We start from the raw sequence: 72,089 nt of genomic DNA, 5'->3' as shown, positions 1-72,089 counted from the left end.
AATGCATGTACGTACTTTTTAACCAAATCATAAGAGACCAGACAGTTTTGTGATGATGGATAAGTGGACAGCTGGTGGTAGTGGGGAGCCTCATGATTATCATAGTCACTGCAGCTAAAACATTTTCAGCTGCATTGACAGTTAGTTGTTCATGACCATTATCTAAACACACCAGCAGCTTGCACAAATATCTGTTCATCCTAGTTGCAAATCATGTGTGGTATTTTTCCATCCAAAGTCTGCATGAGCTGGGTCTCAGTAATGCCAGTCTTGATAGTGCTGGAAGAGGACATTCTCTTCTAAATCATAGAACATGCACAAAAGATGACAAGCCATGATGTCCTAGGTTGTATTCTAATTTTCAATAAAGCAAGATTTAATGGCCAGAGCTACTCTCAAGTTACTGCAGAAAGTATAATGAATGTTACATTTGCCCATATAAATACCTCAGATTCAGCATTTAAATTGCTAAAATTACTTAGAATAGCTAGTGGGAAAAACATTGTAACATAAAAAAAAATTCTCGACTACTTTGAAATGCAGAATGAAAAACCTGGAAGAAAAGGCAGTAAGAATGTGTTTTGAATCTACTAATGCTGAATGCTCAAATGTTTTTCCAGACAATACATCAAAGTGATAAGAAAAGTTAATAGCTAAAGTTCTGTGGTTTGTTGTTTATTATGTTGACTGAATAATGTATGAGACAAAGACCCAGCTCTACCAAATGTTAGAAGCCTAAGTCCATCCCTAACTCTGGTGACATCACTTTGAAGCCAGTGTGATGTTAGGTGCAAAGTGTCTTCATAGATTTGGGCTTCAAACGTTTTGTCATTTGTGAGTTATGAGCTGAATTTGGTAAGGGATGTGAAGAATAATAAGGGCTTCTACAGGTACATTGGCCAGAAAAGGAAGATTAAAGAAAATGATAAATAAGATAGGAGAACTGGTGACAACCAACATGAAGAAGACTGAGGAACTCGACATTCTTTTTTGCCTCAGTTTTCAATGGTAATCTCTCTTCCTACATCTTTCAAGCCCCCGAACCTCAAGGCAGGAATGGGGGCAATGAAGTCCTTCCCACTGTAGAAGATCAGGTATGAGACCACCTGATGAACATACGTAAGTCCATGGGACCCAACGAGGTGCATCCTGGAGTCCTGAGGGAATCAGTTGATGTAGTTGCCAAGACACTCTCAATCATATTTGAAAAGTCATGGCAGTCAAGCGAAGTCCCCAGTGACTGGAAAAAGGGAATCATCACACCCATTTTTAAAAAGGGTAAAAAGGAGGACCTTGGGAACTACCCACTAGTAAGCCCTACCTCAGTGCTTGGTAAGATCGTGCAACAGAACCTCCTGGAAGACATGTCAACACACGTGGAAGACGGGGGAGTGATTAGAGGCAGCCAGCATGGCTTCACCAAAGGCAAATCATGTCTGACTAATCTAGTGGCCGTCTGTGGCGGAGTGGCTGCATCAGTGGACAAGGGAAGAGCTACGGATATCATCTACCTAGACTTCTGTAAGGCTTTTGATATAGTCTTATATGGGAGCTCATAAGAAACAGAGAGAGACTTTTTACCAAGGCCTGTAGTGACAGGACAAGGGGCAAAGGTTTTAAACGGAAAGAGGGTTGATTCAGATTGGATATAAGGAGGAAATTTTTGATGGTGAGTGGTGAGACACTGAAACAGGTTGCCCAGAGAAGTTGTGGATGCCCCATCACTGGAAGTGTTCAAGGTCAGGTTGAATGGGGCTTTGAGCAACCTGGTCTAGTGAAAGATGTCCCTGGCCACGGCAGGGGGCATTGGACTAGATGATCTTTAAAGGTGCCTTCCAACCCAAACCATTCTATGATTCTACTAATACATAAAAGGACACAAATGCCTCTGGAGAAGAATAAAAAGACAATATATTGTGACAATACCACAGGCAAGCACTCTAATCCTATTTCAGCCAATCTATGACTGTTTTCGTGACCTGAGGATCTCCTTATCATATCTATATTACACCTTTCATTTGCAGGACTAGGTAATTCTGATCCCCACTCTCACAGGCAGAATGGCCTAAATATAGAGCTGGTATCATTCTATTTTTATGTAAACAAAAATGTGTGATGTGTCTAAGTGTCCTTTCTAGCCTCAAACTCAGTTACACCAAGGTTTCCTAACCTTTTTGCTGGGCATCGCTGCCTGCAGCGGCATCAACAGGCACCACTAGTGATGAGAGCAGCCACTGTTCTGGGCTCTGTGACATGCTACATGTGATTTTCAAATGGACAGAGTGCTGTTAGTTCTACACATGACCACGATTTGTATTATATTATCTGACAATGATACATCTCTAAGACTACAATGTGCACAGATTGTTGTGTGCTTAAGTTAGGAGATGGGAAATACAGCCGCTGAACAAGTCTCTCAGGAGATGCCATGGATTTTAATGGATCCCTACAAGTTTCTCGTGCAGGCAGTGGTAGTTTACTCTCAGGGCAACATGGCACAGTTAAAGGAGTGGAGAAGGAAAAAAGCATTTGCAGAATCTTCTGAAAGCAGTTATTTTTGGAAAAACTAGCTCTTTGTCTATTTGATGGTCTTACATACCTGAGGGAGACAATTCCTGATCCTAAGAGCTACCAACCAAAATCATCGCATAGCCAGGAGTCACAACAAACACACTGAAGAAGTACCTGGAAAGATCGGCAAGCTGGGGACATCAATCACAGGTGAGAGACATTTAAAACTCCCCTGGGGTTAAATATTTGAGGCCTAGGTGTATCTGTACAGGGAGCCTTGACAGTAACATCTGGCTGCTATCTTTGAACAAAGAGCAATTGCTTGTTGAATATGGTTACATTAGAATTGAATGTTACCTACACTGAATCACATATTGTAATTGCATTGTCCAGTCTCAGGTCCCCCTGTGCTCAAACATCTACTCGTCAGCAGCCTGACCCAATCAATTCACATATGATTACCTCATTTTGTCTTGATTTTCTTTCTGACATAGTGTGCTGTTATCTTCCTTAACATGCAGCAACACAACTGATGGTGAAATTTCGCAGCCCAGTCCTTTTTGTAGCCACAGGCTTTGGTCAGCTGTTGGACTATCAAATTATGCCAATGATTCAGCTACACTTTGCTGCTGCTTTCTTCTTACAATATTAAAACCTGTTCCATTGGATTCTGTATTTATTGGCATTTTTTCTCTTCTCTTCTTGAGATTTTCTTCTGCCTTTCTGGAGAACTTTAAGAACAGTCTTTTTAATTTTCTTAGATCAGCCTATCACTCAGTTTGGAGCTGAGTACTGTCAGATATGTACAGCTGTATAACATGTAATACATTTCAACCCCATTTTTAAAAGCAAAAATATGCAGCTAAATATAACCTTGTAAATGCATAAGTATTTTGCTTTGGATGCTAAATCTTGACACATTTTAATCTCTGGTCAGCACATGTATGTCAATACATTTTTTGTTAAGCAACTGTAGTGAATATAGGTCTCATCTGGTGAGAATTTCAGCCACCGATTCTGACAGATCTGGCTTTCTTCTCTTCTGAACAAGTAACAGCCACAGATTGCGGGTATTGACATCATGTTGCACAAAATCAAGGGGTTTAAAATGGATTTAAAATGGAAAGGCTAAGCCCATTTGCTAGGGCAAATGGCACTGAGAGGGAATTTATTACATTCAGTTGGTAGGTGGCCTGCCTGGACCTATTCTTAAGGAATTCTATGAGGAGACTGTCATGTTTTACTGGTTTTTCTAGGTGGCTATTTCACAACAACCAAGGTTTTAGTCTTGAAACTGGACTGCATAATTGAGGTTATTTTCTTCTATTACTCCTCCTATTGCTTTCTAATTACCTCACTCTATTTCCCCTTTTTCCTTCAGTTTGTTGAACCCATAAGCATCATCTATAATGACTATGCTGCTTTCACTAACTAATAAAACATTCCACTGAACTCAGGTTCATCAGCTTTATTGCCCCGAAGCCGATAATTGGTTTAGATCAGTTCAATGTAAGTGGTGTAAGCAGACAGACTGATGGGTCTGTGCAATTGCATGTCAGATTTTCTCTTCTGTCATTAAAGAAGAGCAAGTGCAGAAACAAACTGTGTGTATATACTGAATGCTTCATGATCTGTGATCTGCTTCTTGCTGTGTTGTTTCCAACAATATATTTTTTAATTTAGCCTGAATAGGGAAGTAAACAAAGTCACAGTTTACCATGTTTGCAAGAACGCTATTAATATCCAAGCTAATATTTACAGTCCTGACACAATCCATGTAATAAAGTTTCTACTAACATTATAAACACGAAAAAGGGACCCAGTGTAAATATTTAAACCACAGAGATCCTTATCCAGCCTAGGGTAGGGTATATGGAGGTAGCAGCTGCAGACTGTATTTCAAGTCGTTTAGCCAGCTTCTGACACGAGCAAGGCATGACCTAGCTCTGATTGAGAAGTCATACAGCCCATTTTTCCATCATCTGATGTCTCAGTTACTATGAGCCAGCTGAAAGGCTCACAGCATTTTCAGACTTTCTGCTTATATATCTGAGATTCTTTTAGACATGAACATCTTACAAATCTTTCTAACACATTCTTATTTTTCAGCAGCTCTCAGTTGTATTTCCGTTTTTCATGGCAAGATATTTTCAGCTGGAGTGACTGATTATCTTGGTGTAGTTTTAACAATACTTTTAGGGAAACAATTATTTTTCGAATGGCTTATGACTCAATAAACAGAATGAGTCATATTAACAGATGTGGTATTGCCTGTTACCAGATGTAAGCATACAGCAATCTTGTGACCTCCTATACAACCTAATTGGCATATGGCTGTCATCCTAGTTGTTGCTCTGTTTAAGTAATGCAATAACTATGGCCACTCCAGACACACATTTGGAAGCTTAATGCAGTAGGCAAAGCTAACAAATGTTGTAAAAAGGTAAATTATTTCAGAGGGTCTAAGAGAGTTACGAACCACATTTTAATGGAGTATTCACTGCTGTGGGGATCTTTGAAATGTCCTAATAGGAAATAAAGCAAACTGGCTACTGTCATGGATGCAAAAATACCACAAAAGGTCAATCCAGTTGGCCTATTTATAAAAAATTATATGTACATACAAATAAATCTGTTTATTGCCAAAAAGGAAGAGACAATATAGAAGCAGTAATGGCCTTTCCTTTCCCACTGCCTGCCTCCCTCTCCTTCCTGCCTTCTGCCTGCCTCCCTCTCCCTTGGCCTCCCAGCCCTTCTTCCCCCACTTTCTTCCATCCCCTTCTTCCCTCACATAAGGTTTGGGCTATTTTTTTCCTCATTGTAAAATTATCTGGAATTATACATAGAAACTCAGGTTCTTTCTGAACTTGTGAAAGACAGAAACTTAACTCCCAACTAGTTTTGTGTAATTCACATGTCATTCCATGGAGTTTCTGATAAAATGAAAAAGAGTATTCATAGTTATGTCAGTAAACTATTTTATCTAAAAATCCAATGCCATTTCAGTGACAATGACTACTTGGATGCACTATAACAGGATCTACTAGGTTTGCCAACAACTAAATGGTGACTGTTGGCAAAATCTGCAGCGTTTTAATGAATATTTATCAAATAATTACTTAATGTTAATACATGCTTTTTCTATTATAAGCATTTCCATAAAATCTACAGGTTTTGATAACAGCAAATATAATGGCTAATAATATTGGAAACAGCACCTCCTTCTTTATCGTAAGACATAGTATAACTGAAGCTTTTCTGAAGTTCTATTTTCACATCACATTTCATCCAGATTAATGCATACATATATTTTGACATATAAGTTTCTGTATGTTCTTACATCAAACTGAGAACATTTGTAAAGAAGACCAGATAAAATATGTTGATTGCTATTTTTAGTACCTGCGTATAAATGCAGAATCTGTCTGAGACTCAATATAATATACTCAGGGAAAGCATATGAGATGGTTAGACTTAAGAGGAAAAGAAATTCACAATAGCTTATACTTGTTTAGCACTGAATATAGGATATTTGAAAAATTCAACTATTTGTCAAGTACTAAGAATTACAGAACTGAGGAATGAGTCCTACCTACTTGCTTGAATCTCTTTAGTTTTGAAATCAAAGGGACACATTTTCCATTGAAGGCATTCCATTATGGCTTTCTGGTTTTGTGAAACTGCAAAAATACAGCTGACGGAGCTTTTAAGTACCTAGTATTTGAGAATCCTATGCTAGGAAAGTAGTGGCTCGATGCCATCTCTCTTTCCCAGGGCAGTTGCAAAGCGTGCTAATGTTCTTGGTGCTGAACCAGTAACTCAAAGACTGGTGCAGCCAGTGTATTACTGGAACAATGTTGACGTTCTTCTAATATACCCCAGAAATCTGTGGAGAAGAAATGAAGGATTTTGAACTTGTTTGAAAGATCTCTTCTGGTTTGGCAAGAATAGATGAGGTGATTCATAAGGATTTGTACTGAAGTAGTTCTGTCAAAGTGTTAAAATTCTTTAAATTACATACTAATGCCTTAAATATACTGGATAATACTGCACACTGTCATCCCACTGTAGTCAGCTCTATCCACAGTTATGAGAATTTTCACTAAGTAAAAATAAATATCTATCCAAGAAGCAAAGGGGGTAATGCGTTGTTTGCAATGTGACATTAACTTTTATATTTTAATTAAATGAAGTGATAGTGAAATGATATATGAAAAAAAAATCTTTATTTTCATGAAAGCCACACATTCATTGAGAAGTGCAAACACTAAGCTTGAACTTAATAAAAGTTTCATCTTTAGATATATATTCTACATTATTTTATCAACCTTAATCTTGCTTCTTGCTTTGAAATCTAGTGCAGTATCTCTGTTCCAGAGAATAGAAATGGAGTCATTAGGCAGAGAAAATGCTGAAGAAAAATCAGCAAATTATTCAGGGTATATGCAACTGGATGTATTTGGACAATATTTCTGATTAAAATCTTCTAATTGTGAACCAGCCAAATGGTTTCACCTTTTACAGTGCTGAGTACCTGGTGTGTTTTGACATTATGTATAAACTATGCATATGTTTACTCATCTTCAGTTTGTAATGAATATCATTAAAGCACAACTTGCCTTCAAGAAAGAAAAGACTTAAATAGCATTTTACTAGTTTCTCAACTACTCTCTATCCCTTACTCACAGGCCACCATATGAAGATACCCTCTAAAAGCCCCTTCTCCTACCTCTCCATTTATAACTTTTTTACTTTTATTTTTAATTAATGTCAGCTCTGGACTCATTAGATGTAATATCTAAAATCTTTACTTTGACTTTACCACTTCTAGTCCTTCGCACTTTCTCCATTATATGGAAGGTATTTTCACTCAAATATCTTTTCATTTATTTTTTGCTTTTTTTAAAACTTTCATTCTCTTTGCTTTCTCTGCTGCTTTTAATTCTGTAATACCATCTTATCTTTTTCTCTGATACAGTGTACCTTGCTGTCCTTTTCTACTTTTATCTGTATATATTATCACCAGTTGCCACATGACTTATGGAGTGCTGCCAGTTCCTCTCCAAACTCTCTCTGACTTGTATCACTCCTGCAACAGAACAATAAACTTTTCACAGGTAGTCTTCCTAATCCTTCAGTGTCAGTCTTAAAAAATGAACTCTTAAAATGGATAAATTATTCGGGTTCGGATCCTCGTGATATTTAAGCATCTAATTCCCATTCATTTGATCAGGATCTATTTTTAATTTGGTACTTAATGACTTTTAAATGTTAAAGAATGCTTTCAATACTTATGTGACGAGGTCTATAAAAGATGCTGCAAAGTTTATTTCCACACTGCACACAGCTTAGGCACTCCTCTGGCTGACACAGTTGCATCCTGGAGGTCTTCCTTCATCATGTTATACTGTCTCTTCCTTGCTTTTTCCTTAAGCAGAGTATCTAGGAGTTAGGGACCTAAATATCCTTGAAGCATGGCTCCCAGTGGTTCTCAGCCCTCATGCTTGATTTGTAAATCCCTACCACCAGAGGGATAAGAGAAGAAAAATGCAATCTAACCATCATGAAAAGAGAGAAGGAGATGTCTTTGGAACACTGTTAGTTTACATCTGAGTGGTCGAAAGCATGACTTCACTCTCTGGGCAACAGAAAGGGCTACAATGGGTTCATTAGTCCCATTAAATGTTCTGAAATTAAGTTCTAATGTACACCTGGAATTCTTGAAAGTGCTATTACTTGCGTAGCTGCCTGTTTTAATATTCACAGAAGAAAAAACCCTCAAATTGCTATTTGGAAGTAGTAAGAACAAACAGAAACAGGTTAGAATAGGAACAGGAATTACAAAGAGAACAGAATTAGGAACAGGAATAGAGGCTGTTAGGATTTTCGGCAAGCAGATAAAAAAATAGTTTGGTTTGCTGAGTCTGACAAAATCAAGGCTACAGAGGGCTACGACTGGCCTCTTCAAAGTAAATCAGAAGGATAGATACCATGGTGAAGGAAGAATAACTTAAAACAGAAGACAATGTTAACCAAGAGGAAATGCTCATTAATAAATTTAGACTGGAAATTACAGAAACATTCCTAACTATGAAAGCAGTAAGGTATTGGAGAAGCCTTTTAGCAGGAACAATAGGGGCAAGAAACATAACTGGCTTTAAGCTAGAATTTGTTCACCTGATGAATGACATGGTGTGACCACTCAGGTAATCAGATGACTGAAATTAGTGACTGCAGAAATCTGTTTTTAAAAACCATTCATTTTGAAGTTTCCTCATAGAAAATGTCATGGTGATTTGAAGTTTTGATTTTGAGGAAATTAGGTTTTCTGACTGAGAACCATTATTCAATATCCACAAAATTCCAACCACGTCCCTATTAATGAACCAGGGCACAGTATCGTCTAGTTACTTGCTGTAACAAGAGTCTGTGAACGCAACACATTTCGTTCTTCAAGCACTGTATGGCAGCACTGGAAAATAACACAAAGTGCATTGGTAAGTCCAAAAAGTCTATCAAGACCACTCTTTCTCACATTCCATATTTGTAAAAGATAATCATGTTGTGCTGTAAAGCTTCAGCTATCACTCAGACTACTTCTGTGTGTGCACCTAGTTTCTATTTACTGAGATAGAGACTCCACATCCAAAAAGGCAGATAAATAGAATTGTCTAGTGATGGTGGACAACTTCTGTAGGGAGAAGTTTCTAGGTTGCTTGATTGTTGAGAGGTTAGAAAGCTGTTTTTCGTCTGTCTCTTTGAGTCATTAAGCTATCCTGGTCACAAACTGATCTAGCTGGGCTGAGTTACAATGCTCGGTGGGTTCCAGCAGGCTGGGGAAAGAAGAGCTGCAGAATCAGAAGCTCCATCCTTGTCAAATGTTAGTTTATGAAACTTTATCTAAATTTCTTTATTAAAAAAAAAAATATGGATAAAACTTAATCTAAATTTAGAGTAAACATTTTATTCTAAATATTTTATTGTTGTCCAGCTTGTATGTGATCAAAACGATAGAAAAACTTGAAAATGTGCCTCTCTGAACCACAAATTGAATACCTTCCTTGAAAATCAGTAAGGCTCATAGATTCTGAAGCAAGAAGATGAAATCACACAGAACTTAAATTTGTGATACTGCTTGGAGCATATGAGCTATTTTCCCCAGATTGCACAATTATGTATTTTAGCATATGTGGTGAGACGATTTGATTGCTACGTGCTAGAACAAGAAAATTGTTTTATATCAAAATGCTGGCCACTGTAAGTATTCCAGCATCAGGGAACTGTGTAGTCCGACTTTCAGTCTAATACAGATGGGGCCAAAGAGTCATTTGAGAATTAGTTCAAATGAACTGAGCAATTTTGTGGCACTTTGAAAATAAAGTGCAGAAAACAAAATATTATTTATATTTCAGAAAGAAAGCACATGCAACTCTTACGCTGCCCCATATTGCATTAGGTATTGATCACAGTCTGCTGCTTTTTATATGGCAATTCTAATTTTTGAAACATTTATTAGTAAAGTGACTTTTCATAAGTAGACAGTATTCCTCTTTGGTGATGTTTAGATTTTCCATTAAAAGCAATTAGTTCGCTGCAAATAGGTAAACAAGTACCCTCCAGCGACTACCTAAAAAAAAAATGAAACTACGCTAAGATATTTCAGTAGAAAAAAGCTTCTGGTATGGAAGGTAAATTTGCAGCCAGAAATGAAAATGGATGGGGTTGGATTAGATATATTAAAAAAAGAAAGCTTCAAGGATCACTTGATGAGTATGGATGCTCCTCCCACACTGAGCAATGCATACCTACCTCTTTTAAAAAAGCACCTGTCTACATAGAGCAAACCACCAGATGACACAACTTGTGGCTTCACACGTCACAAGAACTGACTGATATAAGCATCAGATAAGGATTCAAATAGCAATATCTTTGTGTTCTTTATATATGTGTTGCTTCAGAGAGAAATCACCTGCCAACTTCTTGAATGGTAAGCATAATATAGTTTTCCTCTAGCTCAGATTCTGTCGCTCAAATTTTTGTTTGGCCTATTTTTCTTTTGCTTTTAGGGAGATTTCTCTGTTTAAAATGCGAGGTGGAATACTGAAATTCATATTTAAATATAAATTTGGCATAATTTCAGCTAATTAAAGAACTGTATGATACATTCTTAGTGAATTTTAATAAAATCTACTTTTTCCAAGTAGGAAAATGCAAGTAATATGCAAATAATATGACATTCTTTCATGTTCAGTATGACTTTACATTTCTTTTTTTTGGCAAAACTTTTTCACAATCTAGTTTTTCTTTTGGCCACCAAACATTGTTTATTTTCCCCAGCAGATCTGTATGAAAAAACATTCTAAGTATTGCACCTGCCTTACCAGTAGATATTAACTCTATTTCTAAGTAATATTTGTAAAAATGAAGTATTTAATTATATCTGTTTAGACTGAAATAGACTGTTATTACTGAGGGTCTGGTCATAGCTTCATATCTACTAAACATGAAATAGAAAATATATTTCAAACAAATACCCATATCTATTCCATCTAATAAGCATATAGAACTTAATCTTAGTCAGTGAAACACAATGTCTGAATGACTTTGATATGACTACCATCCTTCAGTTAGGACAGGAATGTCCAGGACTTGGGGAAATCGAGTCGAGGGTCAGCAAGTCTTAAAGACTGTCTAAAACATGCAATACTGTACTTAAAGTAACTTCATTAAGATATTTTGGCCTTTTTCCTCTTTCCTGAATTGTATTTGTTTAAACTGACTAATTTAGAGAGAAACTATGTATTAGCATCATTTTCACTCAAATACATATGTAACCATTTTCAAGATAAAGTTTTCTTCCATTTTAAAATAATATATATATATAGTTTATTTGCACTATATAGCATACATTTTAATAATTCTAGTTTTTAACAAGTCTTTTTTTTCCTAACCTGATAGACATATAGTATAATATACCAAAAGTTCTGCTTCATCATTTCAGTGCAATTGCATGGGGAATTCGTTCAGAAGAAATAAAAGTGATACAGATATCTTACAAAATAAATTGTTGATATTATAAAGAAGTGAAAACCTGAGGTGTAATCTGACATAGATAATGGGAACTTCATTCTGTTTTGAAAAATTGGTATTTTGTTGCAGTTATACCAGTCTGTGATGATCCATAGAAAGCATATGTTGAAGACTTCCAGTGTTGGCTGCTTCTGCAATATAGATTCAATTCTTTATTCCCAGTTACTTATACAAAAGGTTCAGGTTAACCACTGGAAAGGTAGGATCCATGTCTCTCTTTGATATTAGAAATGATGGAAGTGCTTTCAGAGAATGCTTGTACATAAGAGAGAGTGTTAAGTGAATCCTCCTAGTTCGAAAAATGAAAGTATAGTCAGCAGAAGCTAAGGGGAAGACAAGCTTTGGCTAGATAATGTGTACAGAAAGAATATAATGTCAGGGAAAGAGAAGAAAGAGGATTATGCAGCCTTGAAATATAAACAGAGAAGCCAAGGGAGAAGAACAGGCAAGAGAGGAGATAGTAGGAAGGACAGAGAAAGGGTCACAAAAATAAGCTTGAAATGCCAACATGAAGACAGTTGGAATAATGTGCACTATGCTACTTTACTAATCCTACTTTTCTATGCTTGAGGTTGCCACCCTTCATTTTCAATGCTTGAAAACTGGTGACAGGGGAAACATCCATGAGGTTTTCCATCAGTGGTTCCCCAGAACAACTATGATCATGAAAAATTTTGAGCACTCTGGTTTAGCGGTGAGACGCAGACTACACTCTTCAAGGAAAACAGTGTCTGTATGTCCCTCGTGAAAATGTTGACATGCATTTTTCCACAATTTCACCTGTTTTTGTGATCCTAAAATCTAGTTCGTTTCTCTGTTTATTTGGGTTCCCTGCCCTACTCCCTCTCCAAGTTGAGACTTTTCTATTTCATTCTGATTCCAAGCATTTTCTGGCAAAAATGATCTTTCATATAATAGTTATTTTCTACAAACATGAATAAGCATGGCTATATTCACACCCATCTAGTAATTTGTAATATATTTCCATCACTATTTTAATCCCTTAATGATGACATTTCTTTTGGAAAGCATCTTTATGTCTCAAAAAGTGTATCAGACATCCTACACAACAGGGAAACTCCAAGACAGTGAGCTTAAAATTTACCTTATGTTTTCATTAGGAAATAATCAATGCATGGAAACATTCAACAGAATGATATATAAAGCAGTCAATATAGTTGTAATAAGGAATTATTCCTACTTATTTTGCCTTTCTGTTACTGTATATGGTAAACTCAATTATATTCCTAAAGAGTGTTATGAATTACTAGGACACATTCTGACAGGTTTTCCTTCATACAGTCATTTTTAAGAACTTCCATCTTTAAAGATGTTTACCAATAACAGGTCAATATCAATAACCACCAGTGAGACTAGACTATATCTCTGAAAGAACAAAAGTCATCAAAGGCTCTTTACAGCTTTTCCGAGAAGAAGAGAGAGTAGGAGCTGTGTTATTAAGACGTCCTTAACAGACAGATTTAGCTGGATAGGATGTCCAGAAGAGAAAAGGGTTTCTAAGCAGGCAGACTAATGAACAAAAAGCACCGTTGCAATGAGGGTGCTGTTACCTGACAGGCATGGCAGCACATATACTGTGTAGGAGAAATCTGTGGATGCATGTTAGGACAGCAATGGCAATGTAAAATACACAGCTGATGAGGAAAGACCAAGTAGCACTAAGAAATAATGCTTTCTGAATGTATTATTGGTCAGCAAGAAAGTGCCTAAATTAGATTTAGGCTTCTGAAACCTAGGAGTATCTTGCCTAAAACAAACCCTTGCCAAACCCTTAGATGTATGCGTATCCTGAGGCACCTGTATCTTCAACCTGATCTAGTTGAAGATGTCCCTGCTCATTGCAGGGGGGTTGGACTAGATGACCTTTAAAGGTCCCTTCCAATCCAAACTGTTCTATGATTCTATGTATTTCATTATTAAGATTCTCCAGTTTTTTAGAGTTGGTACAACTGGAGGTATATCTTCACAATATCCAGAACTGAAATAAACTTGTCCACAATAAGCAGCATAATGCATATACACCATGCCTCAGTCTGACTGGACTTTATGGACCGGAAAGTTTCTGAATCCTGATAATTCAGCTTTCCCTAAATTCCATGGTTAGGGGAAGACAAGGGTTGAAGTCCCTGCTTCACAGATGGTTGCTAGGTTTGGTCTGTGGTAGCTGAATGTAAAACCACGAAAACAGCCCTGGAGGCAGGAACAAGAAGATATTTTCCAGTGTGGCAGGGAACCAGACTTCAGCACTTTGACCCTGACGGTCTCTGCCTACACATTGGCACAGCTTCAACAGGAGGAGGAGAGAGCATCACTACCAGAAAGCAAGCTGCCATTTGGTAGCCATGATTGCTTTTATTGAGAAGTAGACAGAGTGTGTTTTAATTGTTTGAGGGAGGCATAAGATGCCTGGCATGTAAGAGGCCCTCCACTTGTTTAAAAGATAGTTTGCAAGAGATGGCTTAGCTCCCAGCTTCACAGGAGGATAACAGGCTGAAATGGGTACCTAAGTCAGCTCTCACCTGTACACTCTCCCTTCTGAAGTATCCAGCTCTCACAGGGACAGGGATTGCATTCACTTTTGCTACCATATGCCTAAACCTTTCTAGATCCAGCTTATATACTTGAAAGCTTTTGCCTAGGAGCTAACTTGAAGTCAATAGTCAATGCAATTAATTGCTGGGCTGTCCTGGACATCTTGGGAAGTATCCTTACCAAGAATGTTCTCATGGAGTGTCACATCCCTTTCTTATTACAATTGATATTAACCATAAGATCAATTTATACTCACTTTCAAAGCATAGATTGTACTCTATGGGCCTCTATGAAGCATGTAATAAACCTGTCAATAAGTTGAATCCTTCTGCTGAGAGTAGCAGCATGTTCCTTTACTACAGCAAAATCTCAAGAAGAAAAAATGCAATGAAAAATCCATTAGAAATAAGTGTAAAATGTGAGTTAAATTCACCTTGCTGGTTTAAAAAGGCAGTAGGATTTTTCTCCATAGTACGTACAAGTATGTTTCTGAAAACTTGTAGGAGACAATGCATTCTTGCTTGTTTAGGCAGTAGCTCAGATCAATTTCTGGATGACTGTAATCAATATCTGAAGTAGCATCATGAATTCATTTGGCTTACTGAATTAAGCTGACAACACAAAACCCTGATTAACATTTTACACATCATAATCTGCATAACACTTGCCAAATAAATCACTTCTAAAGCAAAAAAACATACTGTACATCCTTTTCATTACTGATATTTGCTTGAATTTCCAGTTCCTAGGCCTTCAAAATTAACAAAATTTCAGTACTGTATTACTAAGGCTACAGGACCGGAATGCTGCATATTTACTGTATATACAATTTAATTATTAAACAATCTTATTTTTAATGAAATGCTACTCTATGATTACCTTTAGTGAATTTTGCTTGTACTAATGGATCCACTATTCTACCATTAGCAAGATCATGTTTGAAATAAAATGGTATAAATGTATTTTAATCCACTCTTGGGAAAAACAGCTGTAAGAAAGGTTACTCTTTGACTACTTATGTGAATTATTTCCTTATGTCAAATCATTATGCAGAAATAAAAGCTGTGGTCAGCCCACTTAAAATTCCATTTGATTCCTCCTGGGAATGGAAAACCTTTGTATTATTTTTCTTGCTCTGAACATTCTTCTGAACATTTACTAGAAGACTGAAAACTAAAAGTAACTTTAAAATAAGTGGCCAGTATTATCAGATTCAAGAAAATAAGTAAAACTACAGTTGTTCGAGGATCATCACTTCTATTGTTTCACAGCATTACTCTGACTGCAATTGAGGGGATTTTAAGAAAAAATGGATGATAGATTTACAAAGGATTACCGATGTTTCAGTGATACCTCTATTTACAGGTAATGATTATTGCAGAAAATAGCATTTATTTTCTTTATATAACTAGGCTGCTATTTGTTGAGTTCAGCTTCTCATAAAGAGGACTATGGGCAACAGAAAACCCAAGGCCAGATGGGGAATTCAAAGGGACCTCACTATTAGAAAGTGAACAATCTCACTAACAGGGGCTGCTCCTCATGGAAGCAGCAGGAAAAGGGTTCAGAAATACAGTGGGCTCCTCCAGTGACTTAATCCCAAGCCACGTAATCAGAATCTCTGCAGGCACTAATGGCTGGCTTTCTTGACTACAGCTTTCTTGCTATAGCATAAATGACCCTGTTTCTTTTGGTCACAGTTAATGGTGACATAACAATAAAAATGTACCTTAATGTACTGCTGTTGAACGTATGCAATACCTATGGCTACAGCAGAATGTGGGCTGAAGAAACTTCTTTTGTTCCATTTTTTAATGTTGCCTGATAATTGGTAGGATCAAAGCTCTACACCACAAGCACTTAAAACCACCCAGTTAGTCTTAGGAATATTTAGTCTTATGATCTTAAGACTACTTAGTTAAGGTTGTGTAACTCAAGCAACCTACTATAAATGATTCTGGAGTTACAGGCTCTAGGATCAAAACAACAAATAGCGTTCGTAGAGAGAAGTCTGGCATTACACATGATAGTGAAACTCTCTGAAGGAATTGGCAAGTGTAAAGGTACAAATGATGCCAGTGATAAGTGGATTTGGGAAGGTTCTTCAAAAAGGTCCCTCCTCATAGTCTCTTAAAGAAACAAAACTGTCAGAGGACAAGCAGGAAGGATTTCCTGAATCGGGTTAAGGGTTAAAAAATGTGGAACAGGAATACATGTTCACAAAGCAGGGAGGTTCCTTAGGGCCCCTTAAAGTCAGCATGGGGATCAATGGTGCAAAGACATTCTGGTGACCTGGAAAGTGCTATTGAATTTTTCAGAATGACCAAAAATGCAGATGATTGTGGGACATCCCTCAAGATTTGGTGATACAGTAATGAAATGTCAGATAAAATTCAATGTTAGTAAATGCTTGGTGGGTACACTGAGGAAACACAACCCTAACTTCCCTCATACGAGTGAGTATAGCACGAGTGCGATTTATTTATACTATCACCACTCAGAAAAGGGGTTGTGGTGGAGCAGCAAAAATTCTCAGGAAACTTAGCTCAGCGGCATTCAAAGAAAGCAAATACCTTTGTGAGCATTTAGGAGAGGAATGAAGAAAAAATTGAACAATTAGTACCATTGCTCGAATATACCTTGACTTCAGCATGTAGGTCTTGCCATCCCATTTCAAACAGAACATGGAAAAGATGCAGAGTAGCAGGATGAGGCTCTTCACAGATACAAAATGGCATGCCTAAGAACGAAAATCATATGAACGAAGTCCCATCAGCGAGCAAATAGCTGGAAGAACTTTGTGAAATTATGAGCACTAACAGGGATAAAATAATGGGGAACAACTCTCCATTTCTCAAAATAAAAACACTAGGGAGCACTAAGTGAAGCTAGAGGTAAAACAAAGCATTTTTCACGAACACGTAATGAAATTATGGCACTTACTGCCACGGGATGTTGTGGCACAGACAGTATAAAAAGGGTTCAAAAAGGGTATGAGCAAAGTGATGGAGAATTGCCGGTTGACAGCTACTAAACAGTCTGGGACTGGATGCGACACCTGGTTCTGGCAGTCCTTAAGCTGCCGATTGCCATAAACCACAAACACCCAGGCAAAAAGCCATCCCATATTCCTCCTGTTGCTCTTGCTAAGCCTCTGCCCCAGCCACTGCCTGACCTTTGGTAGTGCTGTTCTTATCACATTAAGTAAATTGTTAGTTCTCCCAGTTACAAATGTTTCTGGTAGATACTCAGCAAGAATGACTCAGTCAGAGTCTCTTTAGTAATTAACCCTTTGAAACATTTGGTGCTGCTTCTTTCCTTACTCTTCTTAGAGCCTTCCTACACTGCTCCAAATTTGCTGGTAAAACAAATTCTACAAGAAAATTTAATGACTACAAAGTAAATGCCGAGAAGTTAATCGTAGAAAACTCAACTAACTGTTTCAAAGCTGCGGGGCCGGCGCAGGCCAGCCCCCTCGCCACCGCGTCGGCACCGCCCGGCCGCCCCACGGCGCCCGGCCCGGCCGGGACAGCCTTTCTCCTCACAGGTCGCACCACGGGCGCTAACGGAGACTCCAGCTCCGCTGCTCGTGTTTCGCATTGCATTTAGTCGTTGTGGTTTTCACACGTCGCACTCTCCGCGCTGCAGTTCTTGCATGTACAGATGTGCGCATCTCCAGGGACCTGTCACCGTCAGATATTCAATCAGGGAAAGAAAAAAAACCCTCTCAAACCCCAAAAGCGGTCGCTTCGCCCTCTTAACGCTGTCAGCGGAGCCTCTGGCCGCCGCCGCTCCCCAGCCGGCTGCGAGCCGCCAAGCGCCCACCCAGCAGTGTATTAGGCGGTGGCCCCTGAGGGGACCGGGGTTTCGCGCCCCCGGGGACCCGCCTTTCCGCGGGGGGGAGCCACCCGGCGGGGTGCCCGCCCCAGCGGGGAGCGGCTTGCCTTCGGGGGGCAGCGGCGGGAGCGCCCCCGCCCGCTTTCCCCGCCTCCCGCCGCCGCCGCTTCGGCGGGGTGGCCGGGCGCGGCCGCGGCACCGGCCGTCACTCGGTCTCTCGCCTCGCAGGTCTCTGGAGCGGGCGGGGCGGGCGAGCGCCATGAAGCGCTCTCTGCTGCGGCTCTGCCAGTCGCGGCAGAAGGCGGCCGTCTCCAGCTCCTACCAGGGCGTCGTCTGCGAGGCGGATGCCGCCTCCGTCGCCTCGCAGGATGTCTTCAAGGTGCGTGCAGAGGGGCGCGGAGGGGGTGGCGGTCCCGGAGGCTGGGTGGCGGTGTGAGTGTGAGGGGACATCCTCGGGGCAGCCGAGCTGCCTGACGCACCGAGGCAGGCGTGGGATGAGATGGTGCCCAAGACTGGGGCTCGTGTGAGGGCGTTGGGACAAGGAGGGTTTAAGGCGGAGGGTGAGGAGGCAGCTGTGTGGGCTTGGCATTGGTTACGTCCCAGAGACCCTTCACTCCAGGAGGCCCTTTTCCCTCACTTGTCAGTGGAGCTGTGAGGAGTGGGAGACAGACTGGGAGCCGCCCTGGCCATGGGCCGTGAAGGCACAGGAGGCTGGGGTGTTGTGTGGCCAAGTCCAGACCCGGGTGAGCAGGAATACAGGAGGGGAGCAGGGGAGGGAGGATGCGGGGTGGCAGGGGTGGGTGGCGGGCAGTAGGGACTCACATCCCTCCTGGGCACGGCTCCCCAGAAAGACATCCCCTCTTAGAGGGAGGTCCAGAGGTCATGATGAGAATAAGTAGACCGTCTAGCAAAAATGTCCCAAAAGGAAAGTTCAGAAGCAGTGGGACTGTCATGAAGTAAAAAGGAACCAGTGGCACAACCTACAAAAACCTACAAAAAACCAGGAAGGATATAACCTCTTGCCTTTTCCATGAAGACTAGGACAAGAAGTGATGTATTTATATTGCAGCTAGAGACACCTAGACCAAACTTTAGGGAAGTCTTTTTTAAAGGTAAGAATAATTCAGCAAGGGAAGAGGTTGCTTACGGGATGGATGACTTGGGTAACTTTGGAGATTTTTAAGAACAGGCTAAACAAATTTGACAAAGTATGTGAATGGGTTTAAAGACCTCTTGAGATCATTTCTACGCTGGTTTTCTGTGTGCTAGCTGTAGTCCTGAGCAACACCTCTCCAGCATAACACAGCTTGTCACTCTGGTGGGTGATTTGACACTACAGGGCTGTTCAGGCAAAGTGCAAAGGAGCGGCTGTTATTTAAAATAGCTTGCTTTGCTGTTCTGAACCAACCAAAGTACTGAGAACACCTAACTGATTCTTTTTTTCCTATTTTGTTAATGAAATACTGCAGCATTGGCTGAAAAATCTTCTCTTTTTGATGATAGAAATTATCGTCATGCCACATTTTGGCTACATTTTGTCCTACATTGACAAAAAATTCCAATGTAAAGAGTGGCAAAATGTGGTCTAAATCAATAGAAAGATTTGAAATTCATTGCAATTCAAATTAAGTTAGAATATATGAAGGAATAGAAGATACTGGGCTCTATAATAAGGTTTTCCTAAATAGCTTTTTAGTGTGTATAAAGTATTTGTGTATGTAGTTGACCTCTTATTTTTATGACAGTTGAGTCACCTTAAATACGTTTTCCACAATGGTGTCTTCTGTTTTCTATTAGCTTTTTCTAATTGCATATTTGAAGCAGATGCTACCCCTATATTTGGCCCCTGTCTTCTAAATCTTTAAACACATTTGTAACATTATTCACGAGTAACCTCTCTGAAGTCAGTATGACTATTAAGCCGAAGGAAGTGAAACACATGCTTAAGTGTATGAATGGGCTGCCCCGCAATGTATGTATGCTTAATGACAACAAAAATTGTTGAGTCTTTGTGGCCCAGGGGATCCTGGAGAGCAAAGTTTTCCTTCTCTTTTGCAGCTGAGGAGAGAACGGTAATTTTAGGGGATTTCCTTTTCTTACCCTTTGCTTGCTTACACATCTTTGGGAAGGTTTGCATTAATTTTGATATGCATTTTTCTCTTTTTTTCCCTCCCAGTTTTCTGGAATTGTTTTTCTTTTTTACTCCCTTTTAATTTTTTAATAACTTTTTTTTTAAAATCCCTGCCTGTTCTACTGCAATAATTTTTGTTTCTATCACTTTTTTTCATATACAAGTACAAGTTTTGAAACATGCTAACAAAAATATTTGGAGAACATCATAAAGTAAGAATCAGCAGGGTTTCCATAGTGGGCTGTGGTTGCAAAGCACAGTACCAGGAAGGTATCAAGGTGTCAGAGGGCTGAGCTGTCGGAGGGATTTTTTTTTGTATTATGCTGTGAAGATGCTGGGTTGTTTCAGACCAACAAAATAGCCCACGGGATGCTCTTAGCATACTGCTGAAATTAAATAATTTATTGGTTTCTCTGATGTAAAGAACATCACAGGAACCCAACAGCTGGACTAGAAAGCCCAGGACATAATATCAGTCTCTGTAGAAAGATCTAGAAAAGGAATTTATCAGGATTATAAATTTTTCCTCTCTGTGGAATTCATTTGACGTGGCCATAGCTGGAGAGAGTATAAAACAGTAAGTGACGAATTTGCTTGTTTGAGATTTTCGATGGTGGAAGGAAGATCTTGAGCTCACTAGAGAAGACAAAATAATGTATTGGAGATAATTTCCATTTTTGTTAATTTTGCACTGTTCTTCATCTGGTTTGATTTTGCAATCGATCGAATCAATCTGAGTTTCACTGTTGACTCAATCTGATCAGGATTTGTGTACTTCTGTACGAGACTAAACAGTTGGGAGAGAATTACTGAGTGGTAACATGCCCACAGTAACACATGATAGCATTGCTAGCATCTTGCCTATTAGGAAAATGAGATTATTTGTGTCGAAAATAGGTGATTTCAGATGGAAGTGCCTGTAGGCTACGGAGCTTCATTAAGAAGAATCGTTCTGGGCTTACCAAAGTGGATGAATTAAATGCCACTCCACTGCATCACGCTGCAGAAGGAGGTCAAATAGAATTAATGCAGTTGATCATAGATGATTCTTCCTGTGAAGGTAACAAGTGTTTTATGAACTATTTTATTTAACAGAATAAAAAAGTTCAATAATCAAAGTGTTTGTTACCCAACTGAAGCAGAACTGGTATGTGTTATCAACATTTATGGATTTAAATATAGTTCAAACTGTCTGCCACAGTTTGCAGTGTCTCGGGTGTGGTTTGGGTCGCCCTTGAGATGTTAGGACTGTTTTCTCTCTAATGCAGTGAATCGATATATTTTATTTTGTTTGGGACTCAGTTTTACAGTCTTCAGATATGAAAAAGAAAAATGCAATGAAGAACAGTAGGCCTGACTTTTTATCTTCCTTATATACATCATGTATCTTTTGTTACATCTTGGAAATGGAAAAGATAATTAATTTGCTTTCTCATACTTGTCATTCAAGTTGTCATCACAACTTGTTTGCTTAATAGTGAGGAAGAATAAACATTTCATGAGACAGGCCATCTAAGACATTTAAGAAGTGATATGTAGGAGAATGTGGGGCTTTGAATGACTGAAAAACACTCTGTGTAAAAGATGTTGTTTAGCAGTTATTAATAAGCATTGTGAAAGTATGTACACCCCCACTGGTAGACTGTGGGCTACTGAGCAAACATACAATGGTCCTAAAAAGCTCATTTTTTCACCTAATGATGGCCAATCTAATTTTAGATTATTCTGTCTGAAAAATATATAATTTTTTTAATTAATTTTTGAGAACATTTGTTGAAGTTTAGTTCCAATTTTGAAGCTCAAAATATATGTGTAGAACAGGCCAGTTTTGTAACTGGTGTGAATTGATTTACCTCTGTGTTCTTAAGTGAATCAGAACAGATATGGTCTTTAATCTTCTTATAACTTGCAAGCACTTATTTATTATCTCTTATTTTAGTTATTCACACTCACTTGTTCCGTGCAGCCTCTAAAGCAATAGCTGCAAAGTCAAAGCAGATAGGAAAGAGAAGAGGCAAGGAAAGAGAGAAATCAACTAACTCTTGAAGGCAGAAAAAAGGTGTATAGTAATGGGCAAGAAATAGACAGGTGTTTCACCCCTCCCATCTCTCCACTATTATAATTTCAAAAGATGTAATAAAAAGCTTTATTGCTATTTGCTAACCTTATCAAGCTTCCTCTCTGCTGTTTTAGTGTAGCAATATTTTTAATAGAACATTTTCTCTAACCGATGCCATGTGTTCAGCACAATATTTGCTCAATTTAACACAATACACTGCGTGACATGCAATCTTTCTCTTTTTCTCTTTAAAGAAACGTAGTAGCACAGACCTAAACCTCCACTGAAGATGCTTTTTTTCTTTCAGTGTGCTCAGAACATTTGACGGTTTTGCTTTGGTTTTGGTTTTGTTTTGTTTTCTCTCCTTTGACCTAGCATTAAATGTGATGGATTCTTCTGGAAATACCCCGCTGCACTGGGCCACAAAGAAGAACCAGGTTGAAAGTGTTAGTTTGCTTCTCAGCAGAGGAGCCAATCCAAACATTCTTAACTCTAATATGATGGCACCTTTGCATATGGCTGTGCAGTCCCTGCATAATGAAATTGTTAAGGTAAGTCTAAAGTCCATGTAAATACACAGACTTGATAAGTAGCTCAACAGCAGCTGCGTGCACAACAGCAAGACCTTGTTTATGTATGCTGTATCTCCTCATATGCTTTGTTTAGCAAGCAGTATGATGCTTATAGAAATGTTTGTGTCTTCTTAGCATAGCAAGTAAAAAGTAACTTACTGATTTATACAAATACTGAAATTTGTGCTATTATAGTAGTTGTTATGTTTCATGGAGAATTCTTTTAAATTTTCCAAATACAATGAATTTTATTTAAAAAGGTTTTTTTAACGCTAAAATTTCATGTAGGCATGTGTTATTTCAAATGTTTGCGTTCTTATTTCTTTTTTTTATAATTGTATAGGGAGTCATAGAAGTATCAATATTTTCTTGAAATTAGTGTATTATTTTTTTATTAAAACTAGATTAAAATTAGTCTGAAAACACAGTTCTTAAACCCAACATTTTAATAATAATTTGAATAACAGCAGAACTAAAGCTGCAATTAAAAATCACAAAAATATATTGTGAAGAAATTACTAAGGTGTCCATTTGAACCTTGTAAAATAGCATTGAGATTTTAAGCAACGTAATTTTTTCTTCATTTGTTGAAGTGCAATGAAAATGTTTTCACTCCATACTTGGCATCTGGATAGAATTTTAGAATTTGTACAGTTCTTGAATTTACTAGATGAATGCAACCTTAACACTGCATCACTTACTTTTTCACTTTAAAGTTCTCTCTTTTTCTAGTTTATCCAAACAAAAGAAAGAAAATCGTATTTCTGTATTCAAGTCTTAAAATCTTTTAGAGATTTTCAATACTAAAATATTTCACTGTCCTCACATCTTTTACAATATCTCTATTTATTATGAATTAAGAACAATAAAAACTGAAAATCAATGACATTTTTAAAATGGGCTTTGTTTCAAGTTCTGGGTTTGGGTTATTTTAGAGTTCCTCTCTTGACTAAATATGTGCTCTCATTTTTTCCCCACTCTGTTGTTTATTCAAGCTAATTATCCTTTAGTTTCTATTGTCAAGTTGCCTGAGAGTGACTGAAGTGTGCTAGTTCCTCCAGTACAGAAAAATTCACTGGAATTCCTGAAAGCCAATTCAAGAAATATGTGGATAGAGGAATAAATATGTGGTGCAGTATGGTCATTATCATTTCCAGATCCTTTGCTTCTCAAAAAAATGCTGTAAGCAGTCATAGAGGTACTTGGTGATACTGATAGCTCAGTGTTAGCTGTTAACATAGGGACTGAAGCAGGAATTCAGGACTGGAAGGGTCCTTGTTTTCATCAAGTCCCATCTCCCTTGATCTTATATAACTGTCCAATAGATGCCTAATTGAGTAGGATCTACAACATTGCCACTTTCCAGGAAATACAGAATCTTACAAGACTTTATAACAAACTTAGTTGAAAATCCCCAGCTGCGATTTGCTACAGAAAAGATTTTCTCCCAGTATTGGGGAAATTGTTAAATAAAACTCTAAGATGCTCTGCATCTGTGTGCAGTGTTTATCCTCGTTACCAAGCTGTCTGCTGTAAAGAATTTTACTTTTCTTTGTCTGTTCTCACCTGCATTTTTCACTTGCATATTTTTACATTCTGCCTCATTTTGTCCCTCCTCTGCCTGTGTTATGGCCTGTAGGCATGCAAAAAAAACAAGTCGCATGAGTGTTATGGGTGATAAACAAAAAAAGTGATGGCATAGGCCTTTGTTGTTGTATTTGGCTTATGGCTGACTGAATGTTTTCTTAAACATTTAGATTTTAGTCCAGCATAGCAGTACAGATGTTAATTTGGAAGGTGAAGCAGGGAACACACCTATAATTGTAGCATGTTACAAGGACAATCCTGAAGCACTGACACTCCTGGTAGGTATAATTACCCATCATCTTTTGATGTGATTCTGTTTACCTTGATGCAGTGTTATTCTGTTCCTGTGTTCTGTCTTTGTTCGATGGAGGAAGGTTAATCATGGACCTAGTAGTCAAGTTACTTTTTATAGGTTACTAAGAAACTTTAATCTTTTAAGAGCATATATAAATATATCTGAGTGACAAACAGAAAAAACTTAAATGAATTTTGAAGGTCATCAGAAAACAAAATGAAGCACATGTGTGTGTAGATGTATGGATATAACATGCAAAAGCTGTTTGTATATAAACTTCAGACTGCATGTACAACATAAAAAAAGGAGACAGCTCCCCAGGAGACTATATCTGTAATAGCATGTTCATTAGTCAGAATTTTCTGTCTGTCATTAAGCTATATCCAGGCATTATTTTTCAGATTGAAAACGGAGGGAAAATATGTAAACCGAACAAAACGGGATGTATGCCTATCCATGCAGCTGCATTTTCAGGTGCAAAAACATGTATGGAAATTCTTTTAAAAAAAGGTAAATACATTGTTCCTAAGCAGCTCTTGATAGTAGTGTTACCAATTTACTGCTTTAATTCTCAAAAAAACCTGTGGAAACAAGCACTTATAACTGTGATTAAACTTATAAGAAATTAATGCAGTTGTTCCTATGGGCAATTCATACTCGTAACTTTTGTAGGATTGCAGCAGCAGCTTAACTGCTTTTCTAAATGCGTGTCCATCTATTGTTTAATGATAGATGTGAAAGTTTCGTATTTTGAGGGAGGAGAATATTATTCCACAGTTAATGTATTTGTTTTGAAAGCCTTTATATCTTCTGTTATCTCATTCTCGCTTAAAAAAATTCCATTTATTTTCATCTCTCAGGTGAAGAATTAGGTCACTCTGCTAAAACCCACATCAATTTTACCAATAACGGAAAGTGCAGTCCACTTCATTTGGCAGTTCAAAGTGGGGATCTTGAAATGATTAAAATGTGCATTGAATTTGGAGCCCAAATTGATCTAAAACAGGTAAAACTCTGAGTGGAGTGAAATGTAATTTTGATAAAACCTAGGTATCTCTGAATCTGTGAGTGGTATGAAAAAAATATGAGCAGGTGATCATTGCTCGTTGTCTCTTCCAATGCAAAACCTAGGGAGCAGCAAATGAAAAAAAGTCTCTAGTTCAAATCAGGCAAAACGTCTTTACAAAAGTTACGTAGGATGTTGTGGGTATGAAAAGCTTTCATGGGTTCAAAATGCATTTGGGCAGATTGATAGAAGAAAAATCAGTCCTAACTACTGAATATAACAATATCCCCTCTGGTTCAGGAAGTCATTGAGTCATAAGCAGATGAAGTCTGGGAGAGCACTCTGGAGGATGGTACGGCCTTCTGTGCAAACTCTGCTGTGCAACTGCTATCATCCCTTCCCAGAAATGGGATCTTCAATCTGACCCTATCTCATCATTCTTGTTTATCCGTAGCCTTGCCCTGGCCTTTACAGTACCTTCTCTGTAAGCAAGCACAAATTCGTGATACTACTGCTGCTACCGTGATACTGTTGATGTGAGGTCCTGTGCATGGCTTCATGATGAACAAACATTTCTGAAAATATCTATCATTAATCAAATTGTTTGCAAGGCTGAAATCAACTCATGAGAGCCAAGATAAACACGGTTTAGCCTTCTTTTATTGGTTCAATTCTTTGAACACACAGCTTTTGAATGAGATGATTTATGCTGCTCATTTTGTGATGTGTAAGACTGTTTTGAGAATGGTTATGGCATTGTGGAAAAGCCCATTCCAATGCAGTCACTGAAATGTTCCTGTTCTAAAAAGGAGAAAGCCAAAACCCTCAGGCATGTATCAAAGCTAGTTTGTCCCATCTAGCTAAATTAAATACTGTTTTGGAAAATATTGTTCTAATCATTTATTTATTGCTTAATGATTTTATGACTGTCTAGCTTATAATAGTTTAATAACATATTAGACCAAATTATTTTTAACCTGCAGAAAATTTTATTTAAGAATGACGTCTAAGGAAGACTCCATTTAAGGAAGTAAAAAATATTTTAAAATAATGCATTTTCTGTATTATATAGGCACATTTGTATGCTTATTCATTTGTACTGGTCTACCTATTGTTTTCTGTAGTTTTCGTTTACTTCATCTCTTGTATTAAAGGGTGCTCTGTGTGTCTGTTTATTAATTCAACTGAAAAAGATCATTAAGAGTGTAATTATCTTAATCTTAGGGACTTGGCATAGTATAATAAGCAGCTTTGTAGTGATCCTTTAAAACTATCTCTTTAGTCTTTTCTGGTCTTTAAGATCTCTTTAGAGTTCCACTACTTTAGTTAAAGACTAAAGTTTCATTACTTGCATAGAAATTTAGGCATTTAGGTGCTATGAATCCCGGGCTAGATCACTAGTGTGTTTAACAGGTTGGAGGTTAGGTTGTTGGGGTTTAAATATTTAGATGTTGGTTTATTTTCCCATTTACAGAATGAAAAATGCACAGCACTTCATTTTGCTGCTACTCAAGGAGCAACTGAGATTGTAAAGTTAATGATGTCATCCTATGCTGGTGAGGAATCCATTATTGATGCTGTAGATGGGAATAAGGAAACATTGCTTCACAGGTAGGAGGCTGCTCTTCCAGACTTCACTATAAATTGTGAGCCATGCTATTTAGTTATTCTCAGCATCTGATTGTACTTTATATAGTATACTTTGGAATACCTTTCCACATGGGTTGGAACTTCTCCATGGGATGGGGAGGACTTTAGTACACTATGAAAGAGTCAGTAATTCGATCAGAATGTTAAAGATTTTGGTGCTGATATCAAAATCAAAACAGTTCCAGTTACCTTGGAACCATGTTAAGGAATGGTCACTAACAGTTTGTATTGAAAATTTACTCTAGTAAAGTAGTAGGCAAACAAGTTTAAATAATTGTTAACAGCTGCTGAGGTTGTGGAACAAATGCCCTCATCTAATGGGGTTATGTTCTCTGGAAAATGAATGAAAAATAATATAAACAGTTTAAAAAAAATTTCTTTTTTTTCCCCAAAAAATTATCTTATACCTGATCAGCTACAAGTAGATGTTGGTACACTTTCCTATGACTACAAAGTTGCAATGGCATTTGTGCATGTAATAATCCTCTAGACTTCTAGTCTTTCACAGTCCATTTGAAACCAGAGCACTAGACAGTGGAGAAGTTTCCTCAGTCTTCTGTAGCAGAAAGACGCTTAGATAAATGTGCTGGCTACCAGCTCTATGGAAGATAGTATATTTCCCCATCTATACATTTTTGCAAGGAAGATCTATCTCACTACATGTAAGTGTAATAGTTTTATGGTGTTATTCTACAAGGAGTTTTACAATATGAAATAATTGGTAGAAAGAGGCAGTGGAGATGATTGATTGTTCTTTGGACACGGTATAAAGTGAAATGATTCAAAGATAATTGAATAAATTAAAAGGGGAGTGTGTTCTAAAGTTAAGATAAGGTTTGGGTACACTTGGAAATGCTACCACGATAGACTACGATTGCAGGCAAAGTGGTGACAGAATGCCAAAGAAAATTGTGCAGACACAACATACTACTTAACAGATAACTGGCTGTCATATCCATGAAAATGATTGTCCTTGGAAAAAGCTTGGAAAAAAGAATGACACTCTTTTACTCTCTCTGTCTGTGAAACAGCAAAAAAAAAATACTATCAAGAATCATCAGAAAGGTGGAAAATCACCCAAATCTCTCAGATTACAAATAAACTGAATAGGAATGTTAACGTGTTGAGAAGTGAAAGAGCAGTAAAGCATAGGCAGGACTTCATCCTTTCGCATTCCTACTGCCATGTTTCCATCTAAATATTTTATAAAATTACTTCGCTTTCTCTTCAGTCACCTTGGAATTTATTTTGAGTATGCGTGAAACATTCAGTATTTATGCCTGGCTGGAGGGGTCTACTGTAGATAGTGGAGGCATCTTTACATATTTGGAACCATGACATGCTTCTTAAAATATGTCTTTTGAGTAATCAGTTCTAACTATAGTACACCCAGTGTTATTACATTTGGAGTGTTGTATTAACTGTGCTGTACTTCCTGCTTTGACCATTTTTTTCTTTAATATATAATTCAATGTCTTACTGTAGAATAAAAACTGAGAATAAAATGTGTATAGAGAGCTTTAAAATATTTTTAGTAAATTCATAAATGTCACCACGATTTATATCAGTATATTATATTTTTTCTAGCAGACTTGCCTGCCACAGTCATAATACATGTTTAGCCATTGCCATTTTAACCCCACCCTAGCATTATTACACAAAATATATAGCAAGTTGTTTTTGAAGATCGGATCAATGAAGTGGATTTGAGTCTCTAGGTCTGCCTGAAACAAACTGAGTTTGAAGTTTATGGAATTCTATATTGACCTTGGGTGATACAGTGAAAGATCTGACATGTGCAATGGCTGGTTCTGTTAAAAATCAGTGGTAAAATGCCTGTTGACCTACCAATGAGGTCTTTGTTTCCCGCAGTGAGTTTTCAATGTATTACTTGAACTGAACTTAGTTTAAAAACAAAACTCCGTGACAAAAATTGAAACAATTTATTAAAATGAATTATGTAATAAAGGTATCTCTCTGTCTCTTTATTTTAAAATGTATTTATTTGAAAATATTAGAAAATGCAGCAAATGGAGAAAAATGCTACCCTTTGGCTTGAAACTTCATTGTCCTTTCTAATGTTACTGTATTTTTGCATTTTTCCCCACAGGACAGCATTGTTTGATCATTATGAACTGGCAGAGTATTTGATTTCAATGGTAAATATTTAATCAAGCAACATGTTTATAGAGATTATTGCTATCTATTACTACAGGTCTGCATAGAGAAACTCATAAAGGAGAATGTGTTCTCAGATATAGGTTATTTAGAGAGAGGTATATATTTCATAATGCATAATTGACAGTTATAGTACAACGGTAGTTATGGCTCCATAATACCATCCCACAGTTACAGAGGATGAAAACTCATATTTTTATTTCCATTTTACTTACTTAAAAAGGTCTCATAAATATCTTTTACCAAATATGACAAACTAGTTAAGTCATCCTCACTTTTAGGGTATGAAATATGAAATAAATGCTAAACATGCATTGAATTTAATCTGATTTTTCCAGAAAGAAATTCTTTCTTTAAAGTATGTACATGTTATTGTTCTGAGATCCCATAGCCATATATTGAAGTTTGTACATGATCTAGAAATATTTTTTACTCTGTGTAGTTTGGTTATATTGCTTCACTGAACAATTATGAGGGAGAAAGAGAAGAAATGTGACCAGGGATGCTATTGGCTATGCTCCAGGGGTCCAATTATACCAGTTAAACTGTGGCTCATATAATCATTATATGCCCCACTCTGCTGAGGAAATTTTCAGAAGTCATCAGAACTCTTTTTCATTTTATGTATGTTTAGGTTTTCTACTTAATTTCATTACAGTTATATTAAGCAGAATTCTCTTCTACATACAGTTTTGCTTTTCTCAGAAACTCTGTTAGAGGGATTGGATTTAGTCAGAACTAGATGTTGTGCTTATTTTTAATTCAAATGTGAAATGGTGAGGTTTGACTGCTTAAACTTGTCTGACAAAACAACCGTTCTTCAGAAGTTATTACCTGAGAAATACGGGCACAAGTTTTTGCATGTGGAGGCTTGCGTGCACAAAGTATTAGAGGGAATATCTTTAACACTGCATTTGCTAAGAACAAACTTTTATTCCATGAGTGTCATTTTGACTATTTTGGCCTCTTCCATTGAATCTATGCTGAGGGTTCGTTTGGCTTTCCATGTGAAGTATGTCAATTTTGAAGCTTTAGGACTGTTTTCATTTGCCCTGTCTGGGAATGGATCAAAATATGTCAGTTGAGGTTAGTGGGATGCAGCACGTACAACCTGTGCTGCCTGCTCTCTCGGATTCCTGTCAAGATCACTAGGTATTTCCTGTGCTGTGGTGTACACAAGGGTGAAAAAGAAAAGGTGGAGCAATGTTACTGCCGAAAAATAATGGCAAATTCCAGTTCAGAATGGCTTTCTGGTTTTAATAAAGACCAAAATTGATTTATTTTATACATTAAATATCCACATTTTGTATATGTTAACTTAGAATTATTACTTCCTTTATCTTATTTTTGGTACTTTTTGTGTCTGAAAATAAAAGCCATTATAAACAGATACAGTGTTACATCCAGGTCTTCTAGATAGAAAAGGTAAGATTATCTATGCTAAGCAGAATTGTCCAGGCACACTATGTATGCTATTTACATTTAAATTACACCATTTTTTTTGGTAAGTTGTAGGTCAATGTGCTACACAAAAACCAGAGCATCAAACTCTACAGATGTTTCTTGCAGAGCTTTTCATTATTTTGCATTTGGTCTCAACATTACATGGCAATGAGTAGATGCTCTTGTTTTGGTGAGATGTACAGCTAGGTTTTACCATAACCGAAGACTAACCAAAGCCTTAAAAAAAAGGGAAAAGACAGAAACCTCGGCCAATATTCCCAACTTCTAAACATTACAAAACTTTGTAGCTTTAAAGAAATACTACTTACAAATTGGTTTGCAAATTAAACATTTTAAGCACAATGGCTTTAACAATAATGTCAAAGTGGACGTTGTCACATTTGACAATAAGCTGCACAGTATCTGGTTTGTGATTGTATTTGCAAGTTATATCCACAACTATAAAGAAGAATAGAGACATGAAAATCAGAAAGTTCTCATGATTTTAGTGGTTTTTGTTCTTGTGTACTGGACAACTTACCATTGAGGTGTCTGGTGCTTCCTGAGTTTACTTCATTAATTTTATTAAAATGTCCTTATTCAAAGTAAATAAGCAGTAATTTTATACATTTTCTTGCTGCTTTTTTTCTGGACTTCCTTTTTCCCCTTTTGCTTCCTTTGTCTTCACTAAAAGAAAAATGAAAGATAAAATTGGTATAAATACTAATTGATATTTTTAAAATTTGCATAATATTTATTTTTATATTAATATCTGTTTAATTCATATATATTAATGTACAAATGCAAAAGTAAAAGGAGTTCAGAAACTAAATTTACAAACTCTTAATTCGGCTGTATCGTAAGTGTGTTAATTATATATGGCAGTATATAAGTTACTTGTGATAAATAATGATGAATGCTGCTGAATTCATTTTGCTGAAGGCTGAACAATGGTGTTAGCTGGAGGGAAGGTGATTAAAGGTCGTGTTGTTAACTGGAGAGTGCTGCCCTATATTCACTAAAATGAATGAGCCACTTGGATAAAAAAGATCTCTGATGAATAAGAACATTTTTCCTACAGGAAAGCTGGAGAGGGACTTTTTACAAAGGCATGTAGTGGTAGGAGAGGGGGAACAGTTTTAAACTGAAAGAGGGTAGATTTAGGTTAGATATTAGGAAGAAATTCATTGTGGTGAGGGTAGTGAGACACTGGAACAGGTTGCCCAGAGAAGCTGTGGATGCCGCCTCCCTAGCAGTGTTTAAGGCCAGATTGGATGGGACTTTGAGCAACCTGGTGTAGTGGAAAGGTGTCCCTGCCTGTGGCAGGGGGGTTGGAACTAGATGATCTTTAAGGTCCCTTCCAACCAAAACCATTGTACTATTCTATGATTCTGTGATTTTTAAGAGGTTGTCTGACTTTGTAGAAAGGTAACTGGGGAAAGGGTCTTGCATGTGTTAGTCTCAAACATTTCATCAACACACATTGGCAGCTTCCTGTTCTCTGTGGTAAAGAAATCATTGTACATTTATTAAATGTTTCTTATTACTACATTACAGGTTTTACCATCCTAGAAAGTAAATATTGCTCATGATTATGATTAATTCTCTCTCAAATTAGGACTGGACATAAAGATGACTCAAGTTGATGGAAAAGCTCCCATTGATTTTTTTTTCAATGATCTTTGGATATTATCTGAAATAAAATAGATTTTTTGTGTACTTGTTCAACTCATCCAATTTGACTTGCACCTCAATATCTAGAAAATTTATATCTAAAATATCATAAAACATACATCCATCTCATTGATTCATTTACTTGTATCTTCATACTCCCTTGTAGGTGGGATTTTTTAGATAGATATGTTTATGCTCATAGCATTTTGCTGATATGATCATAGCGATACTGTGACCATAGTGACCATACTGTCCTGGCAATATGTGTCTTGTGCAAAAAATAGACAAACCAGCAAAACTGAACTTTTGCCAGAATATCATTCCAGTCCTTGTGCTTCCCCTAAGGAGAAAGGTTGTATGAAAAACCTTGAGTTTGGAGAATAAAAATGTGTCCAATGTTGATACAGCTACTTTGGGGTCAAAATTAACTTGGCTCATATATCTTGTGATGAAGAATTGAAAATAAGATAGATCTATCTGTACAGATTGAACTGTTCTAATCTCTGGATACGTTACTTCTTGAACTGTATTCATATAGCGTGGAGGTTCAGAAGGGTCTTGTTGTGGTAGTTGTTTGATAGGTAAGACCGTATCATTGAAAGGGCTGCAATTTTTTTTATTTTTCCAGAGCTTCAATCCCAGTGTTTTCAAGTTAGAATTATACATTTTAAGTATTTAAATGCATGGAAAGGTACCCTAACAAAAGATCATGAGTTGTGAGTTCAGTATACCTAGAAGTACGCCACTATTATTTAGGCATCTAAATTTATATGTATAGATGACTGGGCTGTGGGTGATAGTTTGAAAACATGGTAGTTTTATATAGAGGTGTAATGTGGTTATTGAATTTGCTTATCTGGAGTTACTAAGAATGCCTGTAGTTCTGCTGTGCTTATAAAGGGCAGCACCATTTTGAAATTTAGTTTATTCATTATTCATGATAAACTTGAAATTCTCTGTTGCAGGGGGCTAATATTGATAGTGTTGACATAGAAGGTCGATCCCCGCTTCTGTTGGCTACTTCCTGTGCATCGTGGAAAATTGTGAATTTACTGCTCTCAAAAGGTAAAAAGGAATATACACATATTATAATACCTCCTTTGAGCAGGGTTCATACATGTTAAAACACTGCATCTAACTTTCCTCTCAATTTCAATTCAGTACTTCAGCACACAGTCCAGGAGCAGTTGAGCTAAACAGCTGCGCTGTGCTAGTATCCCCTGAGATAAAGGAAGAATTAGGGTGATGATTTTACATCTGAAAATGTTTGAGCTATATCTTTCAATTACTACACTTTTCATGCAAGCTAATTATTGTTACTATTTTTCCTCTTGTTAGTAGTAATATAACTGATTTTGTTAATAAGCCCGGTAGTGAGTTTTGAAGCTGTAACAAGATTGCAACTTTAAAAGATTAGAAGAGGTGATCAACTGTGTCTTTCAATTACCTCTTGATTTGTGGGAGCTCAGTATCTCTGAATATAAGGGCTGCACACAAATCTTAGTGCTGCAATGAAATACAAAATGCATACACACATGAGTTAATGATGAAATCTGAGTGTCAGTAGGGGGAGTTTTGTAAGTAAAATTATATGTTATAATGTTGACTTGAAATAATATTTATTATTTTATAGATTTATAAACACATTTGTTCAACATTTGTTCCTTTGTCTTAAACATCATCAATTAGTGCCAGGGGCCAGCAGTTTTGAAGTTGCTGGTATTTATTTCCATATTTATCTAGGAGCAAATGTATCATTAAAAGATCATCTTGGTCGGAATTTCTTGCATTTGACGGTATTGCAGCCTGGAGGATTACAGCATCTGAATGAGAAATTTCTGCAGGTACAGTAAGCATCAATTTATGTCTTTCTGTTACACTTACTAGAAAACATAAAGAAAAAAGGAACTACCATTTCATTTTGGAATGTTTGTAAAAATCTGTGGTACTTGTTAAGTTTCCCAGTGTCACAGAAAGTAGTTTGAAGAGGTACATATCTCTCATGAAAACATTTCAAAGCCAATAATACAGTTTTCTTATTGCCAGGCAAAGGAATAACATAATCCCATAAATTATTTTGCTGTTGGGGGATTGAATAGCTCAAGAGGTAGGCAATAAAATATAGAACTTTTCACTTCTGTTTTCCCAGATTGCATGCGGTAAAGCTAGGGAACGTGCTCATATTCAGTCAAGCTCTAGGACTTAAATAGCTTACAGCATATTCTGCAGGAGCTTTCTCTGGACTGGACTGTAATGAAGTCTTGGATTTAGTTTTAAAAACGATTTCAAACATGGATTGGTATTTGGCTATGCTGAGGCGAAGCACCCATATTGCTGGAGCCCAAGCTCACTTGAAAGAGTTAAATCTGCTAACCTCCAGAGCTCCAGAAACAAACTTTTAAATGTGAATCAAGTATAACTGATCTTACAACATCTGCTGAAATCTGTAAACAACTTTGATTAGTAACGCAGAATGGATTTAATCTCCCTTTTCAGCAGATGTGGAGAATCAGTTTTAAACCGGAGTGATAACTCTCAGTTGTCTGCATTGACTTTCTAACTATTGATCACACTAATAATTCAGACAAAGGAGCGGAGCAGACCAGGGGAGGAGATTTTTAGTTGCTTTAAAAAAGGCTATACATAGGATAGCGTTAGACAAGGTACAGAGGAAAAACAGGGAAATGAAGATGAGAAAGAGAAATGGGGGGAATAAAATTACACTGTAAACCAGTGAACTGATGGTTCTTGGCAGCCGTTAAGTTTTGCTACTGAATACAGACTATAGACTACCCTTACATTCTGTACAAGCCTTCTACTGACAGCAATGAGCATTATGCTGCTGAATAGAAGCAAAGAAGAATCTCCTGTATTGTACTATGGATGGACTGCAGTAAGGGTGCAGAGTGGCAAACTGCTGTGTTCTTTGAAGAGTAGTTGTTTGAAAAAAATGGTGACCCACAAATCAGCAGACATTAAATGCTCATTGTTGCTAAAATTACTTTTCCTAAAGTTTATTTCTCATTTTATATACTGCTATAAAGTATTAATGCTATTGTTACAAGCTATTAGAAGCTGTGGAGCATTAGTGATATAAATGTAATTCTGTGCTTTTGGGTTTTTTGGGGGGGGCAACAGATGGAACATATTAAAAATCTTGTAGTAGATGAAGATAATGAAGGATGCACTCCATTGCATTATGCATGCAGACAAGGCGTGGCCCTCTCTGTCAATAATTTACTCAGCCTCAACGTTTCCATCTACTCTAAGAGCAGGGACAAGAAGTCACCATTACACTTTGCTGCCAGGTTAGTAGCGCAGTCTAGGCAATGGAATCAATGCCATTTTTTCCATCTGTATTTTTTTTTGCCATTAATTCCTATGTTTATCTTATCTTTCAAAGCTATGGGCGCATCAATACATGTCAACGACTTATAAGAGATATGAAAGACACAAGACTTTTGAATGAAGGTGATAAGAAGGGAATGACTCCCCTTCATTTGGCAGCCCAGAATGGTCATGAGAAGGTAGTTCAGTTTCTTCTGAAGAGAGGGGCCCTTTTTCTCTGGTAAGTGTACAAAGTTCCATTCATTAAGGCAAAAAAGAACTATCAATCACCGTACATTTTATGTCCACCTGCTGGGAAGTTAATACAATATAAATATAAATACAACACATTAAAATATTTACTATATTAATATTTACAAATATAAATATACAATATAAGATCATATTTATAAAATATTTGTAAAACTAAGCTAATTGTGCCTTGCTTCAGCCTGACACGTAGAATCGTGTAGCTGTAAAGCAAGGCTTCTAATGCTGGGGAAACAGTTTTCTTGAAATCCAACTGAGAGAAGAACATTGAACCTTTGAATGGAAAAAATACAGTTTTGGAAGTATTATAATCATGTCAGCTTCACTTAAAGGCTTGAGTAGGGGTTCTTAGGATTAGTGGCTCACAGGCAACTTGCCTTGCACTCTAAGTCCTGATTCCAGGTCAAAGATCCTTGGATCATTGGCAGCTCCACAAAAGCTTCCAGGCTCACACCTGCAAAGACAGGAGCCAAAGCTACCAAAAAGCTGAGAGTACTGTTTCCAAGGTACAGTCTAGAGCTTTAACTTTCAAGTCCTGTGCTTCCAAGTCCACTGCAGCTGCACCTTGGAGCTGGGGACCTAAGTGTTCTAAGGGGATCCTTTAGCAAACAGACCTGTCAGACGTTCATTGTTTGTGACTGCGGAGGACCCGCTAAATGAACTACTGTTAAACCCTTTGTTTGCAGTGTCCTTAGCTGGATTAGTATACTGAGCTAGGATAGAGATGATAATATACATATATATATGTATGTTTGTATGTATATCTAAGTGTACACATGTATGTGTGTATGTATTTAGGCTTAATTTAGACTTAAATCTGGCATTTTTAAAAGAAATGTCCTGGTAGGTTCTATGTGATAAAAGGCTTAATGAGTTTTGTTATACTAAGATGAAGTAATATTAACAGAAATAATTTGTGTGCTTATAATGTTTTGTATATTCACTATCTTTAAATGCCAAATGCCGTAATATGGCCATGATCTATGACACATCTGTTGCGGAGTATTAGTAACAGAATATTGCAAGCTTTTGTGTCATTTTCAAGGGACGTATAAGAAAATGTGAGCGATGCAGATATACACAGACATAGAGAGAGAGGAGAAAAGAGAGAAGGAGACCCAAATACTATTATTGAGTTGAACCTTTTACTTCCAAATGATGCATTGATAATCACATAATAGTTGACAGAAGGCATGGACATCTCTGCAGTAGTCATGCCAAAGAAAAGAGGTTTGAGTCAAAGGAGGAGGCATTTACATTTACTTTAAATTTATAAAACATTTTCTGTTTATAATTACTAATTTTATACCGCTACATGTAAGTGATTATAAAGGCTGGACAGCCCTGCACCATGCTGCTTTTGGAGGATACACTCGCACGATGCAGATCATTTTGGATACTAATGTGAAGTGTACTGACAGAGTGGATGAAGAAGGGGTATGTGTTCACATAGCATTATTTGTTTCTTGTCTGCTGTTACTTCTAGACCAAACATCAGTTGTATGCTATTAGCAGTTTTCCACTGTGCATTACATGTGTAACATTTCATTTCCTGTGGCAGATTTAAAGTCTTTATATTTCACCACTGTTAAAGTTTATTGCTTAGATTAATATATGATTGCTGAAATTGTTATCTAATTCTTATGTGGGAGACAAAAAAAATGCAAATAGCCTAATAGAAAACATAAATACTGAGTGTGTTAGACACATCCCTCTTGCCCCCTTTACAATGCAAGAGTATTTTAACAATGTAATACAAACATTGGTAATTTAAATTTAAAGAGCTTGTACAGATTAAAAAAAATACCGTTTCAACTGTAGCTCATTAACATATTGGTTGAAACCCATCTGTTCTGCACAGCAGTGTCCAACAGATACAGGTCCTACCTTGCTCTGAAGTTTGAACAAATGCAATATCTATTGGGTCAAGACAGAATCCATTTCCTGAATTGGAGACCTCTTATATGAGCCCGCCTAAGAGTTCCCCATCAGAAAACACAGGGTCATCATTTTAAAGAACTATTCAGTTTCCCACACAGAAGGTGTTGCTAATTTCTCTGAGAACTGGTGTTGAAAACATTTAGAATTATTATATTAGGAACAAATCTTGCCTAGAAATTAATGAGAATCCAATGCTCAGTTCTTAATTTCCCTCCTGAAAAAATCTGGGTAAGCTGGAAAGGCTTTCAAAAGTCAGTTTCAGTGTGACTTGATTCCTAAACCATCATTGCCTTACTTTTATGAAAATACCAAAGAAAAAAACGTTCCTCTTACAAAACTGTGCCTGCAGATTTTCTTGCAGATTTGTTTGTATGAGCACATCTGGATATAATTGGATGCTTCTCTTCCTGATTATCAAATGCAGGTGTTCTGTATCTGTAGATCCCATCTTTTTTACCTATTTGTGACTTGCAGTTTGTTATAAAACTAAAACGTATTAATGCATTGGCCTTTCTTACCTACAGCTGAGTTTCCTATTCAGATTTAGCACTACTGAGCTGTAGACCCAGAATAAAGAACTTATCTATAATCTCTATCAGAATCTCTGTGACAATGTTCTACTTTTCAATGTTACTAGTAAAAGTATTCCGGACTTGCAAATGAGAATAGCATGTGGCTTTTCACTGTGGGAAAGGACTGAAATAAGTACTTTTTTTTTTTTTTTAATGATTCTCATGGATACATTGCTGTACTACTTTTCTGCACAGAACACAGCTTTGCACCTGGCTGCAAGAGAAGGACATGCAAAAGCAGTAAGGTTACTTCTTGACTACGGTGCGAAAATTCTGTTCAACAAAGCAGTAGCTTCTTTTTTCCATGAAGCAATACACAATAGGAGGAAAGATGTAGTGTCTGCTGTCATTTTGCACAAAAGGTAAGGTACACAGAAAATGCTTTTTGAATTTATTTTCCATTGTGTTTTGATTTTTTTTTTAACTGAGATTAAGTTCTGAAAACCTGCAGTGAATAAGTAAGACTGAGTATGTATTTTAAAATTCCAGACATTATGTTGTGTGCTAGTGAGAGCAAATAAAAAATGGCATAATTGTACTGGACATCAGATATGTGGCATGTTGTTTCCCATATTAGATTGAGTATTCACATTCTGTTAAAACAAAATACGTAGGAGCCATTAGAAATAAGTAATCCTTCCCATGTCTTCCCTCTTCTTACCTACATAATTTTGGCTTTTCACATGATGTTTCAATACCTACAGAATTTTAATCAAAATGTGAGTACAACTGATACCATTCAAGAGATTTAATTTAAAATTGTTGTTTTAAATTTTGCAAATATTTAAAAAATGTGACAGATCAACTGCAGTTTAGGATTTTTTATATTACAATATAATGAAGCCCCACTTCAGGAATAAATGTGTTGCACCATTGCCTAATGATCACATCTCTTGGTAAGAGTTGCAGAAACACTGCCAGTATTTTACTGTATTTATTATTACTCACCTAATCTTGTAATCCAAGATTCCAGCTTTAGTTCAAGTTTAATATTTTTGAGGTCTTAGCATAGTTGAAACACTTCTGTTTAATGGATAACACAATTAAACATGAATCATTCTTAGAGAAGCATCCAGAATGTTACTCAATTGCTCCCCAAACAGCTGATTTTTCCAGTTGATGATATGTAAACTTGTTACATATTGTGATTTGCAAGATAATATCTTAAATAACACTCAAATAATCTAGAAGTAGTTAATTTAAAAGAGAAGCAACTAATTCATTTTCTATTATCTCGGCTAATTTTTGCAGATGGGAAGAAGCTGTTGTGACATTCTCTCACTATTCTAGTGCCAATAAGTGTCCTTTGCTGGAAATGGTCGAGTATCTTCCTGATTCATTTAAAGTAAGTTTTCTGCACATATTAAAGAAAAGACTGCACAAAAAACCTTAGTTACATTGTATCATTTGCCATTGTTTTCCTAATGCTATCCTCACTAATATGTATTATTATAAAATAGAAACAATATAAATTCACAAATTGACATAATTGTATTTTAGTGATGGTTTCAGTTTGGCCAGTTTAATTTCTTTAGTATTACAAAAAGTTACTAACTTCCTGATGTCAATGGAGTTATAAAAGTAGTATAAAAAGGAGTATAAAAGTGATGAAAGCCAGAAGAGAATTGGGTTCAAAAACATTTGAGATATTTTCAGCTTCTGACCTGTTAAATGATGCTACAGAAATGCTTTTTATTAAAATAGCAAGTGACTTCGTATGTATATATTTATAAACACTTAACATTTTATATTTGTAAACTAGCATGTAGCCTTGTAAACTGGATAGTTTAATTATTTAACTCCTACCTGTAAACTCGGAGTTTTATGTCTTCAAAACATACACCGTAAAATCTGACTGAATCATCACTTCTGTTAGATGACTGCTGTATTTGAAGGTTATTTTCTTCAGGTACAAGCATTATATTCTTTCTGCTGAACGTTATCTCTATCATCTTAATTCACTTTTCTGTTCATCTGCAAAGCTGGTTTTGGACAACTGCATAATTGAATCTTCAGAGGAAAAGACAAGTCGAGACTTCTATGTAAGTGGATGAAAACATTTATGAAGACAGTGTATTTTACAGTCTTAGGATGGAATATGTCATGATTCGCCTGGCTGTATATTAGCAGCAGTACATTATTTGGATAATAAGTTAGAAAATCATCAGCTTGGCTTTTAGCTACTACTAGTGGACTAAATTCTGATACCTCTTAAATATTTCCTATAGTTGCAATTATAGTTCTATAGTTGGTGAATTGAAATCAGCCAATATTTTAACTTGTTTTATGAATAATTCAGTAGTTATTCACCAATAAATATATTTGAATCTGCGCTTTTAATATATATTTCGCAAAAAACTCCTCAGTATTAGGATGACTTTTGAAAATCACTTCATCAGATATTAGCAATCTTCAACTGTTAGTCTTTTTTTTTTTCTCTGCAAAGCACTGATTTAATTGTCTTTATTGCCTCTGTGATGCTGAAATGAACATATTTTTGTCTTGAAAGTTTGGAAAGTACACAGTATGTATACTTTAATGTATACATCAAGTTCATGTGGATAAGGTACACTTGTAGATGAATATCAGATCTTAACAGAAAACACAGCTGATCTTATTTTCTTTTGGGCCGTAAATGACTTTGAAGTTCAGTTTCTGTAATCTTCATGTTTGTGCATTTTAACAAGTATAACATTAAACCTGAGCAATCTATAGACTTTATCTTTGCTATGTTGATTCTTGCCATCATGCTGGGTATCAGAGGTTATGGGTATTTCAAAATAACAGTGGTAGAAGACATAATAGCTATTTATGCATGTCAAAAGCTTGCCTATCATAAGTAGTTCAATTGTCATCAATAATTCACAGTCCAATGTGTTTCTTTTTTTGTAAATTCTTGTCCAAAATCTTAAGCAGTAGGTTGCTTTCACAATGCTAAGGAGGCATGAATGTTCTACAGTTATGTTACCTTGAAAACGTATTGAAAACCACCTTATCAATTATTATATTGGATTGTGTCTACATCATTAACTGAAAACTTGCAGATTTTCTGCTACTGTACATTTTCTTTATTTTGTGTTATCAAAACCATATAAATTTTAAATACAAGCTTTTCTTCAAAGTTAACATTAAACAAATTAGAGTTATGAGAATGACTTTTTAACTGTAATATTTTAAGAAGAAATGTGTACTTTTTATTTTACAATTCAAAATGGCTGTTTAATCATCTTACATTCACAGATGTGACTGTATGTATGTATGTGATGTATTCATGGCTTGTGTCCACTGGCAGAGTAACTAACAATCAATATAAATCAATGTTCTAATTACTTTGACACAATATATATTTTTTTTTCTCTAAACATAACCTTTTTTAAATTAAGCACATTATCTCAGTCTTAGATTATCAGTTTCATCATATTTAAATGCTTGTATATGATTATTATTCAGATTGAATATAACTTCAGATATCTTCAGTGTCCCCTGACACTTAACAAGAAACTAAAGGATGATGAAGACATTTTCTATGAACCACTTACCACTTTAAATGTAAGTAAAAGTTCTTTATTTTACTCTGACATCATTCCATGCTGTCTTGCTTTAGACAAAATCAGGAGGTTTGAATTTTTCATCATAATATTTCTTTTCCAAAGCCCGTAACTCTGTATATTTAAAGTATATTGGAATGAAGTATGGGCCAGAGTTCTTACAGTCTAAGTAATAAATAACATTTCTTTTAAGTTTAGATAAAAATTCTTAGTTTATTTAAACAACTATGAATGTTTCAAGAGAACATGCTGTATGTGCAGGTAATACACCAAAGAAAACCATACCCCAGTCATTGTAGTGACCATGCACTGGAACGTAAGGCATTGAAAAATCTGACAAAACTAATTTTCTCATATGTTAATTGCAATATACTTTCTGTGTCTAAAACAAATTTTGCTGTTCTTTCACATTGCCAGTCTGTTCGGTCATTCTTTGTCAGAAAATGTTTACAGAGCAAACTTTTTGGCTTAATTTGATTACTTTTGGGGCTTCCTCTTGGCTATTAGACTTAGTATACTGTCTAATAATAAATAAATATTTTCTCATTAAATATAACTAGAAAAGCTTGGTCTTTTCTTGGTCAACACAGATATAGTTGACAATAGTCTGTACAATTTTTTAAAGCTTGAAATAGACTAACAGAGCAGCAGAAGAGAAGCTCGATGCCTCAGTAGGCAGAGAAGGCAAGATAGTAAGAGCTTTGGCCCAGAGTGCATAAACAAAAGAACTTTGCAATATTTTACAGACATTTTACTTTTCGTTAGGCTAATATTCAAGGAAAGAAGTTGGCCTAGCCAGTTTTGTAAGCACTTTACTTAGCTAGATGAGATAAGTTTGATCCTTATGCTTTCTTGTTTTGTAGGCCATGGTACGCCACAATCGCATGGAGCTACTCAGTCATCCTGTGTGTAAAGAATATTTGCTTATGAAATGGTAGGTGTATTTTAATGTACATAAAATATAATATTGCATGTCAGGTGAAGGCTGTTGTGCCTAAGAGTTGTTTACTAAGATGTACATATTTATAGTGTTGACTGAAGCAGATGTCTTTTCCATATAACCTCTCATAAATGTATTTAGAATATGCTGATGATTATCATATAAAATGTAGCTTAGCATTTAGTAATGATTCTTTGATATTTACAACCACTATCTTTGTTTCCACTTTATTGCAAAAATATATAATAGGTTTGCTGAGTTAAAAATAAAAGGAACCGTATTTCAGAATGGCCAATATGCTTTTGTCCACGTAAAGCTCAATCACAGAATCACAGAATCACAGAATCACAGAATCAGCCAGGTTGGAAGAGACCTCTGGGATCATCGAGTCCAACCATTGCCCTGACACCACCATGTCAACTAGAACACGGCACTAAGTGCCATGTCCAGTCTTTTCTTAAACACATCCAGAGATGGTGACTCCACCACCTCCCTGGGCAGCCCCTTCCAATGTCTAATAACCCTTTCTGAAAAGAAATTCTTCCTAATGTCCAACCTGAACCTCCCCTGTAAAAGCTTGAGGCTGCGTCCTCTTGTCCTATCACTAGTTGCCTGGGAGAAGAGGCCGATGCTCACTCCGCTACAACCTCCCTTCAGGTAGTTGTAGACTGCAATAAGGTCACCTCTGAGCCTCCTCTTCTCCAGGCTAAACAACCCCAGCTCCCTCAGCCATTCCTCATAGGTCAGACCCTCCAGACCTTTCACCAGCTTGGTCGCCCTCCTCTGGACTTGCTCCAACACCTCAACATCTTTCTTGAAGTGCGGGGCCCAGAACTGGACACAGTATTCAAGGTGTGCCCTCACCAGTGCCGAGGACAGAGGGACGATCACTTCCCTAGACCGGCTGGCTACACTATTCCTAATAGAGGCCAGGATGCCATTGGCTTTCTTGGCCTCCTGGGCACACTGCTGGCTCATGTTTAGCTGGCTGTCGATCAGCACCCCCAGGTCTCTTTCCACTGGGCCGCTTTCTAACCACTCTTCCCCCAGCCTGTAGCGCTGCATGGGGTCGTTGTGTCCAAAGTGTAAGACCCGGCACTTGTTCTTGTTGAACCTCATGCCGTTGGTCTCGGCCCATCTATCTAACCTGTCCAGATCCCTCTGGAGGGCCTTCCTACCCTTCAGCAGATCGACGCTCCCACCCAGCTTGGTGTCATCTGCAAATTTACTGAGGGTGCACTCAATCCCTACATCTAGATCATCTATAAAGATATTGAACAGCACCGGCCCCAGAACTGAGCCCTGGGGAACACCGCTAGTGACCGGCCGCCAGTTGGACTTTACCCCATTCACCACCACTCTCTGGGCTCGGCCATCCAGCCAGTTTTTAACCCATTGAAGAGTCCACCCATCCAAGCCCCAGGCAGCTAGTTTGTCTAGGAGGATGCTGAACACATTCATCACAAAAGGACATTTTAAGAAATGTTTATTTCCTCATCTTGAGAACATTGTTGGCTGTTACATTTGGATGCATGTTCTTCTAAATATGTAAAGTGTTGTAACTTTCATATTCTTACTTTCAAGGATGGCCTATGGATTTCGAGCACATCTGATGAATTTAGGCATATATTCTCTCGGTCTCATTCCACTGACTCTTCTGGTTACTCACATACAGCCAGGAAGACCTTTGAATGGAACAGAGATCTATGAAGCAAGACCATTAGAATATGAGGTACTGAGTTGTCTTAGTAGTTACAATATGTTTAGGATTCTTATAGCAAAAAGGTATGATCATTTAAATAATTTCTAGAATTATTTCTGATTTACCAACTCTAAGGAATAGAATTGAAGTGTATCTTTTTAAACATTCAGCAGCAACTTCTGTATACAATTTTCAGTTCTCATTTCTTATTTTTAATCTTTTTGGAAAATATTGCATCTGGTACATGGTTAATTCAGTTTCTTCCCTGAAGTGAGTATTTCTTTAATGTCGAAGAAAAAAGATCAATGTGTATTTAATTATGAAAAGACAGAAAACAGTGGATTCTTTAGCTTTCTATGTCCTTTTAATTTTCAACCAAAATAACTGGATATTGCACATTTAAAATTTGACATAGAAAGAGTAGTCAATAATAAAGTGCTTTTGGGTATTCAGATACATCTTTCTTTGCCCATATTATGTATTACTTTCCCTTGCAGGCCCAGTATTTCTTCACTAGGCTCATGAACTATGAGGCTAAGACAGAACAAGTCTGTGTATAGGTACCTCATGTACAACAGTAATGAAAAAAGTAACAGCAGAATTCAGTCATATATGGGCGTAAAACTCTGTGAAAGGTTTTTAATTGTATTGGATGTTTCCTATAATCCCTGTTAATAAACTTAAAAGAAAAAAATAGAAAAAATTGTATTGTGCTAAAATGTGAATGATATACCCCCATTTTGGAATTATGATATCTCAAATAAAAAATTGAGTAGTTAGCAAAGTACATATGCATCATAGTGACTTTTGAATATCCATCTCTCCATCACAGCTGTGATAGGTGTGGGGCTACTCTAGTGATTTATGAATATTGATCTTGTCCATGATATGCATTGGATGGAAATGATGCTTTAGCTGGAGCCATAAGGAGAGCAAGAAAAGGTGAACCTTGTCTCAGGATAAACCTGTCCTCCATAGATACTTTGGGGTTGTTAAGAGACAAAGCTCAAACTTTTTTCAGAAGCTGGAACTGGAATAATTAGGACACCATAGTGAACCAAAGAAGTCAGACTTGCCAGGTCTACCACTACACAAGAATGAGGCTTTAGGAAGGAAAGACATTGGTGCAACTGATTGATGTCCTTTTTGTAAGTGTTTCCTTCCTGCAGTTAAAAGTAAGCAGTATTCTGTCTTTTAAGAAGGCTGTGTTGTTCCTAAACTGAACATTGTACTAGACTTGCAGAGAAGCAACTGCAGGTTCTGCTGTTTATTGAACCTGTGAGTACAACTCATACACAGTGTTGCACTCCTGTGTCTGTGTGAAGGGCAGGAGAGTCACAGAGCTCTGTCTTTATGACATGAAGTCATATATTCTGAGAAGAGGCGCCTGTGTCGTTAGTCCTGAAACAGTAACATACTGGTGTTAATGGAGACAAGTTTTTGTTGCATGGTGAACTTTTCAAATGATCCATTTCAAGTAAGTGATTTTATCACTAAAACCAAGGATTTTGACAAGCAAAAAAAAAGAGGCAAGAAAACAGTTCTTTTGGGAGAGAAAAGACATAAAACTGAAATAGGAACTCGAAAAGGGTATGCTAGTAGAAAAGTGAAATAAAATAAACTCAAGGGATATAAGAGGTTCATGAGGCTATCCTGATATATGAAAAAGTCTGGAGAATCACATACCCAGTCCAGCCCATTACATACAGGATTCTCAAAGATTCAGAAGCCAGAAGAACTAGCAGAACTGGAAGAATTCATGCTCCACTAGTTCATCTTCCTGGTGGAAGACAGGAGAATGACAGGAACTGCATACAGCAGACAGAGGAATGACTCAGACTGACCCAGGTCCTTGAATAGTCAGAGACTGGGTGGAAGAAGCATAGTTGGAAGAGGGAGTCCCGTCCTTCAAAGAGGAATGATGCCAGAGCAGGAGCCATGAAGATGCTGCCTGAGAGACTAGAGCAACAGCAGTATATATGAAATGTATATGAATATGATTAAATTTGCTATTGTTATCTGTGCCAATAGAAGGCTTCTCACAACAAAGTTGTCTTTGCCTCTACTGGTTGTAAAGGGAGACATCAAAAGGGAGCAGCCGCATAAGGATGTCAGGACTTCCAATTTGTCCAAAGACTTCTATTGCCATTCTGGATACTAGAATATGATAGTGAAGTTACGGACAACAGAATTTGTCTTTATGTCCATCCAGTGGAAAAACATGCTGAAAATGTGGCATAAATACTGCAATTTCAGTTGCCAAACTCGAATAGCAGTAATAAGAAAGCAGCACAGCAACTATTTATCATGGTAATGCTCAAACTTTTGTACCTGGTTTGAATTACTTAAACACAATATATGTCACATGAATTTCACAATAAATATTAGTAAAAGAGAATTTAGATAGTAATAAATTTATTTGAAGCAAGCTAACAGAGTTTCTTAATTTGGCATTATAATGCATATGTAGTAGGTAGAGCTGAAATAAACATTTAATAATTTCTGATTTGTTTTGTGCTCTGATTTTTGTTTCAGAACTCATACTTCACAAGGGTGTGTATGTGTTTAGTTTTAATTATGAGTTTACTGGGAATCTGCAAAGAAATATTTCAGCTCATTCAGCAGGTAAATACATAGAGAAATAACATTAATCAGACAGTGTGATTGCATAGTAGTTTGTTTGATATTGAAATAAATCTGATTTTTCCCTAATTAAAAGGGAAATACCAATGTATATAAGATTAAAAGTGAGAAACATTTAAATAGTGTATTGAATTCAGCCCTTTAATGATGCATGACTTGTAAATATGCATCTGTCTCTCTTAAATCCTAGAAATTGAAATATTTGTTGGATTATTCCAATCTACTGGACTGGACAATTTATACTACAAGCATAATTTTTGTGTCTTCTTTATTTATTAATACACCAGCTCATTTGCAGTGGGAATGTGGAGCAATTGCTGTATACTTGTCTTGGATGAACTTCTTGCTTTACCTTCAACGGTAAAAGTTATTTACGTGCTTTACAATAAAATACTTTTAATATTTGCAGATATTTTACATATCCTAAACCATGACTGATTGAGTGTGGTAGCCCTATTTTTTTTTTTTTTCAAGCTATACAAGTTTCCAGATTAGGACCATAGGAATTTTTTAACCTAATGAACTGTAAAGTAGTTTTCAGTGTTTTTCATGTAGAGCATCACAGCATGTGTTATGGCAACTAAAGAAATAACAAGGTTTATTTTAATGTTAAGTAAGCAAAGCCACCAAATATGTCTTTTTAAAAACATGTTTCATTATACTGTATAGACTTTTAGTTTAAAAAAAAGGATATGAATTACAAGAGGCAAAAGGAGGTCTGTTTTTGTAAGTAATACCTGGGAGAAAGTAAATTCTTCTATCATCTTACAGATTAAATGGTACACCCCGCTTTTCTACACCATAGTGTCCTGTAAAAGAATTAAAATGGGTGAAATTATTTCTTTAGTTGACATTAGGTCTATTTATTGCCATTAATGATCTTATTGCTGTCACTAGTACAATAGTGTCCAAGAGTTATGGACTGCAGGAGAGCTGGGTGGAGGGAAAAATAATGTGAATGTAGTGCTTAAGACTAATAAATTAAACATGTTTGTGCCTGAGCAGGATGGCCTTGCACAAAGATGAGGTGTGGTTGATCAGCAAAAAAGTGGTGATTTGGAGCTGTTTAGAAAATAAGGATGACAGTATGTGATAACACGGCATATGTGCTCTTCTGATTCTTACTGTATATATGCACTAATCACTGCCACAAGGTGGACAGACAAACACGGCATTTGCTGATTAATTTCAGGATCATTTTACTGTAGTTGGGATGTTTAAGGACAAGGTTTCTAAACAGTTAATTTCATAAACAGAGAGTATCTTTATGGTACTGCCTCTGCTCGCAAACCTGGTCCTACATGTGTCTGACCTTAGATGACTAATGAATGGCATGTCCTCTCTCCTCTGCTGTGTGCTGTGGGCAAAAAGGGGGTTGAATCTAAACAGTAAAAAGTAAATTTGTGATTGCCCAACCTTCCTTCTCTGCTAGATGAAATGCTTCCCTGGCCTGAATATTTTTCGTTTGTATAGCAGTAGAACTCTACACATCATTTTTCTAACTCATTCAGGCCATCTCATCTCAAAGCCACCTGTAGCTTTATCGACTTCAAAGGAGTTTTGCCTAATAAATGCCTAATAAATAGGAGACCAGGTTTGCTTTACTTCCAGCTTGATCTTTTTTAGCCTTGCACATAATATTTCAGGGGGAAAATCCTGTGGAGGGATTTTCTCAGTTGCTACTGTTGTAGCATAGAACAGTCATCTGGTCCCTGAATCTGGCAGAGGACATAAATTCCCAACTTCAGGTTTGGGGGGAAAAGTAGCTTAATCTGCTTTATGACAACTCATGTTCTGAGATCTAGTTTTTGTTTAAGCCAAGAATGGGAGAGACTTGCCAGATGACAGACTGTTTTTGGAAACACAGGTGTCTTAAAATTGTGCTACTCCCCTTCTCTTCCTGAGCAATGTGATTCTTCTTGTTTGCTTGTTTTCCTTACTTTGTAGTGTCATAAAAAGCAAAATCTTTTTAAATTAGGCGTGGTGCCAGTTGTCCTTTGTTCTGGTTGCTAATTTGCTTCAAAAAGCAGCAAAAAATGAGATAGTTTCTTAATGTTATTATTCTGAGTGCAACAGTGATACAATATTATGCTGTCTGTGGCTATGGAGAGAGTAAAAGTTGTCAGTGAAAAAATAATATCTTGAAGAAGTACTGCTCTAGTGTATTAAAATACAAGATTATGTAGTATAGGCTTGCTGTAAATAGGAACACTTGCATTCTTTTGGATGTGAAAGTACAACACGTTTGTACCATCTCGGAATGTTTTCCCCCTGTACTCGGCACTGTCGAGGCCACACCTCAAATACTGTGTTCGGTTTTGGGCCCCTCACTACAAGAAAGACATTGAGGTGCTGGAGCGAGTCCAAAGAAGGGCAACGAAGCTGGTGAAAGGTCTGGAGAACAAGTCTTATGAGGAGTGGCTGAGGGGAACTGGGGTGGTTTAGTTTGGAGAAAAGGAGGCTGAGGGGAGACCTTATTGCTCTCTACAACTACCTGAAAGGAGGTTGTAGCGAGGTAGGTGTTGGTCTCTTCTCACAAGTAACAAATGATAGGATGAGAGGAAGTGGCCTCAAGTTGCACCAGGGGAGGTTTAGATTGGATATGAAATATTTCTTCACCAAAAGGGCTGTCAAGCATTGGAAAAGGCTGCCCAGGGAAGTGGTGGAGTCACCATCCCTGGAGGTATTTAAAAGACGAGTAGATGTGGTGCTTAGGGACATGGTTTAGTGGTGGACTTGGCAGTGCTGGGTTAACGGTTGGACTTGATGATCTTAAAAGGTCCTTTTCAACCAAGACGATTCTATGATTCTATGTCTCGGAGAGGCAAAATGTCTGTTTTCACACATGAAAATCAGGATTACTTATTCTCTTACATAAATAACTGTAAGGGACTCTAACTTCAGTATTTAATTTTGCGTATCTTTTCTGTTTACTTATTGCCTAGATTTGAAAACTATGGCATCTATGTTGTGATGTTCTGGGAAATTTTGAGGACTTTGATTCGGATTGCTGTCGTTTTCTTTTTCCTGATATTGGCCTTTGGACTGAGTTTCTTTGTCCTTTTGGGTTCACAGGTTAGTTGAATGGCACAGTTAATTTTTATCATTATAGACATTATGTTTTTTGGCTAAAGAATCTCAAGATGTTATTTACAAATTTCATCAGTTTAGGTTTTTTCTTGATTTTGGTATTTCTTCTGTTTACAGCAAACGTATAGCACACCTCTTCTTTCTGTAATGAAGACATTTGCAATGATGCTGGGAGACATTAATTACCATGATGCATTCCTTGATCCACTACTAAGCAGTGAATTGCCATATCCATTCCTGAGTTACACAGTTCTCATTATATTTACCTTGCTTATTCCAATCCTTCTTATGAACTTGCTAGTAAGTAAACTACTTATTAATATACAAAAGTGGTTAAGCACAGATTTATACACAGTTTTAGCATATAGAATTACTTTAGTGCTGATTAGTGACATTCATTCATTATTTAACTATATTTTCAGTAACGTATTAAAAAGTTGCCATACTCTGGACTCATTTTCCCTCCAGTTTACTGTTCTGAATATTTTCGCACAGTTAACTCTTGCAGGGTTATCTTGTAGATCTTTAGATAGTAACTGTGATGGAATTTGAATTGGAGCTGCAATGTATTATTATGAGGTCTTGATAAAGCAAATTGAGGAACAATGATTTTAAGAAGTACTTTGATAAATGTGTGCCTCCTAGACTAGACATAGTCTTAATGGTTCAACCCCTTGCTGTATCATAACCTAGCACTAGCAATATTTTTTTTTTAAAAAGCCAAACCCAGGATCTTCATTGTACACAAAACAGCAGGCAGCAGTAGTGTTAAAACTAACTAATGATCCTGACCTGAACAAAAAGGATCAGAAAACATGGTAATGGTGAGAGAGGGGGAAAATATGTAATACATCTTCAGCCATGTTCCATTCAACATCATTTGGTTTTTTTTAGGAAATCAGGTTTTTATATGAACTGACCAATAAAGATCAAACAATTCAGGTTTCTTAAGTTATTTATTGCTGCCATGATCCAATCAAGAGGTCAACAAGTTTTTTAATGTAACAGCAGTAATACAGAATCAAAAGAGATGTTATTCTTGACAAATATTTGAAGTAGCTCTTTAGTACCTTACTAGTAGACAGATAGTTGGCATTAAAAAACGCTTATTATATTTCTTGATATGAATTTTCAAAATGTGCACAAAAGGGTTATGTTTCCAAAATCAAGTGAAATAAAAGAAACTTTAGAGTAATTTTGGATTTAAATGTGAATAATAAATGCAATTGAAATCACAGACTATGAAAAAATAGATAATGAAACCTTTCTTGGTATTTTTAGATTGGTTTGGCTGTTGGGGACATAGCTGAAGTACAAAAATATGCTGCACTCAAGAGGATTGCAATGCAGGTAAGTAGCATACCATAGAAGCACCAACTATAGGAAGTGGATATCATTGTTAGAACACCATTCAGATAATTAGCTGATTTATCATCAACATCCCAAACTAACATCTTATCATCTCTGTAAAGCAACTTGGTGAACATGGGCATCCTATTCTGAATCTCATTTTCAGTCATGTGAGTTCTTGTCAAGGAATATATAACCAAACGCATTTTTAAGCAACTTTGGAACAGTCAGTTCAATGAATTCTGAGTTATTCCAACAACAGAATCTCAAAATGAGTAAATGCAATGTTTGAGATTGGAGAGTTGCCTTTTAAGGAGAGAATTGATGCTGTGTGTATGCAGAAATTGAAAGGATGCCAAATTCATTGCAGTATACTGAAGGCTCATGCCGGTCTGCGTACTAAGGAGATACTATGCAACACCAGGTATAACTAAGTAACTTAAAATCACATTTCTTAATGTTTTTAGTTACTTTAAGATGTATAAAGACACCTAACAGAACTTCTGTTGAAATCGGAAGAAGTTAGTAACCTATATGCTTTTGAAAACTACATGCATCTTAGATATTTTTAAAGTAGCTTTTGCAAATGTAGTCCTTACAGCTTACATACTGGGGCTAGGGCAATAGCACAACTTCATAAAATTTTCATTTTAAGAAATTATAAATTTGCCATACAGTTTTCAAAGCTTTTTTTCCTTGTGAACTGTATATCAAGCTTGACTTTCACAGTGGAAACACACACAGTATACACCTGTCAAATAAAGAATAAAGATTAGTTCTCACTAATGTGTTCTTAGAAACTATGTGTCCACATGCTTCCTTGAAGTTCTGCTTAAAGTCTGTATTGTGAGAGGAACTGTTGATTCATAAAACTGATGCAGAGAGTGGCTTTGGCTATGTTCCCTGCTGGCTCTGCTTTTTCTAAAAAGTTTCAGAGCCTACCTAGTGGCTGAGCATAAAGAAGAGAGGTGAGCACAGACAGAATACCCAAGAACAAGAACGGCTCAGAAATAACTTCTGGTAGTCATGTAACTTTAAGTTGTGTGCTCTACTTGTTTAGTTCAAGCGTATTTGAAGAATTCTCTTTTAGTGTAACATTTCCTCCCAAGAGATATTTCTTTTGCTAGAGATAGGAATGACTAAAGCAGAGGTATAAGGTCAGTTCTTGTAGCAGTTAATGCTTTTCACCTGTTTAGGTATTTGTTTGCCAACAGAATGCTCAGGATGTTGTCTTGCAACTTCAGACAGTACTACGAAATCTTTAAGCGTGTAACCGTCTGTATCTTTGACAGGATTGTGGTTGTCTGAAATAGGCTTATCCTGTACATCCTGTCCTTTTAAATACATATGCTCAGTATTCTGTAGCAATTTGAGAACGACTGGAAAGGTAGCATCACCTGAAAAGGCACTCATATATAACATACTTGTTTATACCCAAGGGAAAACTCCTTTTCTCACAGGCATTCCACTGGCATCTTAATCTATACTGACTCTGTCATAATCTATTAAAAGGATATAGCACAATTAAAGAGAAAGATCACTCTCTTTCCCATTCTTATTTGGTCTTAAAACCTGTGGCTATGATAGGTATTCTGTCTTTTGAACATTTCTGCCCTGTAATTCTATACTGCAACTCACAGTGTACTAAGGAGCTATTCAAGCTATTACACAAGAGTTAGCTCAGTTTTGGAACCATTTTACTTATGAGAGCGTGCATCTATGTGGAATAATTAATTCTGCTAAGATACTCAATACTGCTGTGACTGGATGGTTTTAGTGTCTGGGATGGACTGTTCAAATGTTATACCATTGTTTGCAGCATAGATATCCTCTGAGACTTAACATCTAGTAATAGTAATTTAAATATAATGACATGATGGTTATTTTCACATGATAATGTGTCTTTATCTTAAAAGAATATAACTTATGCAAAACTACATTTAGGTTAATCTTCACACCAACTTAGAGAAGAAGCTACCATTTTGGTTCTTAAGTCGGGTGGACCAGGAATCAATCACTGTATATCCCAACAGGCCGAGATACTGTGGATTTATGGTAAGATGGTGAATCTTAGACTAAAGAATCCTTACTAAAATTTGATGTGATCAACTTACTTTGTACACAGATTTCTAGCAACATTGCATTAATAAGACTCAATCATTAATTGACATCAGTGGAACTGTGATTAGACCTTGACTATCGTCAGTGAAAATGATAAATCAGTTTGCGTGCAGCCTAACTTATTCAGATATAATTAGTGTTTGAATTCTCAGTGATCTGTGACTTTACTAAGCGAGACAAGCTACAAAAGTTATTCAGGCAGGACATAGAATTACTTCCTTTTGGCATTTCTTCTTTTATTTATTTACTTTTCATTTCAGCTGTTGTTGGTAGACTGAATTTTCTGATTAAACAGATTTTGCAAAACAAATGTTTAATATAGAAAAAATAACTTCATAACAGAAACTCTTTTCAACTTTAACATTGTATGGAGACTGTTAACATCATTGACTTATTTGGGATTTTTAATCTATTGTCAGACTATAATATGTGATTTCAGTTTGGTTCCATGTTTTGTTTAGAGTGTGTTCCAGTATTGCTTTGGGTATGAGGACTCTACCACAGACGCACAGAGCACTGATACAACATTAGAACTGGAAGTTCTGAAGCAGAAATACAGGTATTTAGTGTGTTATTTTACTGCTGTAAAAATAAGTAGAACCAATATTACAAATATACTCCTATTTTAAAAAGTGTTCTAAAGCTCCATACTGTACCTAAAAAGTAAAATTCAATGTATCTAGTGTCCTTAAGTAAGCTCCCTCACTGTGGTAACTTAGTGTTTTATATTCTGTAATGTATTTACCTTCAAATTACTTGTGTAATAGAGAAATATTTTTATCCCATGGCAGAGAAAGAGGAGAGGCTTGTTTGCTTATTAAAATAAACTGAAGTAATGGGGAAAATGCATTTTCATTTCAGAATTAGAGGTTTGTGTATGGAGGTTTTCAAGGGTTATTTTAAACTCACAATTGATGTAATTCCAATTGGTTTTCAAGTATACACAATCTGTAACTGACTTTCCACTGGTCTGATAGTAAATCTGCTTCAGATTGTTTCTCCCCCAAAAATGGATTGATGTCCTGGTTCTCCTTTGAATAAATCATCTGTTTCCTAAAGCCTTGGAAGGAATTCTCTGTACTTACTTTTCTTACTCATCTTAACCAATATATCCATAAGAATGGTCTCAGAAAAGCCTTCTGTGAATGTACAGCTAGGAAAATCTATTCTTTCTCACTCTGTCTCACTTTCCCCTGCTCTATTTTCCCCTCATTTTTTTCTTTCTACTTTTTTTTAATCTACTAGATTTTTGTCTCCCTGCACAGGTTCTGATTAAGTATTTTTTTGCATGAAGGACTCAGCAAGAGTTGAAGGAGTGAGAATACACCCTACAAATGTAGGCAAACCATGAAATTTAACAAGTCTTTCTTCAAATCCATACTACATCAATATATTAGGAACCAGCATAAAACATAATCCTTTTTTTTCCCTACAGAGAGGGAAGAAAACTATCATTTTATAAAATTACAAAATTATTTGGAATAGAATAACTTGTGGCCATTTCACTATGGAAAGTTATATTTACTGCTCTGAAAATATGGGTTGAAAACTGTTTTACTATGTTGCCAGTATGTTTTTATTGTGTTCAAAACAGAGTTCAGTTCCCACTCAAGGTAGTGGCAATCAGTGCTGAGTGTATACTGGTTTTGGGTTTTGATTTGAGGTGGGATTTTTTTGCTTTGTATTAGTGTTAGCTAGTTGCTGCACTATTTTAGTTCTTGTGGTTTCCGCATATTCTAAAACATATTTAATTTTTTGTGTTAAAAAAAAAGAGGCAACTATATCTCAGAATCTTTTCAGTCACAATACATTTTATGCTGTAATTTTGTTAGTCTAGACATTCTGAAAAGTAGATTTTCAAAAAACCTGTTTAGTAGTTTTATGAAGACAGTTTCTGGACACATTTCCCATTTCTTTCATTGTTTCTTAAAAGGTAACAGATATTGTGTTCCGTATGCATGATGCTAACTGATGTTAACTCTTTATTTGTATCAATTGCCCTTTGGATAGCACTTTAAAAAAGATCAGTAAGTGCCTCATCAGTATCTCTCATATGCTGTTAAAGTGGTTGTGAAGTTCATTAAATGTTTGTGGATGCTTACTTGCCATTGCAAATCTGTCCCTTTTTTCTTGCCAGACTACTTCAGTCAATAGGAAAAACTTTTGATAGAACTGTTCAGAATTTTATTTTGAGAGTGAAGTTGCTCTTACCTGAAGTATATACTAAGTTACTGTTCTCAAGAACCAGGAATTAGTTCTTTAATCCTATTACGTGAAACCAGGAGAAGTACCACAGCTTGAAAAATTAAATGTACTCCAGATAATATTCTTTGTTAGCATAAGAGTGAAGTTGAGGACTGTCAGGTCTTTTACATATGTAGTTTTAATTACTAAAATGTCCTTTGAAACCAAATGACAATGCCTGCTGTATGCATATTTTTTTTTATTTTTATTTTTTTAGGCTCAAAGATATATCAACACTGTTGGAAAAGCAACATGACCTCATTAAATTGATTATCCAAAAAATGGAGATAGTGTCAGAGGCTGAGGATGAAGACAGCAATGATTTATTTCAACACAAGTTTAGGAAAAGGCAGTTAGAGCACAAAAATAGTAAATGGGATACAGTGTTAAAAGCTGTTAAAACAAATGTGCCTAACCCAAGCACAGAAAAGAACAATGCCCTCTTCTAGACATGTCTATGATATCGCGTTGTATTATCATTTTGTTTTACTTTAGGGTCACTTCTCTTATTGTGTGTGCATAGTGTTAATGTGATACATCATGTATTCAAGTATAAAAAAAGGCCAGATCCGAAAAAAGGATGCAGGTGCTCAAAGCAGTATTTAAGGAGACTGAAGATGCCTACATCGAAAACTGTGATCCTTAGAAGTGGCTGGCTGATCAGGAAAGTGCCTCACTCATCAGTTGCCAACCTTGCTGTCCTGACAGTTCCCAAGGCTTCTGTCTAGATCTGTTCCTGGATTTGGCCCTAATACTCTTAGGTCTGTACTTAATTACATTATTTTCCATTACAAATATTTTTAGAATTTCCAAATTTTTAGAAATTCAAACTCTAATCATTTAGTATTCAGATGTTTTGAGAGAACCAATGGGCTTTATGTACCTTAAAGAAAAAGTAAGAAACTAACCTGACAGACTGCATTGAAAGCGTTGCTGAGTAAGGACTGCAGGATCAGGCCTGAAAAGTAAGAAATAAAAAGGCCACAAAAATGTGAGGGAAGGACTGATTTATTTTGTAGATAACTGTATGCAATTCTCAGAGGGATCATTTGTACTAGCGTGCATATAGCAACAATAGAATGACATGCTAAATGTTAGTCATTTACAACTTGCTGTCCTTATACTGCTAATGTGATTTTGGCCTTCCTGATAACCTAAAAACTGACCTTGCTACTTTAATCTGCACTTTGGTTTTATTATTTATTTACTGTATATTCAGTGCATTATGTAATATACAGTAATAGATCAAATGTGGAAATAAACATGAATTAAACTGTGTTTAAGTACCTGAGTATATTTGTTTCAAAAACAGTGCTAATAAACTAATTATAACTATATGTGGTTGTAATGCTCTGTGGTCTGCTTTTGAATTCAGACATTTTCTTTAAGAACTTAATATATGTTAATTCTTCATGTAAAGAAAAATTATGATTCCTGTTTATTTAAAAGGTCGCCACCAGAAGGCAATTCACACTGTACAGAACTTGGTCAATCTTCAGAAAACACAGGAAGATGCACTGTAAATTAGTGAGACTTGTGTCTTAAAATTGCCATGGATGACACTCTGTTCAGCAGGGAAATGCTTTCTTACCCAGCTGCTTTATCCCGGCTTTGAGACTTCAGAACCTCACCTGGTAAAATAGAGAAAGAAGGAGGTTGTCACTGGTTTTGCCTTTTCTACTACACTTACTAAGGTGAATGGTTAATATCAAATGGCGGATGGCATCTGTAGAGATTCAGGAAGCATTTGGAGTTTGTTTCTCTTCACTAGGAAGATTCATTGATACCAGTTGTTAACTGAAGGTGTTTGCTGTTAAAACCGAAGCTCTGTTCTGGGTTTGCCTCCCAGAATCTGCATAGGCATTTTGCATCGAAGTGTCACTGTCGTAGTTTAGTTAAGTAATAGTGTGAGGCAGAAAATAAGCACTTGGCTACTCGATTCAAACAGCAAATTGGGGGCATGAACTTATGCAGTGCTGTGTGACTGTGTCCACAAATGTACTTCTGGGCCCCAGAGGCCCCATCCTTAAGTCTACCTCTGGATCATGGTCTAACTGTGCTGCTGAGTGATGGTGTGTACCATCACTCTTGCATGCCCAGGTGGAAAGAAGTGTGGTGCATAGATAGAGGAGCGTAACAGTGTCTCCAGTTTTCCCTGGACAGGTAGAGGATGAGGATTGTGTGCTGCAAAGCACATTGCATCTGCCCTGCAGGCTGCAGGAGGAGCAGCTGTGGGTTCTGCTTCAGGACCAAGCCTGGTGTGACACAGTGAAACAGGGAGAGAAGCAGTAAGCAGAGTCAGAATCAAGAAAGTAAAATTGAAGGTAACTCTAGTAAATGAAGTTGCATTGTGGCCTCTAAACTCAAATCCTATGAATAAGCTTGTGCTCGTTTTGGCTGGGATAAAGTTAACTTTCTTCACAGTAGCTGGTATGGGGCTGTGCTTTGGATTTGTGCTGAAAACAGTGTTGATGGTGCAGGGATGCTTTCATTAATGCTGAGCACTGCTTACACAGAGTCAAGGCCTTTTCTGCTTCTCACACCATCCCACCAGTGAGTAGGCTGGGCGTGCACAAGGCGTTGGGAGGGGACACAGCTGGGACAGCTGACCCCAGCTGACCAAAGGCATATTCCATACCATATGACGTCATGCTCAGCATATAAACCTGGGGGAAGGAGGAGAAAGGAGGGGGACATTCGGAGTGATGGCGTTTGTCTTCCCAAGTAACCATTACACATGATGGAGCCCTGCTTTCCTGGGGATGGCTGAACACCTGCCTGCCCATGGGAAGTAGTGAATGAATTCCTTGTTTTGCTTTGCTTACACATGCAGCTTTTACTTCACCTATCAAACTGTCTTTATCTCAACCCTCGAGTTTTCTCACTTTTACTCTTCCAATTCTCTCCCCCATCCTACCAGAGGGGAGTGAGCGAGCGGCTGGGTGGTGCTTAGCTGCCCACTGAGATTAAACCACGACAAAGCTGTTTGGATTTTTCTGAGCTACCGTGCATCTGCAGCTCCCTCTGTCAGTGGAAGCAGGAATTTCCAGGTCCTCAGGATAAGGCCAAACTTGAAAAATGAAAATTTTCTATTGTTAAAGCCAGAAAAGTAATTTTAAGTTTCTGACAATCTGTACCGTTAACACTAGATGGCAGTGAGTGATAACATTTTTCAGAAAGTAAATTGGGCCTAAATGCATAGTTTTAAGTGAAGAGGACCAGCAGTAGATTTACAGCAGAAGCAAAGCAGTCAGTATTTATAGTTTTAAAGTTTAAGCCTTTCAAGCCTCTTTAAACAGAACTCTGAGACATTTATACACAGCAGCCGCTGAGGACAGGGATTTAATCTTTTCTGAGCTTTTAACTTACAACTTGAGAAATGTTTGGGTTTTTTTTCCTCAGACTTTACTTCTTTCACTCGTTTAGCAGTGTTCATTATGGTGGAAAATATGGATAACCATATCCACCCTTCCCACATACACACCCAAAGCCGACCCTAACGCCATTGGATAGTTTGCCTGCATGGAGGACCATTTCATGGTGGGTGTTAATAAATTTCCAGATCGCTAAACGGTTTGGTTTTGGTTTATTTTCTGTGACTGAGGCATAGGAGGCTCACAGCCTGTCAAAATTCTTAGCAACAGCTCTTCCACAAACCAGAGTGACTAGACAGCTTGGACAACCAATGTGGATCTAAATCCAGTATTGGCACATTATTAGGAAGCCAATGCATGTCATGGTGCACAGAAGTGATTTTGGTAATACAAATGCTTCTGACAAACTCCCCGGAGTCTCATAATACCATTTATAAGGGTAAACACATCCATACAATTAACTAAATTAGTCTCACTTTTATAATGTAAATGCCATTATTAAAGTTGATCTGTAGTATTTTTAACTCTCTGGATTTAAGGAAGAATTACCAAATATACGTTGTTTATTGGATAGTTTGCACACAGATAGGTAGTTGAATAGATATTAGGATCTATGATACGTTGTTTTAGGTAGTTGCTCCTGGGTTTGGTATGCATTGTCAGGCTACCAAGGCCATCAGGATAGATTGGCAGAGAAATGGTCATTTCCATTGTGGTGACAGTAGGACTGTACACACCAAGGGTGGCAGAAAAGTTTATTGAGGCAGGGATAGGGAGAGTGCCTGCAGAGTAGGACTCTCTCAGTCCTACACAGAACCAAAATTGGACAATTCCTGGAAGAAAACATAGAAGTTTAAGAAAGATGTTTCCTGCAGTTTAAGGTGAAGATGCAGGGTTAGAGCCTGGCTTTTAAGCTTCATGAAGAAGCAGTTCTCAGCAGATACAGAAATAACAGTAGACAGAAAACAGTTAAACCACCTGTATGCCAATTAATACACAAATAAACACCAATTTTGATCAACAGTTTTATATGGAAAGACAGATAGAAGGTATTTTATAATTAGCTAATATTACAGCATAGAATTAGTTATTTAACTTTCTACGGAAATCATCAGACTATGATTATTTAATTTCCATGTGATAGAAATATCTAACAGAGTCTAAGTACGAGAAGTATAGAGCTTAAGAAACTTAATACAATTGTAACACAAATCACAGTTATGTTTGAAAAGAATTGTGTAGACTGAGATGAAGATACTGGGCCATTTCAGCAATCTCTAGAAGCAATCCCTAGAAGCAATCCCGTTAGGCATGTACATATATGTTAACTGAAAGTGTCATCATGTGAATTTTTAAATTCACACATAGGAATTAACATTGATAAATTCAACCAAAATTGATTTGGCTGTGAAGACAGAATCTGCAAACTGTGATGGGTGTGTATCTGCATCCAACCTTCATCACCCACTTCCCTTTAATCTGTATGGAAGTTCCACCTGCTCTTCATTCAGGGTATGGACAGTTCTGTAGGCATACGGGGGCGTCACTTCTCTCTCAGGATTGTGTATCAAGTATTTCTGGTAGTGAGGGTAAATATTCCAGCTCATCGCCTGCTGCTCAGCAGCTCTGGCAATGTTTTCTCCTCAAAGTGAAGAGTGGGTCAGGCAATGGCAGCATCTCCTTCCGCCAAACCAGGGTGTCCCTTCCAACCCAAACTATTCTATGTTCTATGATGCTCTGAGCATGCTTACCTCTTCTGGTTTTGAGAAGGCCTAGGATTAGCACTTCAAATCTGTCGCTGTTGGAAATTTGTTTGAAGTTTGGGCACTGTTTCTCCCTTAAGCTCTCTCAGACTCTCCTCATAAGAGAGGTGCTCCAGTCCTTTGATCATCTTTGTAGCCCTCCACTGGACTCTCTCCAGTAATTCCTTATCTTTCTTGAACTGGGGGGCCCAGAACTGGACACAGTACTCCAGATGTGGCCTCACCAGGGCCGTGTAGAGGGGCAGGATAACCTCCCTTGACCTGTTGTCCACACTCTTCCTAATGCACCCCAGGATACCATTGGCCTTCCTGGCCACAAGGGCACATTGCTGGCTCATGGTGAACTTGTTGTCCACCAGAACACCCAGGTCCTTCTCTGCAGAGCTGCTCTCCAGTAGATCAGTCCCCAACCTGTACCAGTGCATGGGGTTATTCCTCCCAAGGTGCAGGACTCTACACTTGCCTTTGTTGAACTTCATGAGGTTCCTCTCTGCCCAGCTCTCCAACCTGTCCAGGTCTCACTGAATGGCAGCACAGCCTTCTGGTGTATCGGCCACCCCTCCCAGTTTTGTGTCATCAGCAAATTTGCTGAGTGTACACTCTGTTCCTTCATCCAGGTCATTGATGAATAAGTTAAACAGGACCAGGCCCAGTACTGACCCCTGGGGAACACCACTAGCCACAGGCTTCCAACTAGACTGAGCACCGCTGATCACAACCCTCTGGGCTCTGTTGTTCAGCCAGTTCTCGATCCACCTCACTGTGCACTCATCTAAGCCACCCTTCTTGAGCTTTCCTATGAGGATGCTATGGGAGACAGTGTCAAAAGCCTTGCTGAAGTCAAGGTAGATAACATCCACTGCTCTCCCTTCATCAACCCAGGCAGTCATGTCGTCATAGAAGGCTATCCCTTTGGTGAATCCATGTTGACTACTTCTGATGACCTTCTCCACATGCTTAGAGATGGCATCCAGAATGAGCTGCTCCATCTGGATGGAGGTAAGGCTGACTGGCCTGTAGTTGCCTGGGTCCTCCTTCTTACCCTTTTTAAAGACTGGAGTGACATTGGCCTTCCTCCAGTCCTCAGGAACCTCTCCTGTTCTCCATGACCTTTCAAAGATGATAGAGAGTGGCTGGGCAATAACATCTGCCTGTTCCCTCAACACTTGTGGGTGCATCCTGTCGGGGCCCATACATTTGTGGGTGTCCAGTTTGTCTAAATGATCTCTAACTTGATCCTCCTCAACCAAGGGAAATCTTCCTTTCTCCAGACTTTCTCTTGTACCTCCAGGGTCTGGGATTCTTGAGGGCTGGCCTTAGTAGGAAAGACTGTGGCAAAGAAGGCTTTCAGTAACTCCGCCTCCTCTGCATCCTCCGTCACCAGGGCACCCTCCTCATTCAGCAGCGGGCCCACATTTTCCCTAGTCTTCCTTTGGCTGCTGATGTACTTGAAGAAGCCCTTCTTGTTGTCCTTGATGTCCCTTGCCAGATTTAATTCCAAGCGGGCCTTGGCCTTCATTGTCGCCTCCCTGCATACTCTGACAACCTTCTTGTATTCCTCCCAAGTGGCCTGTCCCTTTTTCCACATTCCGTAGACTTCCCTCTTTCATTTCAGTTTTGTCAGAAGCTCTTTGCTCATCCATGCAGGTCTCCTGCCCCCTTTGCATGATTTCTTACTCATAGGGATGCACCGATCTTGAGCTTGGAGGAAGAGGTTTGAATATTGACCAGCTCTCATGGACCCCTCTGCTCTCTAGAGACCTAACCCATAGGATACCCCCAAGGAGGTCCTTGAAGAGGCCAAAGTCAGCTCTCCTGAAGTCCAGGGTTGTGGTCCTACTTATTGCCCTGCTTCTTCCATGCAGAATCCTGAACTCCACCATCTCATGGTCACTACAACCCAGGCTACCCCCAACTTTCACATCTCCAACCAGACCTTCATTATTTGTTAACACAAGGTCTAGCAGAGCACCTCTCCGCGTTGGCTCCTCCACCACCTGTGTCAAAAAGTTATCGTCGACGCTCTGTAGGAACCTCCTGGACTGTGGATACCTAGCTGTGTTGTCTTTCCAGCACATGTCAGGGTGATTGAAGTCTCCCATGAGAACCAGGGCCTGCGATCAAGAGACTACTTCCAGCTGTCTGTAGAAGGCCTCATCTACTTCCTCTTCCTGATCAGGTGGCCTGTAGTAAACCCCCACAACAGTGTCACCCGTGTTAGCCTGCCCCTTAATTCTTACCCACAGGCTCTCTACTCGTTCTTCATCCTTCCCTACGCTCAGCTCAATACATTCCAGTTGCTCTCTCACATAAAAGGCAAATCCACCTCCTTGCCTTGCTAACCTGTCCTTCCTAAAAAGTACGTACCCATCCATGACAGCATTCCAGTCATGAGAGCTATCCCACCATGTCTCTGTAATTGCAATGAGATCATGGCCCTGCGACCACACATAGATCTCCAGTTCTTCCTGTTTATTCCCCATGCTGCATGCATTCGTATACAAGCATTTCAGAGAGGTAGCCAAGCATGCAGGTTTCCCAGAAGAGGCGTAAGAGGATCCACGATATCTATACATACCCTTGAGGCGGTTGGCCTTCTTGTTCCTATCTGGGGAGGCAGCTAAGGAACCTTTCTCCCTGCTCTGATTGGCCTGGCTTATTCCCCCAATAGAGGCAATGGCATGAGCATTACCGCTCTGGACCCCTCCCCCTAAGTCCTTCAGTTTAAAGCCCGCCTCACCAAGTTGGCCAGCCTGCTGCCAAAGATTCCCTTGCCTCTTTCAGACTAGGTGAATCCCATCCCTCCCTAACAGGTTATAGTTGTCAAAGAGTGTCCCATTGTCATAAAAGCCAAAACCCTCACGATGACAGCACCAACCACGAAGCCAAGAGTTGATTTCCATTATACGTCTATTTATGGTTGCCCCCTTTCCTCTGATGGGTAAAATGGAGGAGAAGATAACTTGGGCACCAATATTCTTCACTTGCACTCCCAGGGCTTTGTAGTCTTCCCTGATCCTACCCAGGTTCCGGCTTATGGTGTCATTTGTGCCCACATGAAAGAGAAGCAGAGGATAGTAGTCCGATCTCTTAACAAGTTGTGACACTCTCTCAGCAATATCTCGCACCTTAGCGCCTGGAAGTCAGCATACCTCTCGTGATTCTCTGTCAGGTCGGCAGATGGGCGCTTCAGTGCCCCTCAACAGAGAGTCACCCACCACGAGCACTCGTCGTTTCTTTTTACGGTATCCACTCTCTGCTGCTGGTACGGTTACACTTTGTGGATCTTGCTCGTAGGTATCTATAGCTGTTAAAGCTTCATATCTGTTTTTGGTTGGGATACTGGAGGGTGGAGACTGAGGTGGAGTCTTGCTTTTGTGGGTCACCAGGGTCCAAGGAACCTCTTTCTTAGTGGTGTCTTCTAAGGGGGCATGGTCCTGATACCATCTATATATCTCTGCCTCATCTCCTCTAATACTGCACAGCCTTCTAACTGTTTCCTTCAACTCTGCCACTTCACGTAACAGATCATCAACCCGTGCACACCTTAAGCAGATACTTACCTTTTCACCAGGGGAAGGGTTGGGGCACTCGTTGCAGCCTACCACCTGTACTGAAGCCTCTTTCCTTACTGGCTCCATCTGGGTGAAAGCATCAGACTTCCCAGGGGCCTTCTCTGTAGAAACGCTGGTTTTGACTCTGAGGCGAGTGCACACCATGATGGCAGGGGCCTGAAGCACTTGCCTGGGATGTGGACCTACAGGCGGTCTGCAGGGCCCTGCCTGCGCAAACTGACGCGCAAACTGCCGCTCCCAGGCCCCTGTTCACCGCGCTCCGGGTCGCTCGTGCTCCCCAGGGGCCCTTCAAATCTCGCGTGGTGCCTCCGGCTATGCCCCCTCCTCGCCTGATTTGTTGCCGGGAACGTCCAGGTCCAGACGGGACTTGGGGCTGCTGCTCGGGGGGGCCCTGGGTACGGAACCCGCCTGGTACAGCCTGATCTCACCCTCGCCCCGGACTCACCTCAGTCGCTGTCGCCTCTGCTGCCGCTGCCGACTGACTTTAACTTCAACCCAACAAACTTTGATAATTAATAGAGCTGGACTGATTCCATTTCATTACAATTTGTTCCCTTGCTAGTTACAGTAAGACTTTCTGAGCACGTGAAAAAAAAACACCTCAGTTATTTAATGTTTCCTCACTGATATATAAAACTAACCAAAAGATTTCGCTACTCTCTTCATTCCCTCATCTGACTCAAATAAACGATATTTTGCTTTGAAAAGGTCTCTGTTATTCTGTAAAATAAGCAAATAAGTACTAAGGGGTGTAAAAATACATGCTACAATGGTATCAGATAAACAGAGACAGAGGACCACAATCAGAAGCCTGCACCTTCAGCGTCCTGCCCACCAGACAGGTGGAGTCTTGTGGAAGGACTGAGGGTGATCCAAAAGTCAGGCTGCTACAACCAAGGAAAAACAGCTGGAAAAGTAAAATAAAGTGTTTCCCACAAAACTTGTTACAGGAAGGTAGGGTGGAAATATGCATTGTTAAACACTATAAAAGAGTCTTAGGAAGTGAAGGTGACTGCCGGAATACATGTCTGCTGCCTCCGAGCCACAGCATCAGCTGAAGCCTGAAGTTTGGAAGCCTCCCAAGACCTGGTGGTTCCTGCTGTCTGTTCCTCCCTTATACCAAACCCAATTGTTGCTTTCCCATCTGCCTTCACAGCAGCTGAAGTGGATCTGTGATGTCTTCTCTGCCTGAGATCAGTTGTATTATGGATGTCGCCACAGGCAGAGGTCAGACGCAGGGTGGCACAGAGGGTGCCACCCCTCAGTACCCTTTCCTGGACAGGACACAGCTGAGGCTTCCCCTGAAGTGCACAGTTGGGTTTCTCCAGAGGGTACAAGCAAATGAACGTGCACTGTTAAAATAACTATTTTCTTAACTGTGTAATCTATAAACATGGACAAAGAGGCTAAGAAAGATCAGTGTGGAGTTGTGAGTGCAAGGTGAGGAGGAGGAGGTGCAAATATAAAGCATATAGGACCCAAGCTGGGGGCTGTAGGTAATTACAGCCAAACTTAAAAGGAGAAGAGACAACGTGAAAGATGCTGTAGTGCAGCTAGCTTGGGGAATTTATGGTGTCTGGATTTGGGACAGCAAAATTTTCAATGCTCTAAAGCTTCTTAAGTTTGACTTTCTTAGTGGAAAAAAAAAAAAAGGCAAGGGCAGGGGGGGAATTAAGGATGGAGCCAATAGTCCACAACAAGGGCTGTTAGTCACCAGGGAGCTTTGTTTGTTTTCCAGCAGAGTCATAAAAGCATCGTCCACTTATCTGAATAAATGCAACAATGCACAAATTATTCCTGAGGAACTCATAAAACATGTATTAATGACTCTAGAGATAAACAATAGAATCCTAGCTCTAGCATGAATATTTTCTGGTGTAAAAGTCTGCTTTTTAATGCCTACAATCCTACTTTACAAAATAGCCTTTAAATAAAGACCAAACAATTGGTAAAGAACTTACTCTTGAATTATGAAATCAAGTAATAATACATTTCTAGGACGGTGGATATCTTTCCTCTTAGGCTTTAGAAATAGTAAAAATGTCTAGCTAGAGGGAAGTAAGAGGGGCTGAAGAAAAAAATAAACATCACTTAAGCTTGGTTATTTGGTTTATTTTGTAATGTATCTAAATAGTTAGGGTCATGAAAGGCAAAATGCTGCAGTGAGACTAAAGCAAAATTAAAGCAGGGTTGGTCATTCTTAGATTCAGCACCATAAATCCTTTTGTGTCATCCCAAATCCCGGTCTGCCCTAATGCACATATTTAAACAGTGCTGCATTAAATGGCAGCAGCTAAAAAGGGGGAATGAATACTCCTGGTCATCCCAGCCCCCGTGATTGCTTTCCATGAGATCTCAGTTTCTCTCAGGTAATTGTTCTTTCAGGAATCTCACCTGCAGGTGGTAATTCTTGTTTCCTTGCACTGAATGCCACACTGCTGCAATGGGACTCAAGCCCTGATCCAGCCCAGGCAACCTGCTCTGAGCCCTCTCCCATGCTCTCCAGGTCCAGCTGTTCACCTGCACACCCCCAGAGTGGGATGTGTTGCTGCTCTGCTGTTTTACTCAAACGGAACAAGATAGCCTTGGGGTAGTTTATTTCAGATACTCCATTTCTGGGTTATTTAGGGGTGGTTTTTGCAGTAACTCTTCTCTACTTTCCCGCCACATTCAGCCTTCACTTTGCCTAGGAGTTTAGAAAATGCTTGAAGTGCCTAGTGACTGCAGGTGACAATCCCAGTCCCTGCCTGGGGACACATGCGGGTGGTTGCACCTTAGTTCAGCTATGGCATTCCCAGCCTAAAAAAACTTTGGAAATGCCCGAAAGACTGATGCAAACCTTCCAGCAAATTATGCCAGTTTTCAGAGCACATGTGGGATGTCTGAACACACCCTGAGGAGAACTGCCAGCAGAGTTTTGCCCTGTGTTACACAATCCCCCACCAAGCACGTTCTTAGATGAAACAGCAAACCTGTACCTCTCTCAAAGCATGAGGAGAGTATATGGTCCCTTGCTGTTCAAAACACAGCAAGTTTCTCTTTACTGCCAGGACTGCCATGCTAGCACAGCACGTATTTCTTGGTTTCTATCAGCAAGATCATTTCCCCAGGGAAGCAAGATAAAGGGACACTGGTTGTGGCAGCATTACTGTTGCCATTAGTGGCATCCATCTCAGGTTAATTCCCTGTTATCCATAATTTAAGTTGGTTGGGTTCCTTCTTGGGTGGTCTGGGAGATTCACTCTGTTTTTGCCAGCAGTGACACGGCACAAGCTATTCCCAGGGCTGAATACCTGCAGTGGCACCTGGGCATTGCCGCTCTCCCTGACGACTTCACTGGCGTGCACCAGCAGCGAGCAGGTTGTCCAGAATGAGCAGAAGACACCTGGCTGTGAAGCACAACCGGTGCCACAGAGGGGACCCCTGGACTTCTCTGGCTCTGCTCATGGGGTGCGCTTGGCAGAGTTGCAGCCAGGAAAACCAAACAACAGGTGCTGCAGCATGAGTTATGTATTCTAGGATGAAAATAACCTCCAAAAGCAGTGGTGGCCCAAGTGGTTGCCCTAATCCACTGGGAAACTTCTAACCTGCTGCAGAAACTGAGCTTTTACCAACTGTTTGGTTTTCACTGCTTCAGTAGGCTGTGACCTTCCTGCAATACACCCTCGGGATGTTTATAAGGAAAGAATATGCATTACTGTGGTATTGTTATGAAAATAGGAAGATTTTTCAAGATCACCTTCTACACCAGAATCAGCAAAGCAAAGCAAAGCAAAGCAGTGACTGGCAAGGAATGTGTAGCAGGTAACAAGTACTGTAACGTGTGTGGTCTTTCCCAAATCAGAGCCATATGACAGTTTCTGAGAGGCTTACAGAGTCACAGAGCCTTGTGGATGTCCTTTCTGTAATGTCGTCTGTTGGCACTCGGCAGCATTTGTAGCACAGCTGGAAGTCACAGAGGCAGAGGAATGGTGTAGCTGCCCTCAAAGCTGCCAGTGACTCTTCACCCTCTCCTCAAAGCTGCCAGTGACTCTTCACCCTCTCCTCGCATTTTGCTGTTGGGCTAATTAATAACTGCATAGAAGTGACAACTTTATAATGGCCATGACAGCAAGTCCCGCAGATCATTGAAAGCAAAGGAAACATCCATTTTTACTTCAGAGAGCTTGAAGTCAGCTTCCAGGTGTGGCTCGATGTAGGCAGCAACTTGAAGACAATTCAGGCATAGTCAATACGATGGGTACACTGAAGGAAAGCAAATCCAGATTGAGAAGGATGAAAGGACAGAAAACAGTAGCCTGCTCTTCATAACTCCTAAATTAATTCGGCTGTCAGTACAGACTAAGAATTGCCTTGATTTCTTTCTCTGCTATTTTGACCCTGGCCAAGGCTCCAGGCTGCTAAAATGTCCCCAATCCCTCCACGGATCGATGACACCCAACAGAGACTCTTCGCTGTGCTCGCAGGGAGCTTCAAGTGTTAATGTTCACCCACAGAAGGTTAAAGCAGGCTCCAGGGAAGACAATTCACCCTTCCTGCAGGTGCAACAGGACATGGTAAGCAGCCAGCTGATCGTGCAGGCTGAGTTACTCTACGAGAGTGTTGGCTGGACTGCCAGCCCTCCTCTCATCCCTGCTCCGTCAGCCCATAACACACTGGAGGGTCTTCACTAACTGTAGGAACCGACCGTTAATAAATTGCCCTCTCTTTTCTAAATTTATCCTAACCACAGATTTTGGCTGCTGAGGTGGTGCCTGACCGGGCAAAACCTAAGCTGTCTGTGCCCAGCTCCCCCACCCACACCATTTTGGTGCAGCGATCTCCAGAGGCAGCTAAAACCACCTTGAATATTTCTCTGTCACTGCTCCATGGCTATTTTTTATTTCCTAGCAGTGACAGTCTTTTTGTTTATTATTTTTCTCCTTTTCCCATTAAAAAAAATGAAAAGTTTGCTCTCTTTATATAAGGATTTCACCAAATGCAATAAAAGACCCCCCTGCTGCAAACCATGTAAGACAATGCCACTGGCCCTGGGATGCTCTTCTCCCCATCTCAATATTCAGTAGAAATGTAAATTGGATATCTGCTAGAGAAGGCAGTAGGAACAGACTCTTACTTCTTAGTGCAAAAAATAAAAATCTGAGTTTCAATTAATCAGGATACATATATTGTATGCTTAATTATATCAAGTATCACTTCAGCAGCCTGAAAGAGGCTTTTAGATAGCAATCACAGGTCTTCTGTTTTTTTCTTTAAAAAAAAAATAATATCATGCTTAAAAAAATACAGCTTTCCATTTCTATAGCACCCAGGAAGCTGAGAGTGCATTGTAGACACTACTTCATGGCATCTTTGTGAGGCCACTGCTTTTAACTGCTTGATACAAGGAAGGAAACATCAGCACACGCTCATTGGATTTTTTTTAAATATTTTTTTACAGAAAGGGTTTTTTAATCAGAAAACACTGATTCATCAAAATGTACATCACTCACAAGAAAATCAGCATTTTGAAAAAATTGATAAATTGTGAAAACATCCTATTTTGTTACTTGTTGGAAGTCAGAAGGGACTAACTGTTAGGCTTAATTGATTTTCATTTTGAAATGTGAGGGTTTTGTAAAAAAAAAAAAAAAAGAGAAGTACTGAAAATGTACCATAATGATCAGAATTAGTTGTCAGAATTAAATATACCATGGATTTATTTTTTAAGTTTTTAACCATCAGCCTCGTGGTTTTTATTTTGGATTGAGACTTTTAATTTGTTGTCTTGATCTGGCCTGTGAAGTATATTTTCAAAACCTGAAAAATATCATAGGGAGGGATATCATGGCAACCCAGCTCTAGCTGCAGGCTTGTCTGGGTGCTCCCGCATTGTCCATCAGCACCAGTGACTGCATCTTGGACCCCTGGGGCTGGAAACCCAAACGTCACCGTTCAGCTCCACGGGGCAGAGCTGTGCTCGCCTCTCTGGACAGCCGGGGAAGGTGGAGTCGCTCAGTTTGTACTCTCCTGCTCAAACAAATGAGGGAAGATCCGAAGATAGGGAACAAGCCCAGCTCTCCGAAGCACGGTCTTAAGCCTTTGCTCCTCCAGCCAACATTTTAGCATGATGGTATCAGGGAAACCAGATAGAGAAAACTCTGTTTTGTTCTTCCTGCCAGCTCTCAGTTAACCCCTGAGCCCTTCGGATTAGCAATACAGTGAAGATGTGTGTCTTGTACATTGTTTGCTGACTTCCAAGTTTCCCTATAATGCTCCTTTCTGGGAAAGTGAGCGGTGACGGCTGACTTTAGGGGAATCGCAGTTTGATGGATGTGGGAGGTTTTTATGTTTAGAAAGAAGCGTTCCAATTTTCTTCTGATTACTTTTTTGTACACATGCCCAGAGATGTGGCTATGGGCCCACTTAGAGCTAATTAATACATACATTTGAGGCTTTGGGTATTTTCAAGGCAAATTTAACCCACTTGACCATTCCCTACCGAGGCTGTAGCCCCGCGTGCCTCACTAGCCACACACCTCTTTGCAGCGAAGGCGACATGGAGGAGATGGCGCTTTCCCTCTTCGTTACCAGCTCCAAGCCCTGACCCTGACAGTAATTTTAGATCCAGAGGAGAGTGCCAGCATTACAAATTTGCTGTTAGGAGACTGTCTGTGTCTCTGCCTCACGTGCCTTCCTCGCTTCCCTCCGGGGCTTTTCCTGCCACCCTCCGAGCGATGCTCACTCACCGCTGGACGTCGGCCCCACTCTCCCCTCTCTCCCCACCCTGCAGGCAACCGTCCTGAGGTGTGACACCCTGCCCTCTCCTGCCTCCATCAGAGAGCCCGGGGAGCTATTAAAACACTGTTACAAATCATAGTTATTAGCCAAGTGACTCATCTTACAGCACTGAGAAGGAATCTCCGATCTCCCGAGTGCTCAGTGTCTCGCACAGAGAGGGCTGGGGTGTTGAAGAGCCTTTATGGTATCCTTATCTTGCATTTGCAACAGCAAAGCCTGACCTGTGTTTTACTCGTGCTGTTTATATATCTAATCAAAGTCGG

The 72,089-nt window shown here is 38.5% G+C and overlaps 1 protein-coding gene across 1 annotated transcript; it reads left to right on the top strand.

Annotated features, from left to right (window-relative positions):
• Positions 1 to 18,196: 18,196 nt before the first annotated feature.
• On the top strand, positions 18,197 to 56,783 carry TRPA1 (transient receptor potential cation channel subfamily A member 1). The gene is made up of 27 exons (XM_068396972.1): positions 18,197 to 18,370; positions 21,020 to 21,182; positions 22,557 to 22,732; positions 24,511 to 24,618; positions 25,037 to 25,145; positions 25,496 to 25,641; positions 27,116 to 27,252; positions 29,402 to 29,450; positions 33,552 to 33,651; positions 34,330 to 34,430; positions 35,725 to 35,894; positions 35,990 to 36,154; positions 37,506 to 37,620; positions 38,892 to 39,058; positions 39,948 to 40,041; positions 40,679 to 40,738; positions 42,147 to 42,245; positions 43,108 to 43,178; positions 44,769 to 44,916; positions 47,422 to 47,511; positions 47,720 to 47,889; positions 50,475 to 50,604; positions 50,737 to 50,919; positions 51,901 to 51,969; positions 53,914 to 54,024; positions 54,552 to 54,649; positions 56,552 to 56,783. The coding sequence occupies exons 1-27, from the start codon at positions 18,251 to 18,253 to the stop codon at positions 56,781 to 56,783; spliced, it is 3,381 nt and encodes a 1,126-aa protein (XP_068253073.1). The 5' UTR covers positions 18,197 to 18,250.
• The last annotated feature ends 15,306 nt before the right edge of the window (positions 56,784 to 72,089 follow it).

Source organism: Nyctibius grandis, chromosome 3 (assembly GCF_013368605.1).
Source record: "Nyctibius grandis isolate bNycGra1 chromosome 3, bNycGra1.pri, whole genome shotgun sequence".
Lineage (NCBI taxonomy): Eukaryota > Metazoa > Chordata > Aves > Nyctibiiformes > Nyctibiidae > Nyctibius > Nyctibius grandis.
The sequence above is the reverse complement of the archived record's forward strand: the minus strand, read 5'-3'. Positions and strand labels throughout refer to the sequence as shown.

Bases quoted from the DNA above. Each gene is read 5' to 3' on its own strand.
- TRPA1 (XM_068396972.1), top strand. From the start codon at position 18,251: ATGAAGCGCTCTCTGCTGCGGCTCTGCCAGTCGCGGCAGAAGGCGGCC. The intron at 25,642-27,115 runs GTAAAACTCTGA...TCCCATTTACAG, and splicing joins CCCAAATTGATCTAAAACAG to AATGAAAAATGCACAGCACT. The intron at 43,179-44,768 runs GTAGGTGTATTT...CTTACTTTCAAG, and splicing joins GAATATTTGCTTATGAAATG to GATGGCCTATGGATTTCGAG.